This window comes from Schistocerca gregaria, chromosome 4 (assembly GCF_023897955.1).
Source record: "Schistocerca gregaria isolate iqSchGreg1 chromosome 4, iqSchGreg1.2, whole genome shotgun sequence".
In the NCBI taxonomy this organism is placed as follows: domain Eukaryota; kingdom Metazoa; phylum Arthropoda; class Insecta; order Orthoptera; family Acrididae; genus Schistocerca; species Schistocerca gregaria.
Window position 1 is genome coordinate 611758998 of NC_064923.1, and position 72089 is coordinate 611831086.

Genomic DNA, 72089 nt, shown 5'->3' on the forward strand with positions numbered 1-72089 from the left:
CTTTTTAACCTAGGTGTAGATTGTTATATTGATAACGAAACGGCGTATAAAAAGTTGCATACTTTTTGTGAAAGAGTCGTTAACTGAGATAGAATTAACAAAGGGTGAGCAGAACCTTTTAAATAAAGGACTGCAATACAACCTAAATCCCGCAATTAACTCAAATACAATAAAAAAGACTGTCGCAGAAGTGAAAATTGCATGTGATATCGCAAAAATGAATAGATACGAACAGACCAACACGGCAGTTAAAGTAAAGAAGTCGATTATAGATGAAATGCACTCTGCTCACAAGAACAGAAACGAACTACAAACTCTTAAGGGCTTGAATAAGAAGTTAGAATCACATAAGGCTATCGTCACAAAGGCAGATAAGGGCCGCACTATGGGTATAATACATGATACAGACTATATAGAGAAAACTGAAAAGTTCTTCATGGAAAACGGAATAGTAGAAGTCAAGAAAGATCCAACCAAGAAATTTCAAACGGAAATAGGGAAACAAATAGATAAGTGTGTTTCTATTCACAGAGGAGAAAAAGTTTAAACTGAAAGCAATGAATCCTCGAATCCCCGAATTGAGGTCACAAATAAAGCTCCATAAAGTTGAAAAATCGATTCGCCCAATCGTTAATAACACCAGCAGCCCAAGTTATACATTAAATAAAGAAATAAATAACAGATTGAAGGCGGCATATACATATCGTCGGACATTCAACATTAGCAACAGTTACGAATTTGCCGAGCAAATTAAACACGTACTTATACCTCAGAATGCGACATTAGCTTCATTGGATATCACCAATCTGTACAAAAACATTCCCGTAAAAGAAACGATTGAGATCATTAAGGACAATCTCCTCACTCACGGTAAATTGGCACTGGGGGAAGTGATTGAACTAGTGGAAGTGTTCGAACAAGTCTTGTCGTTCAATTACTTTTCTTTCAATGGCAAAATTTATCAACAGAAAGACGGGCTGGCAATGGGGAACAGTTTAGCTGGGACGCTGGCTGACATTGTAAATCACTTAGAAGACAAATTCTTTGATGAAAATCCTAATATCGCTGAGAAAATTGTATATTACAGGAGATATGTTGACGACGCCATTTTATTATACAAAGGAGATAAAAACGATATCGAAAACTTAGCACAAAAAATGAGCTCTCAACACCCGAAAATTAGATTCACCATGGAATTTGAAGAAAACAACCGTATAGAGTACTGAGATTTAACACCAATAAAGAAAGATAGCAAGCATGAATTTAGCATATTCAGAAAACCTACGTGTACAGATCTAGTTATCAATGAGCGCTCTTGTCACGCACCGCAATACAAATGGGCATATTTTACTTCGATGCTATACAGGCTACTAAGACTGCCACTAAGAAAACAGGAAGTAGAAAAGGAATTAAGTGTTTTAAAACAAGTGGCCGTAGCGAACGGATATACGTGTAAGCAGGTGACGAATATTTATAGGAAGATAAAGAAGAGGCAAATGGAACAAATAAAAGGAAGTCAAGTAGCAGTTAAGAGGAACAACAAGAAAAAATACGATGGAAGAATTACAGATAAAATTGAAAGACGCTTTCGTAAATCCGACGTTAAAATAGGGTTCCGAACAAATAACACGTTATAATTGAAGCTCCGGCATAGAATATGTAATAGAAGGAATAAATTTTAGGATTCAGGCGTATATAAGATCAAATGTAATGACTGCTGTAAACAATATATAGGGCAGACTGGTAGGAACTTTGAAACCAGATTCAGGGAGCACACCTACTCTCAAAACAAAACAGCTTTTGGGGCGCATATGGCTGCGACAAAGCACTCAGTCACGAACATTGAACACAATTTAGACATCCTGCATAGAGCTCATAAGGGACGGTTTCTTAACATTTTGGAAGAAATTGAAATATACACCCACAAAAATAAAGATCCGGATTTAATCCTCAACGAGCAAAGCGAATTCAATCTTAACGCCTATTTTAGCGTTTATGACGACCTACTAAGAAACAACTGTTGCGTGTGGAGATCCAGGCAGAGGGATGAGAGATGGTGCGCGGTGGAGAAGCCGGAAGACGCGTGCAGTGCCTGGCGTCGTTGACGGGGCCCTCCTGTGCGGCACTCTTGCCCGCGGCGATGGACATCTGACGACTGAGCGGACCGCGGCACGACACCGAAATGGCGGGAAATACGGAAGCAGACCGTAGAGGAAAACAAGTTCACACCATCACCAGAGATATATAAATCGCCCTATGTTTTTTAGATCGAAAAAAATGATAATTTTACTGTTTTTTAATGCTGACAAGTACAGATTTTAACCTTGACATCTACATATTTTAATTAAGTATTTTTAATTAAAAAAAAGATCTACTGAATACAGTATGTGCAAATGGAATGTAACAAATGTACCAGACGCCACCTGTCGGTGATAGTGTTATAATTAATATAAATGACGTGCACTCTGCCAAACAATTTTATGTGACGTAGCATGTGAAAATTGCTGGGTTTGACGGGTTACTCCTGTAACTGAAATACCAGGTACTCTCTGGTACATTTGATGTTGATTCGATAGGATGAGAAAGATTTGCTTCCGTGAAATAGAAAATTAGTATCATTATTTTTACGGATCTGAAGATGGTTCTGAATGAACCGAAACCGGGCATATGAATAAAAAAAATTGCAATCAAGACGGTTTTTAAGTAACATTATCTTCTTATAACCAACTACTGCACCCCACCCATCTCTCATCCCACCAAGTCAACTCCCTCATCTTAAGGAAAGCGTATGACCACATCTGGCATTCCAGGTTCCATTTCAAATTCCAGACATAGGCACTTCCACTAAACTATGTCTGCCATATTCCATCTTTTCTATCTAATCGTCCATTCTTTATCACTATTAACAGTTCCAGTTGTGTACCTTCAATCCCACTGTAGGAGTGCCCCAAGTCTCACCACTGATATGCTGGAACCACCAGCATAAGTCCACCAACTTCAGTATGCTGGTGATTCTGTTTTGCTCACCCTGTATCCTACATTCCAGAAAGCCTAACGACCCCTTCAAATCCATCTCCATCAGTTCACCTCCTTGTGTAACAAGTGGCTCATCCAAATCAGCCCCCCCCAAGCCTACGCAGTAATTATGACACCTTCCATATCTAAGACTTTTACCATTTACGATCATCCTATCCAGTCAGCTAATACGCTAAAAATCTTGGACTAATCCTCGACCAGCTACTAACATGGAAATTTGACCTAAGAACCATCCAATACAAAGTCCGAAATAGAGTAGAACTACTAAAACTACTAATGGGTTGAACTTGAGGTTTACAGCCCTCCACTATCCTCCTAACCTTCGAAACACGGTTGTGGCCCATACTCTGCTATGCAAATGTTGTATGGATATCTGCCCCATTCACTTTGTATAAGACCCTCCAAATCCTTGAGTGTAATGTACTCTGTCTCGCTTTTCGCATCCATTTACCTTCCCCCACATGGATCCTCTACCATCATATCCACTTCCCATACCTCATCCACATCGAACACATCCACATCTCTTAAGCTATCTGCACACTAGACTCCAATAACACCATTGTCTCCCTTCCAATCACCATCGTGGCACACCGACGCACCTTTACAAACACAGCCCACTGACCCCACACCTACACACTCTCCATGTCCACTTCAACCAACTCTGTCTCCCACACAATGAGATTCGCAACGATATTTATCCTTGCCTCCTTTCTTTCTTCTTTCCGTTCCTCCTCATTTCTTTCCTCTTAATACCACTACCCTACCCACACACCAAACTCCTCACCCTCTGTCTTTCCCGCCTTCTGTCTTCCCACTATCCACCCAAACATTTATTTTCATCTCCATAGTTTCCCACCTAACAGACCCCATCTTTTCTACCTATTCCTCTCTACTCTGTGGAACATACTCTCTTCTCCCGAAATCGTTCTTACCAGTGAGGGTCCATCAAATTTTAAGTAAAAGAGCAAGAGCAGTGCTTTCTCTTAGTAGAATTTCACCATCCTGTGATGTGTTTTTAAAATGTACATGTTGTCGTTTTTTTAGCTGACAATCCTTTGATTTTTAATTCAAAAAATAAAACAACCCTGATGTTTTTATATAGATCCTAACAAAAATTAACCTTTTCATTCTTTATAGAACAATGTGTGACGTTTCTTCTTTAATAACATTTCTCCTCATCTTTGTGATATTTTTAAAAATGCTTTTGGCTGAAGAACAGATTACTGTACCGCTAAATGCCTCCTCGCCAATCATATGGGGCGAAGGTGATGATAGAACAGTAAAGGGAAAGAAAAACAGTAAGGGGTTGACGAAGGAGCTGGTCCAGTATTTTTGCAGATGTACTTCAAAAAACTAATTCGTAATTGGCGGGTGACGAAAATTTGGATTTTCTGTACCATACGGCCTTTGCCATGGCTGTACGCATTGTGACAACTGCACCCACTCCACTAAGACAAGAAAAGTGGCGTATAATAGTAAAACGATGATGACGTCGCTGCGTGCAACTAACTGAGTATAACAGCATATAGAGACAGTTCAAGACAAAGAACACATCTAACTGATGAATGACATTCATAAGTTATGTTATAAAAATGCAGTACATTATTATGAAAAAACTATTTTTCTTTCTCAGAAAATCCACCGAAAAAACAAAAATGGCTCTGAGCACTATGGGACTTAACATCATCAGTCCCCTAGAACTTAGAACTACTTAAACCTAACTAACCTAAGGACAACACACAACACCCAGCCATCACGAGGCAGAGAAAATCCCTGACCCCGCCGGGAATCGAACCCGGGAACCCGGGCGCGGGAAGCGAGAACGCTACCGCACGACCACGAGATGCGGGCACCGAAAAAATAACAAGCATCTGACTCTTTCACTAGAAATACAAACCACGGACCGTGGAAAGCATGAGTTGCATGCGAAACTTCTTCTGTTAAATAATTCGTCTTTTGCTGCGAACGCAAATAATTTGTTAAATTGAATTGTTTTAAGTTTCCTGACACATCTAGAAACCAAAAAATATCTCTAAGATTAGTCTTTGTTTTATATCATTCAGAGAACATTACATTCCATCCCGAATCACAAAATAAGAACTTTAATAAAGAGAGAAAACAGTAGTCTCTTAGCATATCGGAAGAAAATACCGATAACAGCTACACAAGGTTTTGTTATACTGGATTTATCTTTTCACCAAGAATAAGGTAATAACAGAAATTCAGAATTTAGAAAAGAACTAGAAATTGCATACTGCGAAGACTCACTAAGCAGTTTGGAATGATGAAGTTCATAAAATTACCTTTTTCAATCCTTTGGGCTACTAGCAGTTGCTCCGTATTAAATTGTTTTCCTGACTAAATAACTAAAAATTATCATTGACTATTCGCGGATAACATTGTTATCAATGCATATTGGCTAATGTCATTCGATAATCTATTAACCAACAGAAAGGAAAGTAGGACACGTTGCCTAGGGATTTCGTCTTTTAGTAGTAAGCCACATGTCCTAGATTCGAAACTAGCCACTGCTTACATTTTGAATAAAAATCATCAGCAATGACGACAGAAGACCACCAGGACAACAAGTCATTCTCGTTCTGCCATTGGCCTTGTCAAAGTGGGCGGAGCCACTTCCTGGCCCTTGGGTCGGGAAACGGGTCCTAAAAGGCGGAAGAATCAGCAATGATCAACGGCATGAGGATTCAGAAGCCAGTGGAAACCAATGCATTAAAGACACATATAAGATGTATCCATACATCATGTGGCATTTTAATGAAAAAGTGTCATGGTATCTTCACTGGCAAACGATCTGGCATTAAGTCACCGTTCGAATCTCCTGGAGGGGACTGCTAATGGGGTGGTGATTATGAGAATCAGGTGCAATAACGAACCGAAGAATAAACATTCTGCGAGTCGAGGGGCACTGTGTTAGAGATTTGAATATAGTAGGAAAACTAGAAAATCCAAAAAAGGAAGGGCTAAGGCTGAATCTAGATGGAGTTGGGTTCAGTGAGGCGAAATGGAAAGCAGACAACGATTTCTGATCTGAAGAATATGGGTTAATATCACCAGCAGAAGAAAATGGTATAAAAGGAGCAGTATTTTTTACGAACAGGAAGACAGGGTAGAGAGCGAGTTACTGTGAACAATTCAGTGATCGGTCAGAAGATGAGGAGGTAGAGAAAATATGTTAGGATACTGAACGGGTAATTCGGTATGTAAAGGGAGGTGCAAATTTAATAATGACGGGGGCTTTGAATGCGGTGGTGGGGAAAGGAACCGAAGAAGTGGTTACCGGAAAATATGCTCTAGCAGCAGGATTGAGAGAGGAAAAAGACTAATTGAGTTCTGCAAAAAAATTTCAAATGGCAATAGGGAATACTCTGTTCGAGAATCACAACAGGAGGCTTATATTTGGAAAGGACCGAGAGGCATGTGAAGATTTCAGCTGGTTTACGTCATGGGCAGACAGAGATTCAGAGGTCAGATATTGTATCGTAAGGTGTGCCAAGGAGCAGTTACAGACTCATATTATAGCTGAGAAATGGTGAAAGTGACTGAAGTGTAAGAGAATCATACGGATGAATCAGTGTGGAAGCAAATGGGATGCGGAAGTAGTGAGGATAATGCAATAAGGAATTACACAGTAGGCATTTGAGTTGAAGAGAAGTGGACATTTCTAAAAAGAGGGACTACAAATGCTGGAAATGTCAAGAAAGATTTGAGGAAGGTAACTTCGGAGAAATCTTGGATAACGGGAGAAATAATTCAATGATCGACGGAAGAAGCAAGTACAAAAACGTTCAAGGGAAAACAGGAATACAGCAACACATGTTACTTAGAAATAAAATAAAAAAGAAGTGCAAGGAAGCCAAGGTGAATGGCTACATGAAAAATGTGTAGAAATCTAAAGAGAAATGAACGTCGGAATTACTGGCACAGTAGTGGGTCACTGCTGGATTGGGTAGGAATTTCGCTGACATCAGCATCAGCACTTTCGTATCTTCAAGGTCTTATATCATCGCCTACGATTCTCAAGCGATAGTGCTGGTTGTGTTTCGCTGACATTTGCATCAGCGCTTTCTTATCATCAAGGCCGTTCCCAAAATTCTGCTACCATCTGACCTTGTACACCACGACCACTCCGAGAATACTTCGCCATAAATGAAAATGATAGAAGTGGGAGTTGCAGATGCCCAAAAGTTTCGAAAAATAACATTTTTGACACAAGGCAGACGAGGCAGGAGGCATTTATGCGTAGCTATGGGTGGTGTATCGGGAGGAACAGAAAAGTATCACCCGAAGATCGTGTGTTCGGATCCCCATGCGGAAATTGACTTTAATTTTTTATTTGCAATGTTTACGTTACGTAGACTGCAAAAAACCGAAATAATGCTCAATACATTGTCTTTATTAATATTTTCAGAGAAGACAAGGAAAGGAGAGGCAATGGAAAACGTGGGATTGCATATAAATTTTCGAGAAAGAACTGTATTTAGAGCGCCCACGAGGGCTCTGCCAGTAACTTTCCAAGAAGGCGTTGTAATTAAAACGAACGAGACTTCTTGTGGCGTTAGTCTCACTTTGCTCTTTGAGCAGTCGAGACTTCTTGTGGCGTTAGTCTCACTTTGCTCTTTGAGCAGTCTTCAGGAGCTGCAAGCGCACAATAGATTCTCGGTGCAGATAAAATCGGCACATCGGGAGAGAAAAAGTAACGACTTCCCCACACGCCGGCTTCAAAATACACTCCACTGTACATCACCAGCTATCTTCGCCAATATTTCGTGAAGTGGTGCGTTATTCGTGGTTTTCCGCCAATTTGTACCATCAGAGAAACCTCCTATGAATGTAAACCAGTTAGTTTTGTATAGAAACTTCAAAACAACCACGTAATTGTAAAAAGGCGGTGTTTCTAATGAATGTAAGAAGCTGAGACAGTTACTGTTTCCTCGGTTCTGAAGATGAATATCATGTAAACAAGTGTAAGTCATCTTCTGTTAAACAGTAACAGTATCTAATTTTATATGCGAAGTTTTCGTGTACGCCTTACAATCCATTTCTGGAACTTTATTTGCAGTCCCAAATTTTTCTGTGCCTTTCCTTTTCAGTTTTTTACGAAAATATTAATAAATTCATTACATTGAGCATTATTTCGATTTATTTGCAGTATAAGGAACGTAAAAATTGAAATAAAGTTTTTCCGAGTAGATAATCGACCCTATGGCCCTCACATTGTCGTTGTGTACTCTTTCCATTACGCCAGCCGCTGCCTGATAACTATGCTAACACAAATAGCTCATGCTTCGCCCGACTCTCGCCAGAAATGCTTTTTTTTTCTAAATGCTTGGCCATCTGGAGCTCCCACTACTGTCACATTCAATCTCGACGAGCTATGCGTGTATGATATATTTGGATGAAATAGGTGACGACGATTAAGCTCGGTCCCCTTGTTAGACATACATACGCATTTACTGTTACTTAAATGTGTTTCACGAACAAAGCGAAAATAAGCAAACGACATCTACGGTGGCGCAACTTTTCAAATTTCTTCATGCTGCGATACATCTCCTCCCCGTAAAGGTGTATGATGTGAATCACATCATACACAAAGCGAAAATACATCTATTCGTTTCAAAATTAAGTTACCCAGACATAAAGCAACACAACTGCTACCATATCTTGAAAAAGGGGCTAGTTCTGCAATTTGTACTGTACACGACAATTCAAAAAGCATCGCAGCACTACTATGAGTAATGGCACCAGATAATGCTCATGCAGCTTACCGTAATACTACAGAACTTTTTAACAACAGAGACAATTCGTGTCAGAAGATGTAGTCCTGCAAAACAGTAAGTTGGCAGGATCTAACAAATTTCATTTCTGTGTTGGCTCATTGCCTGATTTTTGCTTTTGTTCAAAAAATGGTTCAAATGGCTCTTAGCAATATGAGACTTAACATCTGAGGTCATCAGTCCCCTAGACTTATACTAATTAAACCTAACTAACCTAAGGACATCAAACACAACCATGCCCGAGACAGGATTCGAACCTGCGACCGTAGCAGCAGCGCGGTTCCGGACTGAAGCGCCTAGAACCGCTCAGCCACCAGCCCTGCTTTTTGCTTTTGTGTAGACAGATTTTCTTCTTGCAGATGTCGTTCTACCGTCGGCCATGTTGGGCTTCGGCAAGCGGATTTTCTGTGCTATTTCTCTCTCGAAGTAGGTTCCAAGGATCTCGCCTAGATACTTGAAGAACGAGACTCTCTTGATCTGCTCATAGTTTTTGCTCGACGTTTGTATATTGAGTTTTGTACACATGAACTGCGTTTTCTGGACGGAAGTTTGTTAACTAGCTTTTTCAGCGCATTCTTTGAAGTTTTTTTATGTGTTTGATTGCAATGGTCTTTCGTCCTGTGGTAATACGCTTGAGTCGTCTGCAAAGGCTATACAATTTCGGTATCATATTTCTGTCTTTCTAGTTACATGAAATTACTGATAACATCGTCCTATTTTATCATTGCGTTATTAGCAGTAACAAAAATAAAATAATAGTAATGCTGTTAATGATTAAGCAATTATAAATAATATTTAATTTTATATAAATAATTGTGTACGTATAGACAAAACATCACGAAAATGAATGCCTAAATATAAAGATGAAGACAAAACAATAAAAGTGTAACAGTAAGAAACATGATTAAACATAGCTATACGTAGGAGAGTTCAGAGCAAAGAGAACAGTTGGAGAGAAGACAGTGTACTTTGTTTATTATTAGACCTACCGACTTTATGTTCCTAATCCTACATTCACCTAACCTGAAATCATATTCTTCCTGCTAGTGCCACTGCATTTACCTTTAACACATACCTTTTTATTTTCAGTTTCTCTAATCTGCTGACATTATTAAGGTATCTTATATTCGCATGGAGAGCTGAGCTGCATCAAACCAGTCTCAGGACTGAAGACCACAACAACAACAACAATATTCTACATTCCAATTTGTGGAGCGCCATGCTTGCTCGTTCTTGTGAGGTCAACTTCTTGAGTAGTCCATGCTTAGACATCCGATTGCCTTCGGAATATTCTATTCAAAAGTATGTCATCAATAAACCATGCTGCGGAGTTGCAAAACATCTAGGAACACAACGGGTATAGTTTCCTCGTGCATCAATCGCGGCACAGTACGAACATATCTGGTCAGATGTAAGAGAGTTAAATAAATAAATAAAGCATAGCAAGACTATTTTGGCTATTATTACAAGGGCAGGTCCGTCAAATATCCAGACTGTTGTTCCTGCAACTTATGAAAAGGCTGCTGCCCGTCTTCAGGAAACCACGGGTTAGTCTGCCTTATCGACAGTTATCCTTCAGACGTGGTTGCACGCACGTCAGATAATGTTGAGGGGCACTAAATAAGGAAACGAGATGATGAAACTAAAAGAAAATATTGGTATGTGGCTAGCAAAATATCTGATAATTGCGGAAGTAAACACCAAAAGTGCAGGCTGCCAATGGCAAGGAAAGCTGTTTTGAAAAAGATACTAGCTATGCTAACACGGAATTTAAATTTAACTTATAGGAAGTCTTTTGTCTAAGTGTTTTATCAGGAGTGTACAACTCGTAAATGAAAAATGGCCAACACGCAGTACATACAAAACGAGAGTAGTAGGTTTTGAAATGTGATGTTGATTGAAGAATTTGACAGATAACGTCGGTAAATAGGGTAAGTAATTAAGTGGCACTGAATCGAACGGTAGAGAACAAAGCTTTATGGCACAACTAGGAATAGATTCATAGCACACTGTCTGAGACATCGAGGGATATTTAGTTTAGTAATGGAAACTAGAGAGAGGCTAGTGCTAGAATGCAGCAAGAATGTTCAAATGGCCTTACGTTGCTGTAGTTATGCACAGATGAAGAAACTTGCACAGAATAAGTTAGTGTGGCTGACAACTGCTATTCGTACACAATGAGATTATCCTCAGTGCGGCAAATTGCTACCCAAACGGACACGGGTTCGATTCCCGGCCGGATCGGAAATTTTTTTCCTATTAGAGAAAGAGTTTTGTGTTGTCATTACGTTCGTATAGTGGTTACTGACAGGAAAATCGCCTCCAGTACACTGCCATAGCGTATTTCCTTTACTGAGATGGTTGAATGGCCACGACCCGAAAGCCAACAAATTGAAATAATTAAAAGAGTACAGTCACAGAATCAACAGAAATTCATTGAATGATACTGAACGATATTAAGTGATTTCTTGACGCTACAAACTTTACCTACTAGATAATACTGTAGCGCGTCTGCGTCCAAGAACGAAGTGACAAGTGAAGTTAACGATATTGAAATGTTACAAGTTGAGATTGAGAGACCAAACCCATCGATTTCCATGAGATTCGGCATAGAAGTGTGGGAACCTCCGAAAGTAACAGCACGCTTCTGTTTTTTTAAATAAAATAAAAATAAAAATAAAATAGAATAGAATAATTAGAGGTCATGATGGAGGATCAGTTTCGTTCCTGTTGGAAACGTTACAGTGTTCGAAAGTGCGAAAATTATATTTTACATTTCAGGCCCGCAACATAACACACTGTTGTCTGGAAAGTGTTACACCATGAAGCACAATTCCGATATGTATTAAAGTTTGTGACTTGTTCACCAAACAACGAGCATTAAATGATAAAACTTTCATTCCATTCAGAATTCATGCTCATCGTCAACGTCGGTAAGAGGTGAGACTCACATAAGCCCAAATACAGTCCTGCATCCATTGTGCCATCCAAACAGACTCCGAAGGTCATCTTCAGGAATTTCTTGAAACGTCTGAAACACATGCTGTATGACTTCATGATGACTGCTGGCTGGAAGTTGGTATGGTGCAGTACGTCATCCTGTCGCATCCGAGACATTCTCTATGGGTGTCGAATCACGGGCCCAGGAGGCCAGTCAACACACATTCCTCAACGCGTTTGTTGTGTCTGCTGCAATGTGCGATCTTGTACCATCCTGCTGGAACATGTCATTTGGTACCCCCGTCGAACAGGGTACGACAACAGGGTTTATCATTCTTGCCTCCCTTAAATAAATCAGTTGCGTCATCATACCCAATAACTCCCCACACAATGATTCCAGGAGTTAGTGAGGTGTGGGTATTGGGAATCACTGTTTCTTGTAGCCTTTCAGCAGGTCGTCTACGGACACACTAGTGTTGATCTTGGTTACAAACAGAAGCGAGCCTCGTCGCTGAACGCCACAGAATGCCATTCGACATCCCAGCTGACTCTGGCTTTATATCACTTAAGTCTTCTATCTGCGGTATGGCGTCTGCGAAAAACGTTGCATGGCAGCTCAACGTCTCAACCCAGCTTTCAGTAATCTGTTACCGACCGTTCATGGTGACACTCGGCCTCTTATCTTTGCTCATATTTCAGCTGCTGTTATCCACCTATTCGTCAAAGCCAGTCGAATAGCCCTACGATCCTCTCCTGGTACAGTCCTTTGGGAAGTACCCCACCTATACTTCTTGCCACCTTGCTGTGCTGTGTGCTTGTTGTCAGCACTCGTTCCGTACTCATTTTACTACAGGAGACTGCCTGTGCGGTCTGTAGCCATGACGAATCCCTCTTTCCAATGATTCGACCTTTCTTCAGAGTCTGAAAGAGGGCGATAAGTTGCACGTGCACATCTAGACATGCTAAATCATTTGCAGACCTGAAGATCTGCGGTTATGTTAGACAAGAGTCACCAAGTACTAACACCATTCTTAAACTTAAGGAATGGATTTCTTCTGTACTGACATACAGAAAATAAACATTCTTAAACATGAAATTTTATCAACTTATCCCACAGACATGAAAACACTTACCTGTCGTTTTGGTAGTGCTCGGTCAAGATGTTAATGACCTAACATATTCATTTTATGTCAGTGTAGTCTCCGTAATAAGCGTTGTTAAATGGTATGGCGGCCCAGTGATGTAAGGGATGCGTCTATTCACAGTCAACTTAAGCCAGCAAGGATTAGATTCAGGCTTCAAGAAATAGTTTTTTTACATGAATATTTAAAGCCTTGTACATCTATAGTTTTCAGCCCAAATATTTCACGCGATGGTACGCATCAAATTTAACCACCAAGGTACAAAAAAATAGGCTCTAAGCACTATGGGACTTAACATCTCAGGTCATCAGTCGTCTAGACTTATTGCTACTTAACCTACATAACCTAAGGACATAACACACATCCATGGCCGTGGCAGGATTCGAACCTGTGGCCGTAGCAGCCACGCGGTTCCGGACTGAAGCGCCTAGAACCGCTCGCCCACAAGGGCCGGCCCGCCAAGGTACAGTAAACGTCTTTACAAAAGACAAGTTTGTTTTCCATCACGTGTTGGGCATCAAATATCAGCGTGCAGGGAAATGGTTTTATCTACTTGTACGATGATTACTACCTGACACATTGTGGACGCTTACCACGACAGAAACAAAATAAATTAATGCCTCGACTTTTTATGAATATTGTATAGCACTCATGTGACAGAGTGGTGTAAGCTCAGTATGATGTTCGCTTTTATGTATCTGAGTACGGAAATACATACTATCGAAACTAGTAATCCAGTAATTGTGTTAACATATCGATCTTGGAAAATAAACTTGTTTTCAAAAGATGATTACAATACAAAGTAAATTAATCTCGAAACCGGAAGTGGGGAGATAACGTCGATAACTACGTAACAGCTGTGGGCGCTTTTTCGTTTTCAAATTTCTTAAAAACGGACACTATATTTGCCGAGGATTAACACAGAAATTACAGAGGAAAAACCATGAGTCCATGTAGTTCATTGGCACGTGTGCTTCTCACCTTTTTTTCCATGTACACAAAAGTTTATTTTATTTAAAATAACAATATGCAAATTTCGCGACAGTTTTCATTGCCTTGTTGTTGTTGTCTTCAGTCCTGAGACTGGTTTGATGCAGCTCTCCATGCTACTCTATCCTGTGCAAGCTGCTTCATCTCCCAGTACCTACTGCAACCTACATCCTTCTGAATCTGCTTAGTGTACTGATCTCTCGGTCTCCCTCTACGATTTTTACCCTCCACGCTGCCCTCCAATGCTAAATTTGTGATCCCTTGATGCCACAAAACATGTCCTACCAACCGATCCCTTCTTCTAGTCAAGTTGTGCCACAAACTTCTCTTCTCCCCAATCCTATTCAATACCTCCTCATTAGTTACGTGATCTATCCACCTTATCTTCAGTATTCTTCTGTAGCACCACATTTCGAAAGCTTCTATTCTCTTCTTGTCCAAACTAGTTATCGTCCATGTTTCACTTCCATACATGGCTACACTCCAAACAAATACTTTCAGAAACGACTTCCTGATACATAAATCTATATTTGATGTTAACAAATTTCTCTTCTTCAGAAACGCTTTCCTTGCCATTGCCAGTCTACATTTTATATCCTCTCTACTTCGACCATCATCAGTTATTTTACTTCCTAAATAGCAAAACTCCTTTACTACTTTAAGTGTCTCATTTCCTAATCTAATTCCCTCAGCATCACCCGATTTAATTTGACTACATTCCATTATCCTCGTTTTGCTTTTGTTAATGTTCATCTTATATCCTCCTTTCAAGACACTGTCCATTCCGTTCAACTGCTCTTCCAAGTCCTTTGCCGTCTCTGACAGAATTACAATGTCATCGGCGAACCTCAAAGTTTTTACTTCGTCTCCATGAATTTTAATACCTACTCCAAATTTTTCTTTTGTTTCCTTTACTGCTTGCTCAATATACAGATTGAATAACATTGGGGAGAGGCTACAACCCTGTCTCACTCCTTTCCCAACCACTGCTTCCCTTTCATGCCCCTCGACTCTTATTACTGCCATCTGGTTTCTGTACAAATTATAAATAGCCTTCCGCTCCCTGTATTTTACCCCTGCCACCTTTAGAATTTGAAAAAGAGTATTCCAGTCAACATTGTCAAAAGCTTTCTCTAAGTCTACAAATGCTAGAAACGTAGGTTTGCCTTTTCTTAATCTTTCTTCTAAGATAAGTCGTAAGGTCAGTATTGCCTCACGTGTTCCAACATTTCGACGGAATCCAAACTGATCCTCCCCGAGGTCTGCATCTACCAGTTTTTCCATTCGTCTGTAAAGAATTCGCGTTAGTATTTTGCAGCCGTGGCTTATTAAACTGATAGTTCGGTAATTTTCACATCTGTCAGCACCTGCTTTCTTTGGGATTGGAATTATTATATTCTTCTTGAAGTCTGAGGGTATTTCGCCTGTCTCATACATCTTGCTCACCAGCTGGTAGAGTTTTGTCATGACTGGCTCTCCCAAGGCCGTCAGTAGTTCTAATGGAATGTTGTCTACTCCGGGGGCCTTGTTTCGACTCAGGTCTTTCAGTGCTCTGTCAAACTCTTCACGCAGTATCGTATCACCCATTTCGTCTTCATCTACATCCTCTTCTATTTCCATAATATTGTCCTCAAGTACATCGCCCTTGTATAAACCTTCTATATACTCCTTCCACCTTTCTGCCTTCCCTTCTTTGCTTAGAACTGGGCTGCCATCTGAGCTCTTGATATTCATACACGTGGTTCTCTTCTCTCCAAAGGTCTCTTTAATTTTCCTGTAGGCAGTATCTATCTTACCCCTAGTGAGATAAGCTTCTACATCCTTACATTTGTCCTCTAGCCATCCCTGTTTAGCCATTTTGCACTTCCTGTCGATCTCATTTTTGAGACGTTTGTATTCCTTTTTGCCTGCTTCATTTACTGCATTTTTATATTTTCTCCTTTCATCAATTAAATTCAATATTTCTTCTGTTACCCAAGGATTTCTAGCAGCCCTCGTCTTTGTACCTACTTTATCCTCTGCTGCCTTCACTACTACATCCCTCAGAGCTACCCATTCTTCTTCTACTGTATTTCTTTCCCCTATTCCTGTCAATTGTTCCCTTATGCTCTCTCTGAAACTCTGTACAACCTCTGGTTCTTTCAGTTTATCCAGGTCCCATCTCTTTAATTTCTCACATTTTTGCAGTTTCTTCAGTTTTAATCTACAGGTCATAACCAATAGATTGTGGTCAGAGTCCACATCTGCCCCTGGAAATGTCTTACAACTTAAAACCTGGTTCCTAAATCTCTGTCTTACCATTATATAATCTATCTGATACCTTTTAGTATCTCCAGGGTTCTTCCACGTATACAACCTTCTTTCATGATTCTTAAACCAAGTGTTAGCTATGATTAAGTTGTGCTCTGTGCAAAATTCTACTAGGCGGCTTCCTCTTTCATTTCTTAGCCCCAATCCATATTCACCTACTATGTTTCCTTCTCTCCCTTTTCCTACACTCGAATTCCAGTCACCCATTACTATTAAATTTTCGTCTCCCTTCACTATCTGAATAATTTCTTTTATTTCATCGTACATTTCTTCAATTTCTTCATCATCTGCAGAGCTAGTTGGCATATAAACTTGTACTACTGTAGTAGGTGTGGGCTTCGTATCTATCTTGGCCACAATAATGCGTTCACTATGCTGTTTGTAGTAGCTTACCCGCATTCCTATTTTCCTATTCATAATTAAACCTACTCCTGCATTACCTCTATTTGATTTTGTGTTTATAACCCTGTAGTCACCTGACCAAAAGTCTTGTTCCTCCTGCCACCGGACTTCACTAATTCCCACTATATCTAACTTTAACCTATCCATTTCCCTTTTTAAATTTTCTAACCTACCTGCCCGATTAAGGGATCTGACATTCCACGCTCCGATCCGTAGAACGCCAGTTTTCTTTCTCCTGATAACGACATCCTCCTGAGTAGTCCCCGCCCGGAGATCCGAATGGGGGACTATTTTACCTCCGGAATATTTTACCCAAGAGGATGCCATCATCATTTAATCATACAGTAAAGCTGCATGTCCTCGGGAAAAATGACGGCCGTAGTTTCCCCTTGCTTTCAGCCGTTCGCAGTACCAGCACAGCAAGGCCGTTTTGGTTAATGTTGCAAGGCCAGATCAGTCAATCATCCAGACTGTTGCCCCTGCAACTACTGAAAAGGCTGCTGCCCCTCTTCAGGAACCACACGTTTGTCTGGCCTCTCAACAGATACCCCTCCGTTGTGGTTGCACCTACGGTACGGCCATCTGTATCGCTGAGGCACGCAAGCCTCCCCACCAACGGCAAGGTCCATGGTTCATGGGGGGGGTTCATTGCCTTGCCGAAGAGTAAAATACATTGTAGGAAGTGCGATTCACACAGACACGGATGGAAGTAAATTGTAATGAGAATACACCCTCCAAACCACTTAGCTACTGCTAAAGTGAGTACACATACAACGGATGGAAATGATCATTTATTCGGTTTCTAAGAAACTATTGGCTCATAGGCCCGATACGTACAAACATTTTCCTGAAATCTCCGGCAGGAGTTCCCAGGGAGTGGTGCGTCACTGCTACACTCCAGCTCGTTGAATTCTTCTTTCCTGACACATTAGTTTTCTCCCAGCTGAAGTTGTTAGCAACTGGAAATCAGTCAACGTTATTCAGTTTCTATAGTTTGAGCTACTCTCACCATCCACCTTGCCGAGAGGATTCTAAGAGAGACCTTGTAGTACAATAACAGGTGCCGTTGTCGAAAAAAGCTGATCTTCTATCCAGAATGACATCGACGTCGACGTAGGTCGAAGCGCTATTATTTTTAAGTATATCGGAATCCCAGTTTATCAGTCCGTTCACTGGCTGACGGTACCTGCCTCCGACAACAAATCCGGCACGGTTCGAGAGTCCACAAAGCAAACCGCAACACGTTGCATAAGATAAGACACGAAGAGAAAGATCTTCTACCAGTAAAAAAAATAGCAATGACTGACTTCCCTGACTGACGGATGCAACGAATGAAAGGAAGACCATTCAGTACTATTTGTTGTTATTATAGTTTTTAAATCAATTGCATCACACACGTAAATTGCAATGTTTTGCTTTAAAATCACAGTATATACTTCTCTGAATTGAAATTTCGTGGAAGTTATCTTAAAGTCATGGACTAAATACTGATCTAAATATATTGTAATTGTTGTTGTTACGATCTTCAGTCCGAAGAGCGGTCTGATGCAGTTATCCATGATACTCTACGCTGAGCAAGCCTCTTCATCTCCGAATAACTACTGCAACGTACATCCTCCGGAACCTGCTTACTGCATTTCTCTCCCGTTCTCACTCTAAGATTTTTACCACCCACACTTCCCTCCAATACCGAACTGATGATCACTTGACGTCTCGGGGTGTATCCGACCAACCGATCCTTTCTTCTAGTCAGCTTGCGCCACAAATTTCTCTTCTCCCCAGTTCCGTTCAGTACCTCCATTTACGTGATCAACCCACCTAATTTTCAGCATTCATCTGAAGTACTACATTTCAAAATCTTATATTCTGTTCTTGTCCAAACTATTTATCGTCCATGTTTCGCTTCCATACATCGCTACACGCAATACAAATACTCTCAGAAAAGACTTCCTGCCACATAAATCTATATTTGATGTCAAGAAATTTCTCTTCTTCACAAACTCTTTTCTTTCTATTGTCGCTCTATATTTATATCCTCTATACTTTGTCTTTCATCACTTATTTTGCTGCTCAGATAACAAAACTCATCTAGTTCTTAAAATGTCTCGTTTACTAATTCCATCAGCATTACCTAAGTTAATTCAGTTACATTTGACATTTTTTGATTTTGTTGATGATCATCTTATATCCTTCTTTTCAGACACTGTCTATTCGGCTAAACTGCCCTTCCGAATCCTTGCCTTTGAGAGAATTATAATGTCTTCCGCAAATCTCAAAGTTTTAGTTCTTCTCTCTGAACATTTATTTCTACTTCAAATTTTTCTTTGGTTTCCTTTATTGCTTGTTCAATGTACATATTTAATAATATCGGAGACAGACTACAACCCTGTATCACACCCTTCTCAGCCACTGCTTCCCTTTTCTACCCCTCGACTACTATTACAGCCGTTTGGTTTCTGTGCAAGTTGTGAATAGCCTTTCGTTCCCTGTATTTTACCCCTACTACGGTCAGAATTTCAGAGAGAGTAGTCCAGTCGACATAGTCAGAAGCTTTCTCAAAGTCTAAAAGTGTTACAAGCGTAGATTTCCCTTTTCTCAACCTATCTTCTAAGAGAATTCATAGGGTAAGTGTTGTATCGCGTGTTACTACATTTCTACGGAATCCAAACTGATCTTTCCTGAGGTTGACATCTGCCAGTTGTTCCATTCTTCGGTACAAAATTCGTGTTAATATTTTGCAACCATGATTTATTAAAATCACAATTCGGTAATATTCACATATGTCAGCGCCTGCTTTCTTTGTAGTTGGAATTATAATTTTCTTCCTGAAACCTGATGGTGTTTCACCTGCTCATCTTGCACGCCAGATGGAATAGTTTTGTCATGACTGGCTCTCCCAAAGCTATCAGTAGTGCTGACGGAACGTCTTCTTCTTCGGGGGCCTTGCTTCGACTAAGGTCGTTCACCGGTTTATCAAATTCTTCTCTCAGTATCACATCTCCGATCTCCATCTACATCCTCTTCCAGTTCATGTTACTGTGGTCCCACTATATACTCCTTTCGCCTTTCAGATTTCCCTTCTTTGATAAGGACTAGTTTTCCATCTGAGCTCTTAATATTCATACAGCTGCTTCTCTTTTCCCCCCAGGCCTCTTTAATTTTCCCGTAGGCGGTTTCTATCTTTGCCGTAGTTATACATGCTTCTAAATCCTTACATGCTTAACCATTTTGCACTTTCTATCAATCCCATTATTGCACCAGAGCATGTACTTTATTGTTATTATTATTAGAATTAAAGGCATCTGTGTCTCATAAAAAATGAGGATGTCAGTGATAACAGAAGCGTAAAAGAAAATTTTCCAATTTTTGAGTGGTGATAGCGTGGACCAAAACAAGAAAAAATTGTCCCTTAAACATGAGCTATAATACGCATAGCCTGACAACTATAAGCATATGTTCATCTTCGCTATAGTGAAACACATCTGTTCTGCTGCAACCTCTTTGGTATTATGAACGACCTACAGAACGCAGACAACAAATGAAGACATATTCCATTGTTATTGTCGAATTCTAATGGAACCAGTTTTTGTTTTGATAAGTTTGTGAAATGCGTTTACGATATAGTTTTCTCTTTTCAAATACCAGCATAATGGAAGCCTATTATACCACATGGGAAATGGCAGACATAATCTTCTATTATGGTCTGCCAAATGGAAACAATCATAGAGCTCATGTCCTGTAAGCTGGAAAATGTCACTGCGCTGCTAAGCACAAAGATAAAACTGCAATGTAAAAGTATTTCACCAACTTGACCATGCATTCATACAAGATCTGTCAGAAAAGTAATGAGACTGACTACACTGCAAGCTATCTGGCACCTCTGTGTTGTTGCAATTATGTAGACTGTGTGTTCATCTCTTCCATATGCTCAGTCAGATTTCAGCTGCTCACAGCCATCCGTGATTTTTGAGAGCGTCAATCCGCAACTATGATAGTTAAAAAGTTTGAACAAGCCTATGGGGAACATTTCTTATCAAGAGCACAAGTTTTTCGCTGGCAAATATCAGTTTTGGAAGGTCGGGAACACGTTGAATACGAGGTGAGACAATAAAGTAATCAGACTGATGTGAAAGAAAATGTTGCTTACCGTTTTAGTCAAGTTTAGTGTTGTCTCCTTCAAAATAGTTCCCTTCTGATTGCACACACTTTTTCCAGCGCTTCTGTCATTGATGGTAACATTTTTGGATCTCATCTTCTGTAATATCCTCCAAGACCCTCGGCAGAGCTTTTTGAACATCTTGTTTTGTTCGAAAATGGTGCCCCTTGACCGCCGTTTTGACTCTTGGAAATGGATAAAAGTCGCATGGAACGATATCTGGTGAATAAGGTGGCTGTGGCTGAAATTTGTTTTGAAATTAAAAATTGCTGTACTGACAGAGCAGTATGGGATGGCACATTATTGTGATGCAGAATCCAATTATAAGCATTGTTGTCACGGATACGAAGAACTCTTCTACGAAGTCTTCCTAAAATTTCTTTGTAGTAATACTGGTTAACTGTTTGTCCAGGAGGCACCCACTCTTTATGAACAGTTCCCTTGGAATCAAAGAAGCACACAGCATGCATTTCACTTTTGACTTTGACACCCGAGCTTTTTTTGGTCTGGGAAATGCCTTTGAGCGCCATTGCGAACTTTGGCGTTTTGTCTCTGGATCGTACTGAAAAAACCAAGTTTCATCACCAGTGGTAACACTGCTCAATAGTTCTGGATTAATTTCCGTTTTCTCTAACAGCGGCTGGCACATTTCCAAGGCGAGGTACACAAACACGTCTTAACTCAATACAGCACAAATCACGACTGAGCACTTCCATCGATGTTCTGCTTGGACTAGAAGTAGCTTATAGACCAAGGTCAAAGATATTGTGCCTACGCAAGCCTGCAGGGTTGCCACATCTTGCTAAGAAAATATCTCATTACTTTACTGTCGTACCTCGTATGAATCTCGCTCAGGTAGACCTCCAACTTCAGAAACCAAGGAAACGTCGAATGTGTGCGTGCCCTTGTGACATTAGACCCACGTTTAACAATAAAGGTGAGTGGGAGGCTGACAAGGGCGAATCGAGTGAGACCAGAAATTACTGACAATTAGAAGCCGTCTCATGCAACGCTCCATGTCACACAGTCACTTCCACCATGTAATTTTTGAACTGAAACGGCATTCCTGTTCCACAGACCCCCTGTTCACCTTATCTGAGTCCTTGTAAGTTTTTTATTTTCCGGAAGTTGAAAAATGTCTTAAAAAGACATTATTTTGGGACTCTGGAGAACATTCAAAAGAATGTGACTGAGATGTCAAAGGCGATATCAGATGAAACCTTTCAGCGCTGTTGGCAAGACTTGGGAGCGACTCTGCCTTTGTATAGCTGCCGATGAGAACTACTTTGAGTGGGACAATACTGTTGTTTGAAAAAATAAAAACTTTGGTAGACAAAAAATTGGTCTCGTTACTTATTTACTAGTAAAATAAATAAATAAATAAATTTTCTCATACACCTCGTAGCTACACTACTGGCCATTAAAATTGCTACACCACGAAGATGACGTGCTACAGACAGGAAATTTAACAGACAAGAAGAAGATTCTGTGATATGCAAATGATTAGCTTTTCAGAGCATTCACACAAGGTTGGCGCTGGTGGCGACACCTACAACGTGCTGACATGAGGAAAGTTTCCAACCGGTTTCTCATACACAAACAGGAGTTGACCGGCGTTGCCTGGTGAAACGTTGTTTTGATCCTTCGTGTAAGAGGGAGAAAGGCGTACTATCACGCTTCCGACTTTGATAATGGTCGGATTGTAGCCTACCGCGATTGCGGTTTATCGTATCGTGACATTACTGCTCACGTTGGTCGAGATCCAATGACTGTTACCAGAATATTGAATCGGTGGGTTCAGGAGGGTAATACGGAACGCCGTGCTGGATCCCATCGGCCTCGTATCACTAGCAGTCGAGATGACAGGCATCTTATCCGCATGGCTGTAACGGATCGTGCAGTCACGTCTCAATCCCTGAGTCAACAGATGGGGACGTTTGTAAGACAACAACCATCTGCACAAACAGTTCGACGACGTTTGCAGCAGCATGGACTATTAGCTCGGAGACCACGGTTGCGGTTACCCTTCACGCTGCATCACAGACTGGAGCGCCTACGATGGTGTACTCAATGACGAACCTGGGTACACGAATGGCAAAACATCATTTTTTCGGATGAATCCAGGTACTGTCTACAGCATCATGATGGTCGCACCCGTGTTTGGCGACATCGCGGTGAACGCACATTGGAAGCGTGTACTTGCCATCGCCATACTGGCGTATCACCCGGCGTGATGGTATGGGGTGTCATTGATTACACGTCTCGGTCACCACTTGTTCGCATTGACGGCACTTTGAACAGTGGACGTTACATTTCAGATGGGTTACGACTTGTGGCTCTACCCTTCATTCGATACCTGCGAAACCCTACATTTCAGCATGATAATGCACGACTGCATGTTGCAGGTCCTCTACGGGTCTTTCTGGATACAGGAAATGTTCGACTGCTGCCCTGGCCAGCACATTCTCCAGATCTCTCACCAATTGAAAACGTATGGTCAATGGTAGCCGAGCAACTGGCTCTTCACAATACGCCAGTCACTACTCTTGATGAACTGTGGTATCGTGTTGAAGCTGCATAGGCAGCTGTACCTATACACGGCATCCAAGCTCTGTATGACTCGATGCACAGGCGCATCAAGGCCGTTATTACGGCCAGAGCTGGTTGTTCTGAGTACTGATTTCTCAGGATCTATGCACCCAAATTGGGTGAAAATGTAATTACATGTCAGTTCTAGTATAATATATTTATCCAATGAATACCCGTTTATCATCTGCATTTCTTCTTGGTGTAGCAATTTTAATGGCCAGTAATGTATTAAGGTATGTCTTTTAGAGCTCATGTTTACTGAACATTTTTTTCTTGTTTTCATTTGTACTACTACTTCTTAAAATACGGAATACTTTCCCTTGACCAGGCTGTGTTTGGATGGGGAAAGCAGGGGAGGAGACGACAGTAACGAACTGTGACCCTTCTCCCCGACCCCCACCGCTCCAGAACTAAACTCTGGATATACTCCTACGTCGACGGGATGTCGAAATGCTACCTTCGGTGGTGAGCGATGTGTAGCAGTGACACTATGCAGCATCCCCGTTCCCAGAAGTGAGACTCGGACCTGCAGCAACAAGGAGTCTTGCCCGCGTTGCGGCCGTTTCCTCTACTCCATCGGTGCCTCGGTGCGGTGCCCGCAGCCCAGAACGTGTTCCGCTGCTGGCATTTCAATGACAATGGCTCGGCTGCCGCCATTTGCACGCGGCCGCCTTTCATGGAGTGTTCCCGACGCCTGTCGTAATGTCCCCGGCACGACTTTAATAAAGCGCCGGGTGTTTATCTCGCTTTTTACGGCCCGGCTGCAGAATGGGATCAGCTTTCCTGCAGCAAGTGTAATTTGTCGGCGACCCCGCGCTGCATTGCAGTCAGGTCGCTGATTTGACATATCGGTCAGGGCGCTCCCTCAATGTCGTCCTAATTTGTCTGCCTAATGGCGTGACGCCGGAACGGTTAAACCATTCGGCGGGAACCTTTTAGCAGAACAGGTAGGGCGCGCGCATCGCTGCAGTTTCATCGCTCACTGTCCCGTTTAAATCTGACCGGCTTTCATCTACACTCCTCGCGACCATTCCTGTTGCTTCTTCGCAGGTTTTTCCGGCAGCTCCTCGATCCGGCGGAGGGCAGCAGTAACGCGCGTTATGTTAGCAACAGCTACTGCCGTGAGACCAGTATCCCCAGCAATGGGCGGGAAATAAATTCCCTTGCATATGAAGAACTTTAACGGCGTGTGACTAAACGATAGGGAGGTCTTTTCCTCCAGGTGTTACGGGTGTTAGCTATAAATTGGCACTTTACCCTACCTGATGGGGTCAATAGAGTAGTTTTCTGTACATACTACATTTTAGTTGAAATAAATGATTGTAGCTCCACCATAACCTGGATTGAGAAATATCTTTTTTTTTCTATTTATTTTTCAAACCATACGTATTCTAGGTGTTACAATATAGGCAACAGCCTATGTGCAAAAACTGACGCTTTCATCATCACTTTTGTTTTAGTATTGTCACACTTACGATATGTATGGTTTGAAAATGGACACAGGTGTCCAAAACCATTCAGCATCGAGAAATAGTAAAAAGATACTTTTCAATGCAACGTGTTGTTGTTGTCGTTGTGGTCTTCAAATGGTTCAAATGGCTCTGAGCACTATAGGCCTTAACTTCTGAGGTCATCAGTCCCCAAGAACGAAGAGCTACTGAAACCTAACTAACCTAAGTGTGGTGTCACCGCCAGGCACCACACTTGCTAGATAGTAGCCTTTAAATCGGCCGCGGTCCGTTAGTATACGTCGGACCCGCGTGTCGCCACTATCAGTGATTGCAGACCGAGCACCACCACACGGCAGGTCTAGTCTAGAGAGACTCCCTAGCACTCGCCCCAGTTGTACAGCCGACTTTAGCGATGGTTCACTGTCTACATACGCTCTCAATTGCATATACGACAGTTTAGCATAGCCTTCAGCTACGTCATTTGCTACGACCTAGCAAGGCGACATAGTCAGTTGTCACTATAAGAAATATCTTCAAGGATGTATTCTGAACAGATAATATTGTGACTCATGTGCCGTCAAGAGCGACGATCATCATTAATGGATTAAAATTAAGTTTCAAACTAATTACGTCCGATTTCTGAATTCTCATTCCTTGTCATATTCCAGACCTCACGTCAGTACAGTTCTCCCTCCTCACGCCAGCCTCCGTGAGCTGAAACGCGTGCATTTCGGCCTCCACTAGTAATACGGTGTTGACTCTTCTGCTAACACAAAACTAAGTACATCACACACATCCATGCCCGAGGCAGGATTCGAACCTGCGACCGTAGCGGTCGCGCGGTTCCAGACTGTAGCGCCTAGAACCGCTCGGTCACTCTGGCCGGCTGTGGTCTTAAGTTCAGAGACTGCTTCGATGCAGCTCTCCATGCTAATCTATCCTGTGCAAGCTTCATCATCTCCAAGTAACTACTGCACCCTCGTCCTTCTGAATCAGTGTACTGATCTCGTCGTCTCCCTCTACTATTTTTACCGCTGCCCTCAAATACTAACTTGGTGATCCCTTGTTGCCTCAGAACATGTCCTACCAACCGATCCCTTCTTCTAATCAAGTTGTGCCACACATTCCTCTTCTCCTCAATTATATTCAGTACCTCCTCGATAGTTACGTGCAACTTATGACACAGATGTAACCATTTATTTCATTTATAAAAGAAGCTGCGTATCTATTTTTCACCTACAGCATGCTGCAAGTTCGTTAATTATGTTTTAGGTTAGACCTAACGTTAGCTGTTATGAATATCAACTGAAATACGCAGATAATTCAACCAGTCACTTTTGTTGATGATTTGAAGGATTTTATGGTTTGAAGGATTATATCATCCTCAGAAAACCTCCTAATACAAAATCTTCATAGTGTAAATCCGATTCGAGAAATCAGTCCGTATCCACTAAAAGAATGTGCCACAAGCTGCCCTTAAAAATCGTGCGTAAAAACCGTATATATCTTATTAATTTAAATAATTCTGCTTGATGAGGTAAATATGATCCGCTGAAACGTGTTGTGCGTGGAAAAATTAAAGTGACTGCCATTACAGTTACTTTTGTATTGCAATAAAATAATTTTCTAAGTGGAAGAAATGAAGTACGCTAGCATGAGATGGGCGTAACTCACTGAGTATTAGCAATGCGAAACATTATGATCACTGCCCACAACAACGCTGGTTGTCGCCTGATGGCATTGCGAACACATGACGCGGTAACAAAAGTGTATAACCTTACCTGGGATCACCCTAGACAAGATATCGGCTGCAAATGGAGAAATCCTTTGAGATGTGCAACTTTGACAAAGGGAAGATTACTATTACGCAGAGCCCCTAAACGAGTACTTCGAAAATGGCGAAGCCGGTCGAATGTTCACCTGCTACTGTCGTGAGCATCTGCTGAAAGACGTAGGACAGTGAAACTATCATTAGGCGATAAATGGTTGGACGTCCACGACAGAATGCAAGAGTCGCAGGCTGCAACATCTCTGTCGAAAGAACTCAATGCTGGTGCACGCACAATGTTCCTGAACACACCGTTCATCACACATTGTTAACATGAAGCTCCGCAGCAGACCATGCTTTTTCACATGTTGACCCAACGACATCGTCAGGTAAAGATTGCAGTGGGCAAGGGCCATCAGAATTCGACCGTCGATCAATGGATACATGTCGGCTCTTCGGATTAAGCACAGTTTTGCTACACTAGGTCGCTGGTCGTCTCCACAAGCACCGTCATGGAGGTGAACGGCGGCTCGAAACGTGCAACATCCCACGGTTGCAGGCTGGTGAGAGCAGAATCATGCTGTGGAAGACATTCTCCTGCCCTTGCATGGGACCTGTGATAATAACCGAAGACATCTGTGAACCACCTGAATCCCTTCATACTTGACGTCTTCCCGTACGGCGACGTCATCTTTCAGTAGTATAATTGTCCGTGTCTGAGACAGAACCGTACTGCAGTGGTCTGAGGAGCATTATAGTGAACTCACGTTGATGCCTCGGCTACGAAATTCACCTGATGGAAGACCTATGGAACCCAGCCAGGTCGTTATCGGGTGCCATCAACGGCTCGTTATTTACTCGAATTACAAGACCTGTTAGTAGACATCTAATGCCACATAACTCCACAAACCTACCGACAACCTGTCGGATCTCTGATATGCAGAATCATTGATGTATTTCGTTCCAAAGAGGGATGAACAAGCTATTAAGGAGATGGTCATAATATTTTGGCTCAGTAGTGCAAGTTTACGTTGTGAAGGATTAGTTCTGTTGTTCAGCATAATGTTAAAGGGTTGATTGTGAAGTAAAAGTGTAAACTGTCATCAACCCGAAGATTAGTTAGAACACCTGTCGTAGGTATTGCGCCTTGTGCCTTTGCGTTAAGACAACCAGAGGTGAAAACATTTAGTGAAAGGTTTCTGTACATGGTACAGTCCTAACTGAAAGTGTACACTCAATAGTCAATAATAATTCCTAATTCCATAAAAGGTTACTTTGAAAATGGACGCAGTAATAGATCAACCGTAAACTTAGTTCATGATTATCTACCACTATCAACCACTATCCGTAAAGAGACTAAGAGGCTACAAGCGTAAGACTCATCTGTCTACGTCGTAATGCTTACCGAAAATATACATATTACGCAAATCTCTAATATGACCAAAATGTTTTTTTCAAAGCTAGACGACACAAAAGTGGGGTCTTATACGCCTCCTTTGTTTCGCTAACATAACATACGTTAGAATGCGAATGTGATATTCTCAGCACAAGAGTGCCATTTAGAAAAAGACAATACTGTACATAGGAAATAGCAAAATAAAAATGAAGTACTCACGTTGTCCGGACACAGACGACACAGACTCCGTGTCTGTAGTACTTACTTCTGGCAGTCTGACGATAACGTATTTGCAACTTCGACTATGTATCAATACTCAGGAGCCAGCAAAGTGCATCCCCATTCCTACGATGTGGGGATACGAGGTGTTATTTAAACTTGCCATAGAAAAATCAAAATTATACATAACTAGGCCACCCACTCAATAAGGCAATCCATACTATACTAAAAACTTAATATCACATTGCTACACAATTTAAAACTAAATTTATTTTCCCGAAATTGGACAATAAAGAACAAAATAATTAACAAAAATATAGATATCTTGCAATCATTACATGCTTTTCAGCTGTCGTAAAACCTCTTCAAAATCTAATAGGTACCACCCGAAAAATCCTCATTGTAATTAGTCACTATGGGCATCATACTGACATGTAAAGGCGATATTGAAGCTGCTGATGGCGAAACACAGCTTACTACACATGTGTGTTTGTTTAGACTCAAAATTTATCCTTATCACCATCATCCTGTTCGTCATCGACTAGTGGCAACGCATTGTTAATATTAGCATACTTTTCTGTATTTTACCACCTCATCATTAGGATCAATTTCTTTCACTGATCACCCTTTGTATTGTGGATGTCTTGTGATTTTCTCTTGTTTATTTTCTCACACTGGTTTCCTTCAAGGACTTCCTTATCAACTAATTATGTCGAATTAAACTTCTAATTGAACTATTTATACAATGATGCAAGCAACCAAATCTAATGTAATCTTTTCTCCATTTTACGATCCTGTGTACAACCATATACGTTTACGGTGTCAAATATTCTGAGACGTCAGAACAACATGAGAATGGCTCACATGCTGAAATCGACCGTGGGATAAATTCGAAATTTTATGCCTTACATACTTCCAGCGAAAATGTTTTTACTTCATAAATATAATGACACCGTTGCGTTAAACAAATTCAAAATTTAATTTTTGTTTTTTGTATAACGGCATTCAGTCCTCATTTTCGTTCATTTCTTTATATACGAGGGCATTCAATAATTAAAGAGACAAATTGGTCTGGGAAAAAGGTGTTTACTTTTGCAAAACAATACTTTTTCTACTTTTCAACATAATCTCCTTCAACATTTATACACTTGTTCCAACGGGCTACAAACTTTCAGGCTGCATAGAACTCTTTTTCTTTCTGTTTGAACCAATTTTCCACTAACGTTTTCACGTCCTCGTTGTCCCGAAAGCTCTTCCCACGTAATGCATCTTTCAGTGCACAAAACAAATGTAAATCACTAGGTGCTAAATCAGGACTGCAAGGGGGATGAGGCAGTACTTCCCAGCCCATTTTGGCGGTGGTTTCAAGGGTTAGTTGAGCAATATGAGGACTTTCCTTGTCTTGCTGGAGAATCACACCTCTCCTCTGAGATCCACGACGTCTCTCTCTCATGCCTGGCTTCACCTTGTTTATCAGCAAATCGAAGTAGCATTGACTGTTCACTGTACGCTGTTCTTCGAGATAATAAAAAAAAACTAGACCTTCTGCATCCCAAAACACCGTCAATATGACTTTTCCTGCTGATGCCTGGGTTCTGAATTTTTTCTTGATAGGTGAGTTGATGTGCTTCCACTCCATGCTTTGTCTTGTTGATTCTGGCTCATAATAGTGAACCGAAGTTTCATCACAAGTTAAAATTTTGTTGAAGAAGTGCTTGCCTTCTTTTTCACAGCTTGTCTTTAGCTCTGTGCACACTCTCAACCTTGTTTACTTGTGTAGCCGCGTCAACTCCTTCGGGACCCATCTTGCACATGTTTTGCGGTACTTCAGCTTGTTACAGATAATATTATGAACTGTACCAGTACTAACTTGAACCTTATCAACTATCATTTCCACAGTGTCCCGGCGGTCGACATGAATAATGTCATCAATTCAACTTTCAAGTGAGGGAGTTGAAACTGCAACTGGTCACCAGAGCGGTGTTCGTCACTGAGTGACGACAATTTTTTCAACTGCTCTACCCACTAGTAAAAATTTTCACGATTCATACAAACTTCACCATAAACGTTAGACATTCTACAGCATGTATTCATTGGTTTCTTACCTTCACCCAGTAAGAAACGAATAACAGAACGTAATGTGAACGTTTCAAGCGGACTCGCCATCTTGTAATGTATTTTTGAGGTTATAAACAAAACAATGCTAATACGTCAGCTGATCAGGGATCATCCCAGTGATGCCAACTTAAAGCCCCACTAACAGTTTTTTCCCCAGACCAATTTGTCTCTTTAACTATTGAATAACGTTCGTACTTTTTCATTTGCTCTTCTTACAATTGAGGATTTTATTTGTCCCTCTTTTACCTTCCCCGTTCCCAGGTAGTCCTCCTCTCACAACCATAGCCGAAAACATACCAACTGCACGCACAGATAACTCCTTCCTCTAAGTTGTATTAATGTGGGTTGTTAAAGAATTATTTTACATTTTGAAGGACTGTTTAGAAGTTGAAGTTATTCTTCTGTCATTAGTACAACTAAACTGGCGTATATCGTTTGTTCGATTTAGATTAGTAGGTTCTAAGCTAATGTCTGATATCATTTACCAATGCAACTATCTGTCACCATCGTTGAAGTTCTGTTGGTGTTCAACTTACGTTTTTCACGCACCAAACGTCGCTACAAGTAAATTATATCCTTTTTCTGAATGAGCATGTAGTACAATATCATATAAAACACCAACAGGACTTATACGTTTACCGTTAGTTTCATACATTTGGTACGATTTTCCATTGATTATATTGCAGTTTCCATATAGAAATTGCGATGACACACGGCGTAAATACGCACACAGCTATCTACCTCATATAAAGACGGAACATTAGGTTATAACATTTCGTTTACGATGTCATCAGGGACGGAGTGCAGTATCAGATTACGAATGGATGAGAAAGGAAATCGTCTGAGACCTTTTTAAAGGAACCATAACGGCATTTTCCTGACAGAATTCTACGAAACCACAAAGAAACTAAATGTAGATGACTAGACGTCCCACACGACATGAGCCTTTCAACTTCGACACCATGTACGGTTGGCAGCTGAAGTCACTGCTTGCGTTCAATAATTAATGCAACCCATTCTTTCTGAAAGTGGGTTTGTTTTATTTATGATTCCAACACACCACATTATTCTCCATTCTTTTGCGTAAAAAACTTTATTTTTCAGCATAGACTCCGTTCAATGGGTCGATCATACGCCACCTTACAGGGAGGGCCTGTCGTACCACTCCACCGGTCGACGTCAGCGGCAGCGTCTTGCTGCATCAATAAGCTCCTCATCATCCACGCACTGCTTCCCGCGGAGTGTATCTTTCACTGGGTCAAACAGATGGAAGTCGGAAGGCGAGAGATTCAGTCTGTAGATGGATGAGGAAGAACAGTCCAATCAAGTTAATTGAACTCCTCTCGGGTACACAGACTTGTGTGACGCCTTGAATTATCATGGAGAAGGAGAGGTTCGCTTGAGTTGTGGAAAATTACCTGAGGGTAGCACAGCGCACTTCCGAGTCGATCGTAGCACCATGAGAGAGAACGTCAAACAGAATAACCCCTTCAGAGTACCAGAAGACTTTGCTGGCTGAGGGTGCGGCAGCGAACTTTTTTTTTTTCGGAGGTGAGGCGGTGTGGCGCGACTCCATTGATTATCGTCTTGTTTCCGTTTAGAAGTGATAAACCCCTATGTTTCGTCGACTGTGATGATATCCGAAAAAAATTGCCACAATCAGCCTTGTAATGCGAAAGCAAATCCGCACAATTTGGTCCTTTGCTGCTCTTTATCGGCTTCTGTTAGACGATCCCAATTGACGTGTGTCAGCCCTATCAACAGAGACGTCCAGTTGCGAAGCATGGTGTCTGATTCAGAGCCGTTATCGCCGCGAATGAGAATGTCCGTTAGTTCCAACATTGCAGGAGTCACGGTTGTGCTGAACGGCCGGCGCACGGGAGATGGGACAGGTTTGCACGACCTAGTTGTGATGATGTCAAACACCTCCCCAACAGACTCACCGTGCTTTTGTTCACTGCCAGGTCTGCTTAGACATTCTTCAAGTGTGTATGAACATCTGGAATGGTTCAATTGGCTCTAAGCACCATGGGACTTAACATCTGAGGTCATTAGTCCCCTAGACCTACACAGTTCATAAATTCACCAAAAAATGGTTTAAATGGCTCTAAACACTATGGGACTTAACATCTGAGGTCATCAGTCCCCAAGAATTTAGAACTACTTAAACCTAACTAACCCAAGGACATCACACACATCCACGACTGAGGTAGGATTCGAACCTGCGAGCGTAGCGGTCGCTCGGTTCCAGACTGAAGCGCCTACAACCGCTCGGCCACACCGGCCGGCCATAAATACACGAAGACATACTTAAATACAATTACAAAAAAATGGTTCAAAAGGCTCTGAGCACTATGGGACTCAACTGCTGTGATCATCAGTCCCCTAGAACTTAGAACTACTTAAACCTAAGTAACCAAAGGACATCACACACATCCATGCCCGAGGCAGGATTCGGACCTGCGACAGTAGCAGTCGCACGGTTCCGGACTGCGCGCCTAGAACCACGAGACCACCGCGGCCGCCCCAATACAATTACACACACACACACACAATAATCTAATTCAAAAAAGAATATTTGTAGGTCAAAGACAAAACAGCGCAAATGTTATGTTCGCAACACCACAAAACACATACTTGAAGTACGAAAAGAAACAGAATACAGTGGTGTGCAAAAAAGTGTGTTGTGGGAAATATATAGCGCTGCAGAACATCTAAAAAGTAGACGAAAATTGTCAGTGTCTAACACAGAAAAACAACTATGTGCTAGGAGACGGCATTTCCCGATGTAAGCCAGAAATCAGCCGAAAAATCACCGTAAGTACAAACCAACCTATTCTTAACGAATTGTTATTCGATCAAAAATGCAAATCAAAATGTAAGTGAACTTAATTACAGAGCACTGATGATGCTTTACTTCAATAAAGCGGAACGCCTCAGGTGAAAATCACGTTTTTTTTTAGTTGCAACGGCGAATCTAAAATAGCCTCATGAAGGACAACGACTTTAGTATAGAATGATAAAATGTAGGTTTACTCCTGTCTGTTGTGAAAGCCGTCTGACATTGTTTCCACTTAGCAACCATTTTTTGCAGAGTGTTTTCAACCGCTTCCAGAGTTCGAACTACAGGCTTACGGTTACGCTTTGCAATTAGACCGTGTCATCGGACATCCATTTTATCACCAACTTCTGACACAGTACTTTTTGTGGGAATATTGGAGTTCGGAAATTGTTCATGTAAAGTTCCAAGAGTATTTTTAGATGAACCAATATGGATTTAAACCTTCAACTGTACCTACCCCTTCCTTTACATAAAATGGCCGTATCTGAGCAGCTCCGAGAAGAGCGAAAAGACACCTGAAGCTTTCGCAATTAACTACACACGTTGCGTGTGACGAAGATCGGGCGAATGAATAACAGTAAAACTACAACGTGTTACATTACAGAACGGTACCCTGTTGATTAGACACTCTGAATAATTTCTTTCTCCAGTATCATTAGGTACCATTAATCATAAAAACCATAACTTCGTTTCTTTCCATCCAGTCGATTAATAATAAAGGAACCGTAGTAATCTGAAATGACGTACGCCGTGAAGCTTTCTGGTAAATTTAAATTGTGTTAAAATTCTCTCGGGCTTCCTGCTTCATGAAGTGATTTAAAACCCATAAGCTTTCAGCTGAGTGCTGATTAGGCATTGCCAAGTGGTGACAGACACCATTTCACCGCGGCCGAGGAGCACTCAGCCGAAACCTCCTGGATTTTAAACCACTTGACCCACCTGGAAGCCCGAGAGACTTTTATCGGTGCGTATCGCCGCGAATTTATGGATTCATAGATTAAACTTGTTTTGCCGGACTGCTACTCGATCTTCGGACCTTTGCCTTTCATGTGCGAGTACTTCAGTGACTGAGCTGACATATAACTTCTCATTCGTCAATGCATGTCTGCTACATTCCCAACATCGTAGTTCTCCTGCATAACTGCGGAAGCAGCACTCCTGGAAGAAAGAAAAAAACGAAGAAATGGCTTACCCATCTTCTTAGGAGCTATCTAGGCAAGGCGCATGACCGTCATAGACCCCAGATTCGAATCCCGATTCGGTAAACACGTTTAATCTGTGTGGAAGTTTCAAATCAATGCACCAGTTCCCAATGAAAATTCGACGTGAAGCGTTTCATCACGTATTTTAGTTGCACTTAATTTCTTGCGGCACTCCGGGATTCCACGGTGAGTCAGCGCGTCCGTTCACCGTGACATGTGGGTGGCGCAGCGGCTAACTCGGCGTTTCCGGAGCTTTAGGAATCAGTGGTGCCCAGCGACGTGGCGCGGCGCGGTGCGGTGCGGTGCGGCCCCTCAAAGCCAGACGGCGGCAGTTCGGCGGGCTGTCCAAACAGCGCCGCCCACCGCCCAGGGCCCGGGGCCGCCTAATTGGCCGTGAGTCCGCCGGGCCGCCTCCCCGTTCCAGATTCACTGCGGATCAAAGCCGGCTAAAGCTTTATTTTTCTTTCCTGCGCGCCCTCAACAATAACATGTCCTAATACGCAATCGTCAACCTCAGGCTATTAGGCGCTACACAAAGAAAGGTTCCTTCTTGGAAACACAGTCTCGATCCGTGATGAAGCAAGCAGTGACTGTTATTTTCTGCTTCCTTCGTCTTATTCGTAAGACAACTTCCGATACATTTTCTTCGCATTGGCGTTTAGAGAAGTCTAAAAGAACGAAATCTCATTACAGTATTCCAACCTGCTGCAGGAATGGAACAGTGGCAGTTTAATGGAATATTCACGCAAGTCGGCGTGCGATGTTGGACACTGAGTGCGTGGTGTACTACTACGTGCGTTCAATAAGTAATCCGACACCATTATTCCGGACAGTTGCAATTGAAAAAATCGTGGAATATTCCCGCTTCAGCCCCTGCAATTTCATGAATTTTCGATAGGAGGCGGTGCCATACGTAACCTTCAAAATGGCGCCTGTAACGGAGATCCGTTCTAAGTGGAACTTTCTGTTGGCGAAAAACCTGAACATTCCAGATGGGCGGCCGCTGTGGTCGAGCGGTTCTAGGTGCCTCAGTCCGGAACCGCGCTACTGCTACGCTCGCAGTTTCGAATCCTGCATCGGGCATGGATGTGTGTGATGTCCTTAGGTTAGTTAGGTTTAAGCAGTTCTAAGCTCTTGGGGACTGATGACCTCAGATGTTAAGTCCCATAGTACTTACAGCCATTTAAACCATTTTTTGGTGTATTTATGTGCAACAGCAGAGAAGGAATAACGATGGAAGTATATATATATATATATATATATATATATATATATATATATATATATATATATACTCCCGGAAATAGAAAAAAGATCACATTGACTCCGGTGTGTCAGACCCAACATACTTGCTCCGGACACTGCGAGAGGGCTGTACAAGCAATGATCACACGCACGGCACAGCGGACACACCAGGAACCGCGGTGTTGGCCGTCGAATGGCGCTACCTGCGCAGCATTTGTGCACCGCCGCCGTCAGTGTCAGCCAGTTTGCCGTGGCATACGGAGCTCTATCGCAGTCTTTAACACTGCTAGCATGCCGCGACAGCGTGGACGGGAACCGTATGTGCAGTTGACGGACTTTAAGCGAAGGCGAATAGTGGGCATGCGGGAGGCCGGGTGGACGTACCGCCGAATTGCTCAACACGTGGGGCGTGAGGTCTCCACAGTACATCGATGTTGTCGCCAGTGGTCGGCGGAAGGTGCACGTGCCCGTCGACCTGGGACCGGACCGCAGCGACGCACGGATGCACGCCAAGACCGTAGGATCCTACGCAGTGCCGTAGGGGACCGCACCGCCACTTCCCAGCAAATTAGGGACACTGTTGCTCCTGGGGTATCGGCGAGGACCATTCGCAACCGTCTCCATAAAGCTGGGCTACGGTCCCGCACACCGTTAGGCCGTCTTCCGCTCACGCCCCAACATCGTGCAGCCCGCCTCCAGTGGTGTCGCGACAGGCGTGAATGGAGGGACGAATGGAGACGTGTCGTCTTCAGCGATGAGAGTCGCTTCTCCCTTGGTGCCAATGATGGTCGTATGCGTGTTTGGCGCCGTGCAGGTGAGCGCCACAATCAGGACTGCATACGACCGAGGCACACAGGGCCAACACCCGGCATCATGGTGTGGGGAGCGATCTCCTACACTGGCCGTACACCTCTGGTGATCGTCGAGGGGACACTGAATAGTGCACGGTACATCCAAACCGTCATCGAACGCATCGTTCTACCATTCCTAGACCGGCAAGGGAACTTGCTGTTCCAACAGGACAATGCACGTCCGCAAGTATCCCGTGCCACCCAACGTGCTCTAGAAGGTGTAAGTCAACTACCCTGGCCAGCAAGATCTCCGGATCTGTCCCCCATTGAGCATGTTTGGGACTGGATGAAGCGTCGTCTCACGCGGTGTGCACGTCCAGCACGAACGCTGGTCCAACTGAGGCGCCAGGTGGAAATGGCATGGCAAGCCGTTCCACAGGACTACATCCAGCATCTCTACGATCGTCTCCATGGGAGAATAGCAGCCTGCATTGCTGCGAAAGGTGGATATACACTGTACTAGTGCCGACATTGTGCATGCTCTGTTGCCTGTGTCTATGTGCCTGTGGTTCTGTCAGTGTGATCATGTGATGTATCTGACCCCAGGAATGTGTCAATAAAGTTTCCTCTTCCTGGGACAATGAATTCACGGTGTTCTTATTTCAATTTCCAGGAGTGTATATATAATTTTGTTTGGGGAGGCGGGAGTGGGAAACCATGATGAGTGGACATAAGTATATAGCAGTGTGATGGAGTGTGGGTTAGAGGAGAGGGTTAGGATCGAGAAGTGAAATGAAACTGTGAGTGGGGATGGAGGGGGATGGGGTGATGGGAGGTTGTGGGAGAGTGTGAGGGCGTGAAGGATGGAAAAGGCTCGTTTCTTTTTCACGTGATTTCATCAATTATTCTATACAGAGAATATTTGTAGGTCAAAGACAAAATAGTGGAAAGGTTATGTAGGCAACACTACAAAACACAAACAGCAACACATACTTGAAGCACGAAAACAAACAGAATACAGTGGTGTGCATAAAAATGTGTTGTGAGAAATACACAGTGCTGCAGAACATCTAAAAAGTAGACGAAAGTTATCATTGTCAAACACAGAAAAACAACAATGTGCTAGCAGACGGCATTTCCCGATGTAAGCGAGAAATCAGCCGAAAAATCACCATAAGTACAAACCAACCTATTAACGAACTGTTTTTCGATCTAAAAAGCAAATCAAAATGTAAATAAACTTAATTACAAACCACAGATGATGCTTTACTTCAATAAAGCGAAAGGCGTCTGGTGAAAAAAATCGTGCGTTTTTGTAGTTGCAACGCCGGATCAAAAATACCCTCATGAATTTTAAAGCAACTACGGACACTACGGCCACACAAATGAAGAATTTAAAGTCGTTGTGCCTGTAACCTTACTGTGTTGCATTTGTCTATGCCTTACTTCCAGTTGATAAAGGAAAGACTGATAAGTATAGCGAGTGTTGGTGTAAAAGTTTGTGGATGGCAAATAAGATCCGTTCCACCTCGAAACCACTGGCAGTGCAGACAAGCAACACTCACAAATCGACCGGAAGGAGGTTTTGTAAGCCTCGTCGTGAGCGGGTAATATTCCCTTATGATTCTTCCTATAGCACTCATTCTGTTATCTGGCTTTCCTGCATGTAATTACATATGCTTGTCCCATGTGAAATAACTCTGAATAGATATTCCAAATTATTTCTCCTTTGTCATGCTTTCCAGCGACTGATCGTCAGCGGGTTAATAGAACAAAATGGGTCGTTTCTTCTTATTTACGCGCTGAAGTCGATAGCCAGCCTTTGTAGCAAGCTACTATGCTCCTCAGATTTTCTCGAATACTTATAATTTTATGGTCCTGCGACGTGCTTATAGACCGTGTGTCATTTACATACATCGTGAACGATAACGATCCTGCAACGATCATCTAGGACAGGAGTGGGCTGTTGTTTTGGCCAGGAGACCACTTTGTGGCAGCAGATTTTAACGGATAGCCGCAAATTTAACAATTATTGCCCTTAGCAGCTAACTTTTGCATTTCAGAAAAGGTATAAATTGCACCATAAGAATCAATAAAGTTAAATTAAGTGAAGTTTTTGGTGCTTACTGGCATAAATTAAGTAAAATAGTGACAGTTTTGTGCAATTTATTTATTGCGCTAATTTCATACTCTATAGCTGCCCACCCCTGCCCTTGGATTGTTCACGATCGTTATCGTTCACGATGTATATAAATGATGTACCGTTTTTTGTATAAAGACATTCAATTTTAGAAGCAGTTTAATGAAACAAATGAGTCCTGTCACTCGTATCTACATTTTTTTAAATTGAGGAGTGAGTTTGCTTGTTGATGAGACTCTCTTCACAGCTTGCAAGTTAATCTCTGTCAAAGAGCATATGTATTTTCTCTCATTGATCTTCAAACAGGAAAGCGTATGTAAACAATTATATGTAGATACAAATACAGAGAACATTTTTCCAGCAAATTTCTCTTATATGAAATTTTTTCAGCAGACCAATATTTGTACGCGTCAGCCAACATCGAAACATTAAACAGCTTTTTTCGTAGTGTGATCTGATTGCGTGTCAGACTCCAGCTCCTCAGCCTCTAAGTTACTATCAGCAGTGATGGAATAAGAGAGCAAACTGGATTGAGGCTCAATTTTCTTGAAGTCCTGAAATCTTTTTGTCACGTCGTCCTCCAGAACTCTGCAGATGATCGCTAACCTTAGCAGAAACAATCTCAGGCTCTTTATGCTTTCCTGATAAAATGAAATGACAAAAAGTGACTTCAGCTGCTTGTCTCGCAAATAGGCCTAGCATTGCTTTGAATTATTTTACGTGCTTCCACATTTTATATGCAAACATCTCCTATCCCTGCAATGTCACATTCATTCAGTTTCTGAAATTCAACAGATGCAAAAATCATCTCATATCTCCACTCCTCACGTCCTACTGTTGTAACAAAATTATGAGACATCTTAGTGGCCAGGAACAAGAGCTACATTTGGCAATGCCCAGACTCTTTGTAACATTTTGCCCCGGATCAGCAACCTCACACTGTAGTTATAAATTACGTCTTCATACTCTGCCTCTGTATTCTCAAGAAAAGATCTGAGCTGCCGAGACTTGTTCTGACTGTGTTCGCCACACCAACAGCCGGACGTACCTCATGCAACTTTACAGAGTCTCGCCTGATGCGATGTATCACTGTCTGTGTCTTATGCTTGTAACTCTTTTTTAAAAAGTTTAACCACGCCTACCTTTTTACCACTTAAAGCTATGCTTTCAGCTGTTGTAACGCTTACCACTTTCTTTCAGGACAAGCCACTTTTCTCCATACAATATACATCACACTGTGGTAGGCCCTGACCAGTGGTTTCATCTTTCATTGATTCTAAGTCAAATCTCTGTGATTTTCGTTAATACCACGGATGAAGCTGAATAATTGTGCAGTGTCTTCGTTATCCGTGCTCTCATCCATTGCCAAAAAATATTTTCTCGTGGTTTCAGCTGTCCTGTGAGCTAGTCACTAATTGACTGAAAGACTCTCACTATAGTTCTTCTTGACAATGAAATGCATTCGGATTCGCTTGTAACAGCAGGACACAATATGCTTGATCACTCTAGCATACACTAACAAACTCGACATCCGAAAAACGGCTGTTACTTTCACAGTATTAACGTTATAGTCAACCATGACTTACTTCTGTAGCGCTGTTTGAAGTGTTGCTTGCGTTATAAGTAATGTTTATGGCTTCTTCAACCTTTTGACACGCTCCGCAACAAAATTCTTTGTTTTGTTTCGTAATATCGTTTCAGATTGTGCTCCTCAAATACGGCTATGAGCTCATGACAAAGCAAACACACTGTTTTGTGCCCTGTACAGTATTAACAAAGAAATATGTGTATATCTGTTCTTCATGAAACACACGGCATTTATCACTGTTTCCACGTTTTTCGGGTGGTCCATGACTTCATTAAAGTTAAAAATTCATATACCCATTATTTCACAGACAAAACTGAAGTAAAACAGTTCAATATTCGCGCAAACGAAGTCGATACTCGGTGCGATGGCTGTATGGAGCGGCGTATATGGGGAAATGGCTTGCCTCACGGACGCCCCCAAAAGCCACTGCGCCGCGTGTCAACGTCGTTTGCGCCAACAGTATCTACACGCGCATGGTTGTTGACGTGGCCGTATTATTGGAAATCTTCGGGCGCGCAAGGAACGGAAATATCGCTTTAAGGCAGCGGATATTTCTTTCCTGACAAATCACACAAACACCGCATGCAGTCTGCACACTGCTACTTGCCCAACTCTGACCCAGGGTACTCCGAAAACACACACATCAAAAAAAGTTATGTATCACCTCGATTCCGAGAGTTCCAGAGCCTGTACAAAAAATTGGAATAGAAATCAACATAAACATCATTTCTGCCATTTTCATTGCTCATGAAAAACACACATTGCATGTTGTATCACCATACAGCGAGACCTTCAGACGTGGTGGTCCAGCTTGCTGCACACACCGGTACCTCTAATACCCAGTAGCACGTCCCCTTGCATTGATGCATGCCTGTATTCGTCGCGGCGTACTATCCACAAGTTCATCAAGGCACTGTGGGTCCAGATTCTCCCACTCCTCAACGGCGATTTAGCGTAGATCCTTCAGAGTGGTTGGTGGACCACGTTGAATAAACGTCCTTTCTCAGTCTATCCCAGGCATGTTCTTGTGTGGAGAACACGCTGGCCACTCTATTCGAGCGATGTCGTTATCCTGAAGGATGTCATTCACAAGATGTGCACGATGGAGGTGCGAATTGTCGCCCATGATGACGAATGCCTCGACATTATGCTGCTGATATGGTTGCACTATCGGTCGGAGGATGGCATTCACGTATCGTACAGCCGTTACGGCTCCTACCATGACCACCAGTGGTGTACGTCGGCCCCACATAATGTCACTCCCTAACAGCAAGGAACCTCCACCTTGCTGCACTCACTGGACAGTGTGTCTAAGGCGTGCAGCCTGACCGGGGTAGCTCCAAACACGTCTCCGACGATTGTCTGGTTGAAGCCATATGCGACACTCATCGGTGAACAGAATGTGACGTCAATCTTGAGCGGTCCATTGGGCATGTTGTTGGGCCCATCTGTACAGCGCAGCATGGTGTCGTGATTGCAAAGATGGACCTCGCCGTGCACGTCCGGAGAGAAGTTGCGCAACATGCAGCCTACTGTCCACAGTCTGAGTCGTAACACGACATTCTGTGGCTGCACGAAAAGCATTATTCAACATGGTGGCATTGCTGCCAGTGTTCCTCCGAACCATAATCCATAGGTAGCGGTCATCCACCCTTGGGCGGCCAGAGCGAGGCATGTCATCGACAGTTTCTGTCTCTCTGTACCTTCTCCATGTTCGAACAACATCGCTTTTTTTCACTCCGATACGCTTGGACACTTCCCTTGTTGAGAGCCCTTCTTGGCACAAAGTAATAATCCGGACGGTCGGCCGAGGTGGCTGAGCGGTTCTAGGCGCTATAGTCTGGAACCGCGTGACCGCTACGGTCGCTGGTTCGAATCCCGCCTCGGGCATGGATGTATGTGATGTCCTTAGGTTAGTTAGATTTAAGTAGCTCTAAGTTCTAGGGGACTGATGACCTCAGAAGTTAAGTCCCATAGTGCTCAGAGCCATTTTTTTAAATAATGCTGACGCAATCGAACAGCGGTATTGGCCGTCTAGGCATGGTTGAACTACAGACAACACGAGCCGTGTACCTCCTTCCCGGTGGAATAACTGATCGGCTGTCGGACCCCCTTCGTCTAATAGGCGCTGCTCATGCGTGGTTGTTTACATCTTTGGGCGGGTTTAGTGACATCTCTGAACAGTCAAAGGGACTGTGTCTGTGATACAATATCCACAGTGAACGTCTATGTTCAGGAGATCTGGGAACTTTTTCTGATGTGTGTAGTTTCACATTTGACGACTTTCTCCTCTTAAGAACGATGTAGAGATCTTTATTTTGTTTGATAAGCAAAAGGACATTTCTGACCAAGAGAAGTCTGCTAGTATCAAAAACAGGTCTTGACTTAAGGTAGAAATTTATGAGAATGCACGTTTGGAGTACAGCATTGTATGGTAGTGAGAGTTGGACTTTGGGAAAACCAGAAGAGGATCGAAGCCTTTGAGATGCCGCGCTACAGAAGAATGTTGAAAATTAGAATTGGTGAGGAAGGAAATATATGGAAAACACTGACAAGCAGGGACAGGATGGTAGGACACCTATTAGGATATCAGGAAATAACTTGCAAATTACTAGAGGGAACTGCAGAGGGTGAAAATATAGTGAAAGGCAGAGTTGGAAAACATCAAATAAATGAGGACGTAGGTTGCAAGTACTACTCTGAGGTGAAAAAAAGTAGGCACAGGAGAGGAAGACAGATGACTAAAAGAACTAGTCCAAAACAATCTCTTATTTTGTTGCCTAGACGATAACGCAGCATTCTATGGAACGAGGATTACGTTCTCAACTTGGGTGTCGCCATCTGCTGCCTAGCCCACAGTCGTTCGATCTCATAATATGCGAGCATCAGACGTGTTTCATTTTTTTCACTCCGTAGTTTTTTTTTAATTTATTGTTAGTGTCTACTGACAATTAACTCTTACTGAGAAATTAATTTCTGGTAAGCTATGTGATTTCATGTGAACGTCTGAAGTCAAGGAATAGTGGCGCTGTAATTATGCCTCTTAGGCGATAAGGTCGGAAGTACAATTACAGTTGGCGTAAGGAAAATACATTGGACTTATGTTACAGGGAATGGAAGTGTTCTAAAGATCTCTATCATAGAGAAAGATTAGGACCTAATACTAGGAACAAACGTGTTGCAGTTCACTTCCAGGAAATGAGACGACTACAAGATTTGCAGTCACCGAGCATCAACACTATTTCTTACGGCACAATGCGTAGTGCATGCAGTATTACAGTATTTGAAGAAGGAAGACCATTGAGATGATTTATTTCTGGTAGCTAGAAAGATTAACGTTATGTTATATTCGAAGAGAAACTGTTGATTGCCTTGCCAAAGAGGAAATATGTAGACGAAAATTAAAATAAAAAACAGTAGATTTTGTAGTAAAGATCTTGTGAGAACAGAAACAACTTTTGCTGTATAACATGGGTGACAACAACGCGACTCGAGAGCCACATAGTTCTATAGAATCTCTTGTCGATTTGTCAGTGCTTTAAACGACCAATCTTTTTGTCGCCTTTATACGCTATACACGGGAGACAATCTCGATATCCGCATGAGATGTCGGTAGTTCTAAACAACTCAACTACACACGCTCAAATGCCAAACTACACCTTTAATTCAATGTTTTTCATGGAACAAACCTACAGTGTCGAGCTTCCCGTTGTATCTTGATACTGGTTATGAAACGGTTATCAGTTGCCCGTGTTCTTGGTAAGTTTTCCAATTGACCCATCAAAAGATTTCTGTAAGAAAAAATACACGCTTTCGTTGTTAGGTATGGCTAAACATATCATTACAAGGGAGTGAAAAACTTCTGTCTAATTTAGCGCAGAGTGTGTTTAACTTTCATAGCAAACTAAAACTGTTTCGGAAAAGTCTTGAGGCTAGTTCCAAATTTAGAATGACTGATGAAAATTAATGAAACGTTTCCTGACGTTCTGCAGGATACGGAATATTATTTATGTAAAATGTCTGACCTCGCCTAAGAAATAAATGACAGATTTAGTTTCTGAAAGCACTTAAACGTTCATACATACGTTTCTGGATGGGGCCTGCCTTTAGCAAAATACAATTTTGTTTTTTATCCCAAACATATTTCACTGCAGTTGCAGCATCATCAGTGGGCTTTTATTTTATGGCTTTTAAACGTAAGGAATGTTCTTTACTGTTTGTACACGTGTAAATATTAGTTTTTAAAATCGTAATTACAAATTTTTCAAGAACTCACAATATTATGTATGCATACCTTTTTACCGCATGGTGTGGTTTTCCTGAGGTATTATGTTTTTATAGTACCTGTTTTCTTTCACAGGTTGTCATGTGCAACCGTATACAACTTAGTGTAGGCAAATACTGTTACTGATGACAAACTGTGAAAGAAAACAGATACTATAAAAACATAATACCTCAGGAAAACCACACCATATGTTCTTGAAAAATTTTTCATTACGATTTTGAAAACTAATATTTACATGTGTACAAACAGTAAAGAACATTCTTTATGTTTAACAGCCATAAAATAAAAGCCCACTGATGATGCTGCAACTGCAGTGCAACACGTTTGGGATAAAAAACAAAACTGTGTTTTGCTAAAGGCAGACCCATTCAAAATCTTGTATACTGTTACAGCAAACATGGACAAAGGAGCTTCAACCTCAAGATGATTAAATGTTCATATTCATTCCTGGAAAGTCTGTTTACTGTTGAAGTTGTGGTGAAGAGCTGACCCGCTTCATCGACATTTATGAAGCATTCAGCATCTGTTGACTTGAAGCTACTGGAACTGACAGAGGACGAATGACTTTAGAGATTGGAACGAACGAACTTTGCAACTATTGAATTTTGGAAGAAGGTCCTAGAAGAGAAGTACTCCATAACAAAAAAACTGTGCCTCAATTTTTGAGATCACTTGTGTGTACATCGCTGTACGTAACATTAAATTTCACTGTGTCCATAGTGATGAAGTCACATGAACTGTGTTTAACAGTTATCAGCCAGATTTAAAACAGCTCACAGAAAAAATGAACGCTCGAAAAAGCATATGACTAAAGCTGTTTCTCGTTTCTTGTTTTTAATGAAAAGTTGTTCAGTGACGTTGATTAGTTAAATAAAAATATTTCTTAGTCTAAGCAACACAGTTCTATTCGAATTAGTTCCATTATAATGCTCTTGAAGGCTAGGTTAGTTGCCATTCCTGCTCTATAGGTTACCGCGCTGGACAGGCGTTTATTGTGTTTATTGTGTTTTAAGTAGATAAAAGCAAAACAAAACGAAAGCTTCTTTAAAAATTTAAATTAACCACAGTCTTGACAGCATAAAATAGATTTTATTATTTTATTTATTTATTTATTTTAGAAGAGGAACGGTTTCGATCTGTGTGAGATCGTCATCAGACCAGTTACTCCATGACGGCTAATGGAGATGGCGGCGCGGAGCAGGAAGCGCTCTGGGAACGCGTGAAGATAAAAATAAATTGTATGTGGTCAATACTGTTTCTTTATTAAGATTTTTATAGTGCTTTTTGACCACTGCTGTTTCCATGAACAATGTTCCGAAAATTCTTAAGTGCATTAATTCAACATCCAGATAGAAGTAACAGTGCAATGTGAGTTTCAGGATACTACGCGTTCGTGTGGTGCGTGAATTAGTGAGCGCTGCTGAATCGGTTGAGAGGAGAGAAATTCCAGAAAGGCCTCAGTTCGTGCACCGGATGATAACGAGGCTGCGCGCATCGTGCAAGGCCTGGGTTGGATCTCAGAGCCGAGACGGCAGAGGTTGCGAGCCCGTGTAGCCGCGTTAAGGCGGCCCATGAAGAGCTGCTTAATAATCACAGAGGCGCCGGCGGGCTTTCAATCTGGCGCCGTTTATGAAATATTACTCAATTTTTTCGCTGTTTCTCCGCAGCAGACGGCGTTTATTAAAGCTTCATCCCGGGGCGCTGCTAATAACGAATCCTCGCGGGCACGTCCCGAGCCGCTGTATATTAAAATGACTTAACTGCCAGAGGCCGTTCTCTTCCGCTCTCTTCGGCTTTCCTCGCCTCGCCTCTCCTTGCTCTCTCCTCCCCCCACCTTCCCTCTTCTTTTGGCGCTGAGCTGTTCATTCCGGCGCTGCTGGACTCCAGCCAGTCTTAACAACACCCGCTGCATGGTGATTAGCCCTCCCTCTGACACGGTTCCCAAAGCTCCGGAGGCGAACCAACAAGACAGGTCTACTTCTTCATCTCCTCCTTCTCTTCTTCTTCATCATCTTCTCCTTTTTCCTTATAAAATTTCCATACTCTAGAACACATGCGGCTGTTGATTTGCTGGTTTGTCTGTTCTTCTCGTCCCAAAATATCTTCATCATACTTGGTGGTTATAATGAGAGTGCAGCTAATCACAGAGGTCCAGTGTGAGCTGCAATTATCGTGTCGCAGTGAAACTCGGTGGATTTGCTAATGTTCGAATCGATCTAGTTCCAATTTTGGCCACTAGCTGCAAATCTGGAACTGTACAGCATATCGTCAACGACTCTGCTGCTCATACTGAACAAATTGTGAAAGCGGCGGTTAATAATAAAATCAACATTATGCTTTTCTCACTTGTTTGACCTTTTCCGCCACGACCTGTTCCTAACCCATTAAGTTGGAAGCATTTCTATAAGTCTTCCTTGCTTTCATAGCCCCAGATTTCAACCGCTGGTGTATTGTGTTCCAAAGGTGAATCAATACGCCATTAAGCAGGTGGTCATATTTGCCTCGTGAGTGTAATCATGCCATGGATTCGTGTGTGAAATAGATGGTGTTTCCGAGACGAAGCAATTTTATTTACTATCAAAAACAGTCTTGATCACAATTTATTTATTACAGTGACCGGTTTCGGCCACTATTGTGGTCATCTTCAGACCAATGAGTAAGGACCTCCTTCTGCTGGAGAGTAGTGATTCTCCAGCAGAAGGAGGTCCTTACTCATTGGTCTGAAGATGACCACAGTAGTGGTCGACACTGGTCACTATAATAAATAAATTGTGATCAAGACTGTTTTTGATAGTAAATATTTGTAACATTTCAATCACTGTTGACTCCCACAATGTATTCAAAAGAAAAATTGCTCTGAGCACTAAAGGACTTAACATCTACGGCCATCAGTCCCCTAGAACTTAGAACTACTTAGATATAACTAACCTAAGGACAACACACAACACCCAGGCACCACGAGACAGAGAAAATACCTAACCCCGCTGGGAATGGAAACCGGGAACCCGGGCGCGGGAAGCGAGAACGCTACCGCACGACCACGAGCAGCGGGCTCTGTAGTATATGTCAGATATTTTGTGATGGTGTGGAAATGATTAAATATTTTTGTAGCTGCATGTTGAAGACCTCTCTGAGCTACAGACAGATTTAGTAATGAGTGATAAAACTCAATTTTTCTTCTGTGGTTGTACTTGCAAACATCACTCTCCTTCTGTAAATGTGATGAATTACTTACGACTGTTTTTACTACCATATATAGGGAAGAAGCAGCTAGAGTCACTCTCCATGACGAGGCGTCCACGCGATTACCATCTACATCTACATGAATACTCTGCAAATCACATTTAAGTGCCTGGCAGAGGGTTCATCGAACCACCTTCACAATTCTCTATTATTCCAATCTCGTATAGCTCGCGGAAAGAACGAACACCAGTATCTTTCCGTACGAGTTCTGATTTCGCTTATTTGATCGTGGTGATGGTTTCGCCCTACGTAGGTCGGTCACAACAAAATATTTTCGTATGCGAAGGAGAATGATGGTGGGAAGATTCCGTCGCAACGGAAAACTCCTTTCTTTTAATGATGCCCAGCCCAAATCCTGTATCATTTCTGTGACACTCTCTCCCATATTTCTCGATAATACAAAACATGCTGCCCTTCTTTGAACTTTTTCTATGTACTCCGTCAGTTCTATCTGGTAAGGATCTCACACCGCGCAGCAGTATTCTAAAAGAGGACGGAAAAGCGTAGTGCAGACAGTCTCCTTAGTAGATCTGTTACATTTTCTAAGTGTCCTGCCAATAAAACGCAGTCTTTGGTTAGCCTTTCCCACAACGTTTTCTATGTGTTCCTTTCAAATTCAGTTGTTCGTAATTGTAATACCTACGTATTTAGTTGAATTTACAGTTTTTAGATTAGACTGATTTATCGTGTAACCGAAGTTTAACGAATTCCTTTTAGCACTCATGTGGATGACCTCACACTTTTCGTTATTTAGGGTCAACTGCCAATTTTCGCACCATTCAGACATCCTTTCTAAATCGTTTTGCAATTTGTTTTGATCTTCTGATGACTTTATTAGTCGATTAACTGCAGCGCCATCTGCAAACAACCTAAGACAGCTGCTCAGATTGTCTCCAAGATCGTTTACATAGATAAGGAACAGAAAAGGGCCTATAACACTACCTTGGGGAACGCCAGAAATCACTTCTGGTTTACTCGATGACTTTCCGTCAGTTACTGTAAACTGTGTCCTCTCTGACAGGAAATCACAAATCCAGTCACATAACTAAGACGATATTCCATAAGCACGCAATGTCGCCAGAAGCCGCTGTAGGTATGTGGGGATGTAGGGATGTAAATTACGTCATGCCCAGTCTATATGCATCCATGGTAAAAGCGAGCGAGCACCATACATTATTCTTACTGATTGTTTTCGTGCCGTCAGTACTTTCATGTCATCGTTTAATAACTAGAAAAATTATTCATTAGAATATTAATGACTGGAATTATGCAGACTACATTAAGATATTGATTTGTTTGTTTCTAAAAATAGTAATCACACGAAGAGGAAAAGTGAACGACTTGTTTAAGCAGTGTAGTAATATGTTTCTCTCAGTTTGAGTTTGCACCAATAAGTATATTCAAAATTTTAGAACATCATACCCTTTTTACTGACTCCTGTTCATGTGGAACATTAGTGGTTGGTGTTAAAATTTTTGTTGTACTTAACATTATAAACTGCTTATCTTTTTATTTTCAAAATAAAGTAATAGTCCCCTTTCAGTGTATAGCTCAATAGTTCTTTGAAAACAATTGTTAAAGATATCTTCTGTTGCCTTCTCCCTAACAATATCTGTTATAATAATTTAGTCGTCCGCAAAATTACTAACTCTTCTTGATGTGTGTTAAGTGGAATAATGAGTAGGAATGAACCTTCGACCATGGATACATATACACTCCTGGAAATGGAAAAAAGAACACATTGACACCGGTGTGTCAGACCTACCATACTTGCTCCGGACACTGCGAGACAGCTGTACAAGCAATGATCACACGCACGGCACAGCGGACACACCAGGAAACGCGGTGTCGGCCGTCGAATGGCGCTACCTGCGCAGCATTTGTGCACCGCCGCCGTCAGTGTCAGCCAGTTTTCCGTGGCATACGGAGCTCCATCGCAGTCTTTAACACTGGTAGTATGCCGCGACAGCGTGGACGTGAACCGTATGTGCAGCTGACGGACTTTGAGCGAGGGCGTATAGTGGGCATGCGGGAGGCCGGGTGGACGTACCGCCGAATTGATCAACACGTGGGGCGTGAGGTCTCCACAGTACATCGATGTTGTCGCCAGTGGTCGGCGGAAGGTGCACGTGCCCGTCGACCTGGGACCGGACCGCAGCGACGCACGGATGCTCGCCAAGACCGTAGGATCCTACGCAGTGCCGTAGGGGACCGCACCGCCACTTCCCTGCAAATCAGGGACACTGTTGCTCCTGGGGTATCGGCGAGGACCATTCGCAACCGTCTCCATGAAGCTGGGCTACGGTCCCGCACACCGTTAGGCCGTATTCCGCTCACGCCCCAACATCGTGCAGCCCGCCTCCAGTGGTGTCGCGACAGGCGTGAATGGAGGGACGAATGGAGACGTGTCGCCTTCAGCGATGAGAGTCGCTTCTGCCTTGGTGCCCATGATGGTCGTATGCGTTTTTGGCGCCGTGCAGGTGAGCGCCACAATCAGGACTGCATACGACCGAGGCACACAGGGCCAACACCCGGCATCATGGTGTGGGGAGCGATCTCCTACACTGGCCGTACACCTCTGGTGATCGTCTAGGGGACGCTGAATAGTGCACGGTACATCCAAACCGTCATCGAACCCATCGTTCTACCATTCCTAGACCGGCAAGGGAACTTGCTGTTCCAACAGGACAATGCACGTCCGCATGTATCCCGTGCCACCCAACGTGCTCTAGAAGGTGTAAGTCAACTACCCTGGCCAGCAAGATCTCCGGACCTGTCCCCCATTGAGCATGTTTGGGACTGGATGAAGTGTCGTCTCACGCGGTCTGCACGTCCAGCACGAACGCTGGTCCAACTGAGGCGCCAGGTGGAAATGGCATGGCAAGCCGTTCCACAGGACTACATCCAGCATCTCTACGATCGTCTCCATGGGAGAATAGCATCCTGCATTGCTGCGAAAGGTGGATATACACTGTACTAGTCCCGACATTGTGCATGCTCTGTTGCCTGTGTCTATGTGCCTGTGGTTCTGTCAGTGTGATCATGTGATGTGTCTGGCCCCAGGAATATGTCAATAAAGTTTCCCCTTCCTGGTACAATGAATTCACGGTGTTCTTATTTCAATTTCCAGGAGTGTAGACTGGGCATGGTGTAATTTATATCCCTACAACTATTATCACGTGACTGTTGGGAAAAATAGTGGTGATATCGTGTTGTGCTTATGGTTTTACGCAGATTTTTATGTAGGGAAATAACATTACATTTCACCTTACGTATTATTAGGTTAATGTAACGACATTTCTTAAAAGATGTTCAACTGTTGTTTATAACATCTTTTATACCCAAAAAGTCAATGTCACATAAATTGTCGGTTGAAAGTGATGCGTCTTTGCAGGGGCATATTTTTTGGAATATTAGACCGAAGCGGTGTTTAGTTCTCCATAACAGGTTCCCTGAAGATTAAGGAAGCAGGCAGCTGTGCATACAGACGCTGTAACGAGAGGATATCAAGCCAACTGCCCACAGTCGTATCTCTTCGAAACTCTTTGAGGAAAATTGTTTTGATTGAGCAACGACTGAAGGGAACTGGCTTCACAGTGATGCTGTGCCAATAAGAACTGATTTTCCTGATCGTCTTCAGGCAGTGAGGCCCGAGCCCCGTAAACCTGTGAGTAACAGAGCATTATTGGACGAAACAACACAGGCTGAAACTTCTCATAATTCTATCAAGTCTGGGCATTTACAGTGTATTAGTGAGTGCGTGTGAGCGGGAGGGTGTTAAGCAATAACTGAAAAGTGTAATAAATGTACCACTTTAAGTAATATTGTCACAATATGATTTAGACAAAGGGTAGAAATTATTGTTCATGTACGTTTTCGCGTAGTGGATTAGCACAGCAGAAAAGTACTTTTCTTGTTTTCAATCACTATATCAAGTTCTGAAATTATGCCGAGACAACCAAATTTTGTAGATACATAAGAGTTTTCACAGAAAATGATTAAGCTGTTCCTGGCACAGGCAAAAAAATGCAAATGTGGCATAAAAGCAGCCGAGGAAAAAACTAGGGAATTAAATAGTTTCCAGTGACCATCTCTCAGGACTAAGAAGAGTATTTTACGCTTTGAATCATTGACAACTGACCCTCAAATGAATTTAAGCTACTGTGTACATATAGTATTAGAAATTCTTGACTTGTAACGTTGAAAAAGTACGAAATTAATCACTCCTTTTATAAGTTATCTGATTGTCTAAATTCTAGTAGTCTAGCTCTCTGATAGTTGCGTAACAAGTAGCATAGCGGACTGTGATCAAGTCTGCATTACCACAGATGTGGGCACTGCTTTGCCAAATATCTATATGTTCATATAAATATGAAGCTAACAGTAGGAGATAAATATCATCTATTTAGAATAAGTAAAGAAGCAGCAGCTTTTATCAGAGTGGACGCTTTCCTGACAACTTAAATATATCAAATTTCCCACTGTGAACAAATGTAATTTCTAACAGTTAATTCTGTTGCTTTTTTTTCTCATCCCGCATAAATGTAGGTTCTTCTTCGTGATGAAATTTACAGAACATGTTGAGTGAATAACATTTTGGAGTAGATACATATGTCAAAGTTATGGTCTCTCCAAATTATTAAAGCGTGTCAGCAAGAGAAAGGTAACCATAAGCTCTTCAGCAGTTTCTGTGGCAGCCAGACATATAATACGTCGGAGAAATTTCAATAGAACTCTGAAACATACGCGGGCACCGAAAAGATAGTACAGTGCTGAAGAGTGGAATCCAGGGTTCAGAAAAGAAACAACAGTTGTTCTCAGAATAAAAAGACAGGATTTCCGGAACATGGACAAGAAATAGCTTTGTACTCTTTTGATGAATTTATTGCAGGAAATTCATTGAATTCTGTGAAATTAAGCTACCATACAGGGTATGGAGATAAGGGTCCAGAACTTGATCGTGATAACCTTCCTGTTGGAAATGAAGCGCTAAACTGCATGGTAGCTGCTATTAGCAGTTCTTGACAACTTCCTATTAGCTACTTTTTCATCAATGAACTATGTGCTCATTAAAAATCTAATCTACTCAATTAGACACTAAAGTTTACTTTCGATGTTGGCGTTGAGGTGGTATCAGTAACTTTTAAAGGAGCTCACGTAATTACTGCAATGGTAGATAAACTAGTTGTTTGTTTTTCAATGAGTATCTGGAAACTTCTTTTTTTACTCATTCTGTATAGATGCGAATTGAATTATTCTTGATTCATGTCAAATGAATAAAGTTACTACGTAACACCTGAGCTAGTAAGGGTACCAATTTCAGTGACACCAGAAACCCTTTTAAATTGGAATGCGTGTTAAAATTACATGATCTGCAAAGATGGAGACACTTTGTCACGCCACGAAGGTAAGGATGAAATGTGAGGAGTGGTACTGCCATAAAACGAATGTCTGAATAGTTGCACAGACAGTGAATAGTAGTGTAGTTGTTTATCGAATTCCTTGTCAAATATTTGCATTTAGAAAGCTTTAAGGACTGTGAGCCAACAGTTAGATTATAAAGCTTATGAGCAATGTTTTCGATTGTTTTAATAGCAGGAATCCAAAGTACAAAGTGCTTCTGTCGTTGCAGACAGCTAGCCACATTTTGTCGTTGTTGGACTACTATATAAAGGTATTAATACTGTATGCAAAAAGCCCCTTTGTTTTGTATGCAAACCGAAGGACTTAAGAAGATTACATGGCTCACTGATAAACAGTCATATTCTAAAATTTAAATTCTTAATGAGATACAAGTTGTTATAAGACCATAATGATACATTTTTCAGTTCAGTTAGGAAGCATAGTGATTAATCAAAACGTAAAAGTTCAAAGTTTGTAACTAGTTTGGATGGAAAAGATCTTTAGATGTGTATTGTGCAGACAAACTCTTTTGTTTCATTTATAAATGTTAATCACGAAATTTTAGATAATGAAACAATGAAAATGTTTTTTTATTCCAGTCTTTGATCACAATATAAATTCCTTAGACGATGACCAGTTTCAGTCAGTAATGACCATCTTTAGATCTGTTCTAAACCATGTCCTAATGTAATAAAGCCGTAATGGCATCGTCAAAACATTTGTACACTCAGCAAAGCATCGTCACTTTTTTTACACCGTATTTTAGTTCTACTTGACGATGCTTTGCTGAGTGTACAAATGTTTTGACGATGCCATTACGACTTTATCACGTTAGGACATGGTGTAGAACAGATATGAAGATGGTCATTACTGACTGAAACGGGCCATCGTCAAAGAAATTTAGATTGTGATCAAAGACCGGAATAAAAAAAAAATTGACAGTATTGGATCACTGTTCATATTCGCCACTATGTCACAACTGGTGAATGAAACAATGTCTGATGACCAGTATCCTGCTTGTCTGCTTTTAACAAATATCAAAGCACGTCAAGAAAGTCGTTGTATTCATAGCGGGTTTCACTGAACGTAAGTCGAAGAAAACAATACATTGTACCGAATGTGCTAATTCTTTACTTTGTATATTATAAAGTGAACATTAGGTACAACTTCACACGACATAGACGGTTTACTGAAACCTTCCAGGTATATTGTTAACATCTGTAGAGTATCAGAGCAAACCTCAGGCTTGTGGTATGCAAAGGGTATGCTGATGAAAGAAAAAAAAAATAAAGCTAGTCCTACTGTCATGTGCTTCGGCAGAAATTGATAGGACTATATTTTATTAAATCCATTTAATGTACCTGAAGATCAGACATCACTATTTGTTTACGCCAATTAATGTAGCCATGAAGCGTAAGTATTGTTTACAGATTAACCACGAACATTTTCTCCGACCATGGTTCTACTCGTAGACAATATACGCGTTTACTACGGTGCACAGTGCGTGTGCTTGAATGTACGTGCGCCTCGTAGTTAGTATAGAGAAATATTGACGGAAAATGTACTGCTTGCTTTATTATTACGAAAACAAGAACCGGCCGAACGTCGAACCTACCTCAGCACTTCACAAAGTTCATCGAAGGATAACTACTTTAAAATTAAATTTTTATACTGTTTCAACAAATATTTATCGCTACTTGTTGTACTTCAACAAACTACATTTACTGTTGCTAGCAAGAAATCCATTGAGAAATATCAGGAAATAACCTGGAAGTAGCATGCTGCCTAGAGTTTCTGCCGACATTTTTCCAGCAGTGACGAGATACTGTGTTGGAGCCACACCGAGTACACAGCCAGTACAGTACTCTTAGTATATACACTCCTGGAAATGGAAAAAAGAACACATTGACACCGGTGTGTCAGACCCAACATACTTGCTCCGGACACTGCGGGAGGGCTGTACAAGCAATGATAACACGCACGGCACAGCGGACACACCAGGAAACTTGGTGTTGGCCGTCGAATGGCGCTAGCTGCGCAGCATTTGTGCACCGCCGCCGTCAGTGTCACCAGTTTGCGTGGCATACGGAGCTCCATCGCAGTCTTTAACACTGGTAGCATGCCGCGACAGCGTGGACGTGAAGCGTATATGCAGTTGACGGACTTTGAGCGAGGGCGTATAGTGACCATGCGGGAGGCCGGGTGGACGTACCGCCGAATTGCTCAACACGTGGGGCGTGAGGTCTCCACAGTACATCGATGTGGTCGCCAGTGGTCGGCGGAAGGTGCACGTGCCCGTCGACCTGGGACCGGACCGCAGCGACGCACGGATGCTCGCCAAGACCGTAGGATCCTACGCAGTGCCGTAGGGGACCGCACCGCCACTTCCCAGCAAATTAGGGACACTGTTGCTCCTGGGGTATCGGCGAGGACCATTCGCAACCGTCTCCATGAAGCTGGGCTACGGTCCCGCACACCGTTAGGCCGTCTTCCGCTCACGCCCCAACATCATGCAGCCCGCCTCCAGTGGTGTCGCGACAGGCGTGAATGGAGGGACGAATGGAGACGTGTCGTCTTCAGCGATGAGAGTCGCTTCTGCCTTGGTGCCCATGATGGTCGTATGCGTTTTTGGCGCCGTGCAGGTGAGCGCCACAATCGGGACTGCATACGACCGATGCACACAGGGCCAACACCCGGCATCATGGTGTGGGGAGCGATCTCCTACCCTGGCCGTACACCTCTGGTGATCGTCGAGGGGACACTGAATAGTGCACGGTACATCCAAACCGTCATCGAACCCATCATTCTACCATTCCTAGACCGGCAAGAGAACTTGCTGTTCCAACAGGACAATGCACGTCCGCATGTATCCCGTGCCACCCAACGTGCTCTAGAAGGTGTAAGTCAACTACCCTGGCCAGCAAGATCTCCGGATCTGTCCCCCATTGAGCATGTTTGGGACTGGATGAAGCGTCGTCTCACGCGGTGTGCACGTCCAGCACGAACGCTGGTCTAACTGAGGCACCAGGTGGAAATGGCATGGCAAGCCGTTCCACAGGACTACATCCAGCATCTCTACGATCGTCTCCATGGGAGAATAGCAGCCTGCATTGCTGCGAAAGGTGGATATACACTGTACTAGTGCCGACATTGTGCATGCTCTGTTGCCTGTGTCTATGTGCCTGTGGTTCTGTCAGTGTGATCATGTGATGTATCTGACCCCAGGAATGTGTCAATAAAGTTTCCCCTTCCTGGGACAATGAATTCACGGTGTTCTTATTTCAATTTCCAGGAGTGTATATGGTCGAAGAAATGGTCCCAAAAGTGAACCCTGTAGGACTCCGTGATTTCTGCTGCGTCACTAAAACTTTCTATACTTACAATATTGTTTGAATCATTCAGCACAATTTCTTGCATTTTTTGTGTTAAGTGTGATTCGCATTTGATGTCTGCAGAACTACCAGTTCCATAAAACTTGAGATTTCTGAGAGAACATCGTGATTCAAACAAAGAAATACTCGAACGGATCACTGAAATAACAATAAACGACGTTTCGTTATTCAAGCTTTGTAATATTTTCGAGTAAATGTACAAATAACATTCTCAGTCGAGCAATCCTTCTGATGTACAAACTATGACATAATAATTGAATTATGACACCAATCTTCAGTATATTAATTTCTAGACTATTTTGGGAAAAGATATCAGTAAGGAAGTTGAAGGATAATTATTTAGCTCTTTCCTTGTCACCTTACTTTGAATGCGATTTTAAAATGCTTTATATCTGCTATGTAGCTGCTGTATTTAAAAGGCGATTATTGGAAATACTTGTGAACTGTCCATCAGAACATTATTATTCAGCTTAATCGTGAAAGTAATGAAAGCTTACCTTTCTCTTACTCAAATATCTTTGCTTTGCTTACATCTTCCAAGCTAGCTGCATTAGTGATTAGCATGAAAGCACAAGTAAACACAGCCAAAAGAATCTTTAGTCTAATTTCGCTCACCTGAATAACTACTTATAAGGAAACAGGTAGCAGAAACTGACCTAACAGTGCGCATTCAACATTATCAGATAGTTTCGTATGGGAAAAATCTCGGGAATGCTCGCAATGTTCTTACATAAACGATGCAGTGCCATTTCCAATGAAAACTCTTTGTTCCCCTTGCTTACGACAAGAACAAGTGGTTCAACACGTCTTTACATTAAATGTCTGAACGTTCACTATAACCATGAACTAACAGTTGCTTACATTTAGTTGGTCAGTAATTTAAAACGACAGGAAGTGCACTCATTGTCGAGAGACAGGGGTCATCGTTTCTCACATTCATTTAAGATACGTATGGAAAACATGCTATACTATTATTCACTGTTAATTATTGTAATTCTTAAAAATTAAATCACTATTATACCGAAATCCTCCCAGCGTGTAGTACTAATTCTGTTCGACACCCAAGGTTCATGCAATGAGTAACAGCATGGGCACCATCAATAAATACCGTTCACTGGCACCAACAAAGAAACACATACAAAGAGCAACAGAGAACCCATTGAAAGCAAATCACACGCAAGACTGGTTAATTTTAACAGACAACTTCCTTGTCATAATTAGGCTAAAGTAAAAGGAATTGGAAAAGATAAATTATAAAGTTAGCACATTCTGATACCTCTCTCCCAGGACCAGAAAGGGCCGCTCTGAAAAGCACGTCTGTTCACCTACTGATACAGCCAAAAAGTTTCTGAAAATCAGCCCCCTTAGCGAAACTTTACCATTGTGTATTCCGCATGATCAGAATAGCTATTTCTTTGCAAACGCGTAAAGTAACTGAGTCACGCAACGATCCTTTAGGTATCCGTGACCTCGTGTCCCACACACAAGTCATTAGTCAACGTATTGCAAAGAGTACGATGTTGTCTGGTACAGTGAGTATAGAGCAGGCAAATTCAAAATCTGAGAATGGCATTAGAGTGCAAATTACTTATGCGAACAAATACAGAGTCTTTTACTGAGAGCTTAACGATAGTGTTTCCTCTTTCATTCCCAACGAACCTCAACGAATAAAGTGAATATACACTCCTGGAAATGGAAAAAAGAACACATTGACACCGGTGTGTCAGACCCACCATACTTGCTCCGGACACTGCGAGACAGCTGTACAAGCAATGATCACACGCTCGGCACAGCGGACACACCAGGAACCGCGGTGTTGGCCGTCGAATGGCGCTAGCTGCACAGCATTTGTGCACCGCCGCCGTCAGTGTCAGCCAGTTTGCCGTGGCATACGGAGCTCCATCGCAGTCTTTAACACTGGTAGCATGCCGCGACAGCGTGGACGTGAACGTAAACCGTATGTGCAGTTGACGGACTTTAAGCGAGGGCGTATAGTGGGCATGCGGGAGGCCGGGTGGACGTACCGCCGAATTGCTCAACACGTGGGGCGTGAGGTCTCCACAGTACATCGATGTTGTCGCCAGTGGTCGGCGGAAGGTGCACATGCCCGTCGACCTGGGACCGGACCGCAGCGACGCACGGATGCACGCCAAGACCGTAGGATCCTACGCAGTGCCGTAGGGGACCGCACCGCCACTTCCCAGCAAATTAGGGACACTGTTGCTCCTGGGGTATCGGCGAGGACCATTCGCAAACGTCTCCATGAAGCTGGGCTAAGGTCCTGCACACCGTTAGGCCGTCTTCCGCTCACGCCCCAACATCGTGCAGCCCGCCTCCAGTGGTGTCGCGACAGGCGTGAATGGAGGGACGAATGGAGACGTGTCGCCTTCAGCGATGAGAGTCGCTTCTGCCTTGGTGCCAATGATGGTCGTATGCGTGTTTGGCGCCGTGCAGGTGAGCGCCACAATCAGGACTGCATACGACCGAGGCACACAGGGCCAACACCCGGCATCATGGTGTGGGGAGCGATCTCCTACCCTGGCCGTACACCTCTGGTGATCGTCGAGGGGACACTGAATAGTGCACGGTACATCCAAACCGTCATCGAACCCATCGTTCTACCATTCCTAGACCGGCAAGGGAACTTGCTGTTCCAACAGGACAATGCACGTCCGCATGTATCCCGTGCCACCCAACGTGCTCTAGAAGGTGTAAGTCAACTAACCTGGCCAGCAAGATCTCCGGATCTGTCCCCCATTGAGCATGTTTGGGACTGGATGAAGTGTCGTCTCACGCGGTCTGCACGTCCAGGACGAACGCTGGTCCAACTGAGGCGCCAGGTGGAAATGGCATGGCAAGCCGTTCCACAGGACTACATCCAGCATCTCTACGATCGTCTCCATGGGAGAATAGCAGCCTGCATTGCTGCGAAAGGTGGATATACACTGTACTAGTGCCGACATTGTGCATGCTCTGTTGCCTGTGTCTATGTGCCTGAGGTTCTGTCAGTGTGATCATGGATGTATCTGACCCCAGGAATGTGTCAATAAAGTTTCCCCTTCCTGGGACAATGAATTCACGGTGTTCTTATTTCAATTTCCAGGAGTGTATATAGGAGTCGATCCATTATTCTGGTACGACAGGGCCAATAATTTAAAGAAGCATTCTTTGTATTCAAGGTTGTTATTAAATAATTTCAGCCCCTTGCAACAGTTAACTATGTGCCCGTTCGGCTCTCTAAATCTGATACGTACATTCCAAGGGAAAAGGATAAGAGCTGTGCAATCTGTTATTACCACTTGTACAAGCTGGCGGCCATCGTATCAGCTGTTGCACTGTATGGTGCAGTGCCTAGCAATTCGTGGCGGATGACAGTCTAATTCGGAGTTTCACCTGCCCACTCATCACTATAATATCAGCATGATGTCCTGTACGCCCCAAAATGGCACGGTGTGACACAGTCACATTCTCAAGAGCGATCATTGTGTCACATCTTAACTCGCTTGGATGCTGTGCCACATTACGTCAGCGCGGCTTACTAATACGTGTTGTGTTTTATTTAACATATAGTAGAGGTGATCCAGGTATTTATGGTTTCCACAGAAGGGGACTCCACAGGATCTACGTGTTCACCAACTCTCTGCAGACTACACAATTTCCGAGTGTGGAGTCGCTCGGGCCAAGGCCTCTGAGTGTAGCAATGGTCATATAGATGATTCCCTAATTTTTATAATTGAAAGAATCAAGTTTCTCACATGCACAGTCTACCATTGGCAGTTGGGTGGAACCGCCTGAAAGGTACGATGCACTCGAGGTAGCGGTCGCCAACAGAAGGAACCCCGCAGACCACAGGGGAGGGCAACAATTCAATAACGGCCTGTGTCCGGCGCCAGCCCTGCCATTCGTCTTCCTGCCCCACCTGAGCCGGGGGCGTCGCCGGCACGGGCTCAACAAGTGACTGCTGTGTGTCTGCTCGTGTGTGTCCGAGCTGAGAAGACTAGCTATGACGTCGCCAACTTTGGTCAAGCTTTCATTCAGAGCGATTGTAGAAAATAAAAATAGAATGTCAGGAGCGAGAGGGAAGTGAAACAGCGGTGCGTTAGCCATTTCTGAAATGTGCATACTACGCCCATTTGCCCTGTCCGGCTTTCCAACAATCACTTGTGAAATGAAGATATTTAAAGACTGTTTATTGCTACCTTGCCTCGAAGATGTTCTGCTCCGTTATGGTATTTTCCAAGCAACAAAAAACAAAGATTCACATCAAACTGACCACCTAATACGTTTCTGATATTTAATGCAGATTGGCCGTCCCTGATGATAAAAATTCAGAAAATACCTCGGGCCGGTTAGGTTGATCGTCACCTAGGTACTGTAGTCGGTGTAGCTCAACAGACTGTTGCAAATCTTCCAACTGGATGCCAATTCGGCGACCTGCATTTCCACAACCTTGCGCGATAATCTTACCAGCGAACGGGGACCCACAGTTTAACGTGGAATCCGAACAACTTGTCGTTCCTGGTGAATCTTTACATCATTGAGAGGTGAAGACTGATTGATGGCAGACTGAAATATTCCTTGGTCCGACCCAAATTCGGTCTCGGGAAATTTAGTGTCACCTAGAGAAATACATTCCAATAGGACATGAACTTGGCTGTGCTGCTAGGTTAACCGAGGGGTTATGGGATTTGTGGAGGATTCCAGGCAGCAGTGTAAAGCTGTAATGGGGAGAACATAAAGACGAATTACAAAGACATTTTTAAATCCAACAAAAAACTTGAGTAGATAAAACTACAGTGTGTGATACTTTTGTACATATTAAATAATCTAAAATCAGGATTTCATTCCAGATTAATATTCAGAACGTGATGAAATGAGTACCGGTACAAGAAAAAGTCTTGTGAACCAGTTCATATGTTATACATTGGAACGAACTATCACGAGAATGACCAATGGAAAACACGATAAGATTTCGGCTGGATAGTGGAAGCCCTGCTGCAAGATGTGAGACTTCAGTTCCTCTTGATGTCTTAATACATCGATCATAGTGCAGGTACACTGCCAGTTCATAATGTCCAGCTAGCACAGTAATTCGGTAATGAAGCACGACACCCTCTCCCAGAGGGCAGCGCCTTATCGTAACACTATCCATGTGCACTTCAGTGAATCTGAGAGATTTTATACGGGTTGTAGCGTAGCTAGCAGCAGGTCCAACTTTCTGTCCCTGTTTTTACATGTGGTATTTTCCATTCCACAGAACAGAGTGAGCTCTTGAAATGTAATGAAACCTATCCTCCTAGGGAGAAAACCCTGATGACGAATCCTGCCAGCCCAGGAGCAGCAGTGGTAACCCCACTACCGCAAAACCACATCGATAGTGGCACTGGGGACCAACTCATTAGAGCGTGGGGTCCTACTCTAAAATTTCTGAAAACGCAATGGGGGCATCAGCAGAACTCCACAAAAAAGAACTGAGTCTGTGGTGATGGGGAAAGAACCCCAGACAGACTACCAGGCACTTCTAACGGGAGCAGAAAGCAAAACGGAACACTTAGAACCACACCGGGCCGAAAACGGAATGCTAGCACCAGATCGGTGTACTGGACCAAAAACGGAACATCAGTGCTCGGCCTGGAGCACCAGACCGAAGAGTGTACGCCTAAGAACGTTTCTAGTGAGCGTGGACCGTTGAGGGAACTCCTGGAATAGCACCAGACCGAAAACGAAACTCCAGCGCTCAGACGGCTTTACCAGGTCGAAGAGGGGATGCCTAAGGACTGCAGACGAAACGCTTGGAGTCGACCATGGACGTGGAATACGGTAGGTATTAATACTGGACATGTTCACGTGACGAGCAGTCTCAGATAGCACCTGATGAAGAAAACGTGTCACAGTGTTGAAATATCGGTCATAGACGTCACCTCAAGATATCGACAGATTTATTGGAAAGTCTGGTGAACTATATCAAGAAACTCTTTGGGAAGGAGATGTACCAAAAATTCCGGAAAAGCTTCGACAGAGGAAAGAAAGAATGCTAAGATCTCTTGGTTTCCTGGTGAGGTGAAGAGATGGTACAATTTTTCACCAGAACTAAGCATCACATCAGCTCCAGAACGGAAAAAAGATAAAACATCAGACGAGAAGGAGAGAGAGGATTCGAGGTATGTGCCACAGACTAGATATGGGGCCAGGGAGCTTGTACATCCTCGCCTGTACATGACAGCCTCCTTAGCAGCTGAAGTTTGGGACAGGGTGGACAATGCCTCTTGGTCTCTAGAAGAATGCGCCAAGAGGAATGCCTCAGTATACCATACTACGAAGTTTGACCACATGAATAACAAAGCACAGCAGATGGAGAACATTTGCTCTGTGATAATCCTAAGTGGCAAGCATTTTGATGACACCACTTTGAAGGTACTCAGCGAGGTTACCTACTTCTCAACGACTCTTTCGCCATTTCTAGTTACATCGGTGCTATGGAGTAATAGCCACCACATTCCCAACAAATGTGGCAGAAGAAATTCGCCGGGAGCCCCGCAGGGCCCTCACTAAGACAAAGCCTCCAAAGTAAGGCCTCTGAAATGCTGAGAGACTTGCACTCAAGAAGCTCTGTGAAGACAGTAGCATCCTGGTGTTTTCAGCAGAAAAAGGGAATTCCACAGTTGTTTTACAGAAGACTCATTATAACGAAAAAGTGGAGAAAACTGCATACAGAATTTTGGAATGTGACACTATGGACAAAGTGGGAAAACAGACGAGGGTTCTCTTGAAGGAAACTGGCATGCCTGACAAGGTCAGTGAACAACTACAACTGACACACGGGTTGCCGAAAGTACACAGAGTGCGTGTCACTGGACAAAGCAGTAAGCAATACTAGCACATAAAGTGCTTGAAGAAATTGCTTTTCACATCCCCAACTTGGAGAACTTCTTGCGACGTCTCAAGAAAATTTATATCACAGAATGTGATGTATTGGTCAGTTCTAATGTGGTATCCTTGTTCACTACGGTATCAATGAAAGACTCATTAGAATAGATTGCAGAGGAATTTGACGGCGCTCAGTTAGACCTGTTCAGGCATAGAGTATACACTGACTTCAATTTACTGTCTGTATACGGTATCAATATTACGAAGAGGCAGAAGCTGTAGTTGTGGATGCCCTTTGTCTCTAGTAGTTGCCAACATGTTTATAGAGAGAGTCGAAGGGAAGGCGTTACAGATGGCTAGATGCAAACCCACGTGCTTCTTCAGGTATGTGGACAAAACCTGTTTGATCTGCCCTCATGGTATGGAGAGGCTTACTCAGTTTCTAGAACATCTTGGCTCACACCACTGAAATGTTAAATTTACCATAGAACTTGAAAAGGACTGCCAGATGCTATTTCTGGATGTACTTATCGAAAGAAGAACAGATGGAACGTTTACTCAAAGTGTACATCAAAAAAGCTACACACACTTATTTAACCATGCAAGCCAGCAGCTGTCACCATCTAGTGCAGAAGAGTGGAGAACGGAAGACATAAGTCCACAGGGCGCACATCTTGTTAGACCCAGAGAGTTTGGCAGCCGAAGTACATCATCTAAAATCGGTGTCCTGCCAGAATTGATACATGGCCAAACAGATTCAGAAGGCCCTTCAACCAATCACTCTGCTACACGATTTAGAAGAAGAGCAAGATAAAGCAAAGACTGTGATGTATCTGCACTATGCAAGAGCTATTTTGGCCAAAATCAGCAGGTTTCTCAGGAAGCGCAATATCATATGATTGTTCCGTCCACCTGTCAAAATCAGAGGACTACTGGGGAATATGAAAGATGAACTAGGACTACAAAAACCAGGTATTTATGATATACCTTGCCAGTGCGACATGTCGTACATTGGGGAAACAACTAGGACACTGCACATTAGGTGCAAAGAACATCAGAAGCACACTCGAATGAGACGGACAACTAAATCAGTCATTGCAGAGTACTGTTTCGAACGCAATCATTCCACGAACCATAATGAAACGACTGTTCTTGCATAGACCGCCAGACAGTGCTGCAGCAGAGTTACAGAATGACGGAAAAATTCACGAATTGTAACACTAAGTTCCAATAGAGCCTCGGATCTTTCATTGTAGTTCCTGAAAACGGAATGGAAGTAGAAACAGAGCTCCATAAAAACAAGAAATGAGGCTGTGGACAGTGGTAACGAACGCAAGAGCACCAGGCGTATCGGACCGATGATGGAACGTCGCACGACGCTTCTAGCGGGTGCGGACTGCTCAGGGAACACCTGGAACATCACGGAGCCATGAACGGAACGACTGAATGCGGACAGGTGCACCGGTCCAAAATAGGACTCCGGAGACCGACACTAAAGGGAGAGGACTGCGAACGGAACGGCTGGACGGAACGCCTCGACACGATCATGAGGAGAAAAGGCCGTAGGTATTAATACTAGACCCGTTCAAGTCGACGAGCAGTCTCAACTAGCACCTGATTAAGATGAGTCACGTTGTCAAAATATAATACATGAATGTCACTTACACTACTGGCCATTAAAATTGCCACACCACGAAGATGACGTGCTACAGACGCGAAGAAGATGCTGTGATAGGCAAATGATTAGCTTTACAGAGCATTCACACAAGGTTGGCGCCGGTGGCGACACCTACAACGTGCTGACATGAGGAAATTTTCCAACCGATTTCTCATACATAAACAGCAGCTGACCGGCGTTGCCCGGAGAAACGTTGTGATGCCTCGTGTAAGGAGGGGAAATGCGTACCATCGTGTTTCCGACTTTTATAAAGGGCGGATTGTAGCCTATCGCGATTGCGATTTATCGTATCGCGACATTGCTGCTCGTGTTGGTCGCGATCCAATGACTGTTTGCAGAATATGGAATCGGTGGGTTCAGGAGGGTAATACGGAACGCCGTGCTGGATCCCATCGGCCTCGTATTACTAGCAGTCGAGATGACAGCCATCTTATCCGCATGGCTGTAACGGATCGTGCAGCCACGTCTCAATCCCTGGATCAACAGATGGGGACGTTTGTAAGACAACAACCATCTGCACAAACAGTTCGACGACGTTTGCAGCAGCATGGACTATTAGCTCGGAGACCACGGTCGCGGTTACCCTTGACGCTGCATCACAGACAGGAGCGCTTACGATGGTGTACTCAGTGATGAACCTGGGTACACGAATGGCAAAACGTCATTTTTTCGGATGAATCCAGGAACTGTTTACAGCATCATGATGGTCGCAGCCGTGTTTGGCGACATCGCGGTGAACGCGCGTACTTGCCATCGCCATACTGGCGTATCACCCCGCGTGATGGTATGGGGTGTCATTGGTTACACGTCTCGGTCACCTCTTGTTCGCATTGACGGCACTTTGAACAGTTGTTTTGATCCTTCGTGTAAGAGGGAGAAAGGCGTACTATCACGCTTCCGACTTTGATAAAGGTCGGATTGCAGCCAATCGTGATTGTGATTTATCGTATTGCGACATTGTTGTTCGCTTTGGTCGAGATCCAATGACTGTTAGCAAAATATAGGATCGGTGTGTTCAGGAGGGTAATACGGAATGCCGTGCTGGATCCCAACGGCCTCGTATCACTAGCAGTAGAGATGACAGGCATCTTAACCGCATGGCTGTAACGGATCGTGCAGCAACGTCTCGATCCCTGAGTCAACAGATGTTGCAGGTCCTGTACGGGCCTTTCTGGATACAGAAAATGTTCGACTGCTACCTTGGCCAGCACATTCTCCAGATCTTTCATCATTTGAAAACGTCTGGTCAATGGTGATAACGATATGTTTACGTAATGTGTATACATAAACATACGTTATAAACATCCCCGTTCGTAGTCGCTAATTATAACAATATGTTTCTTTTGTGCTGCAGCATATAGCTATAATCAGCGGTGGAAATATATTTGCAAACGCCGACCGTGTGCGGCTGCCTCTTGTTGGATCGTCTGATCAGTCGGAAGTTGCATTGCAGAGGAGAGTAAATGCCTATTCAAAATATAATTACTTTTGGATAGCTCATCATGAATTTCCTAAGGGACCGTAGTTTATCATGCATTTACCAGTAGAATGTGGCGCGGAGAAAATATTTCGCCGCATACAACTTCAGTCCGATTTCGACGAAAGAATTCGTGACTGTGAACTGTCTATTTGGCAGAAACATAAAGAAAATTAAATAACTTCATGAAGGAGTGAGACATAGATTCTACACTAAATAAATAGTCCATACACCAATTCCATTTAAATCTGAATTTATGGCAATTAATTGATGAACTTACACTACAATGAAGAATTTTAACATGGATGCCGTTTTGACTGGCACTTCTCTTCTCGTAATGACAATAATTCATTTGACGTTTTCACATACACGTCGCACAATAAATATACTGCTATCCATTTTTTCACTTTTAGTATTGCACTTTTACTTTACACTAAAATATTATTATTTTAACGATAATTATACAGCGGCAAGACATGCGCTTGCGACACAAGTTACAAGAGACAAGAGAAGAATGAGTAACTGTTCATCGAGAATATCTCGTACATAAAAAAAAAAGAAATGTGTAAAAGTGTTCTTCTTCTGTCCGTTTTTCGAGCTGCGGTTTTCAAAGTCAATAACTCACTGCATCTCTGACGGCGCTTCGACAATAAACAAGTTACGTCACAGGTCGTTCACCTTTTACATTATCGCAACATTATTTGCTAACTGTAGCTGTTGCCGAGCGACTGCTCGATTAGTGAATGATTTAAAATGATAAGGCAATCACATAATGTTACAAGCAACGTCTCGATCCCTGAGTCAACAGATGTTGCAGGTCCTGTACGGGCCTTTCTGGATACAGAAAATGTTCGACTGCTACCTTGGCCAGCACATTCTCCAGATCTTTCATCATTTGAAAACGTCTGGTCAATGGTGACCGAGCAACTGGCACGTCAGAATACGCCAGTCACTACTCTTGATGAACTGTGGTATCGAGTTGAAGCTGCATGAACTGCTGTACCTGAAACGCGCCATCCAAGCTCTGTTTGACTCAATGCCCAGGCATACCAAGGCCGTTATTACGGCCAGAGTTGGTTGTTATGGGTACTGATTTCTTAGGATCTATGCACCCAAATTGCGTGAAAATGTAATCACATGTCAGTTCTAGTACAATATATTTGTCCAATGAATACCCATTTATGATCTGCATTTCTTCTTGGTGTAGCAATTTTAATGGCCAGTAGGGTATATCCAGCAAAATATCAACACATTCAAGGTGTCAAGCAGGAAGCAGCCAAGAACATAAAAGAGAAATAAACATAATTCTGAGAGCAGAGAAAAGAAAATTCATGACCAAATTGATTAATGAACCAGAGAAAGCAAATACAATATTCGACATCAGAGAAATGTTTCATAGGGATCATATGAGGAACAGTCGAAGAAATGAGGCTTCAGTTAATGATAGGGATGAAAATACGCTAACAGACAAGGAAAGGATTCTGATCAGGAGGAATGAATATTTTGAGGGGCTATTGAATGATGAAGATCCTGAAAATGTCTTGCCGGAAGCAAAAAATTGCAGAGGAAGAAGAAGTTGAAGTGACTCAACAGGACGTAGACAGAGAGTTTCGTAGACTGAGGAATAATACGTCACCAGCAAAGTATAAAATAAAGGCAGAGATATTGAACGCAGGAGGTGAAACACTTCAGTAACCTTTTGCTGAAGATATTGTTGGATGGTACAAGGCAGGTTTTCGGAGAGGAAGATCAAGTGTGGATCAAAATTTCACCGTGAGACAAATCTGGGTGAAGTGCTGGGAATCTATTCGGTTCCTCGTATCATTTGTAGATTTCTCGAAGGTTAACTATAATATACACAGATTAAGTATGTACAAATCTCTGAGGGAGCTAGACATACCAAAAAGTTAATTAACTTGAGACAGAAGCCGGGGTGAAATACCAGGCGAAGCTGAACAAGGAGACAAGATGATACCATTTCACCACTGGTTTTTAATTTTGTGCTGGAGAAAGTGATTCAGGAAATAAAAAGAGAAGACGATTTAGGAGTGAATCTACATGGAAGAACACAGTTATTGGGGTACACATACTATACAGCAGCCATAAATCAGTCAGAACAGTGGAGGTAGAAATTATAGTTGATTTAGCAAAGAATACCAAGCCCCTAATAACACCCCATTACAGGTAGGAATCTCGAACATAACCAGACTGGAACGAAACAATCTTTGCCAGAACTGGTATCATCAGTCTGTATAACTGTTAACTGTGGGCTACTGACAATCCACGGGGAATGGTTGACGTGTCTCATCAGCATCGGTTCAGCATCAATGTGTAGGCAGAGATTCTTGGTGACAACATAGTTAGCCTGGTTATTATTCTATAATGCCTGTACAGAGGAACATACGTGGACTCCCTGTGAAATACTCCGCTTGGGTTGCTTGAAAAAGTGCCTTTTGCATTTTGACTATTTATATGCCTTCTGCATGACTTAGCGCCACCCCACTTCAGCATTACAATTCGCTGATACCTCAACAACATCTTCTCCGGACGCTGGGTAGGAAACGGGGGGCCTGTATCATGACCTGCTAGATCACGGGACTTAAACTGCCTGGAAGTTTACCTCTGGGGGCATCTGAAAAGCGTTGTGAATTCTTCCTGATATGCCAACCCTTTAACAGCCTGCTCATGACACCTCTGACTCTACTCAGAGAGAGGCCGGAATGTGCGAAAGAGTGCAGCCATCCATGATGCGAAGCGTGAACACTCGCATTGCATTCCATGAAGGCCATTTTAAACTGATATGGATGCGATGCAGCTTTGGATTGTGTTCCAGGGCGGTTTGTTGTCGTTGCACACACACACCGTCCATTTCAGGACACATGTATATACGATCTGTCTCCCTCCACTTCCAGACAGAAATCTGTCCCAGCAGTTTGTCGGTTTAGTTGATGTTCACCCTGTATATGTATGTATGTGGTTTTGTACAGGTGACATATTCGTTGAAAGAAGTCATCCACGAGGAACCCTACTCCACGTTCGTTGTCAGGCCCTCTGGAGGAGACAGAATCCATGACATACTCGCACATCTAAAGTCCATACATCACAACAACATATACACTGTGAAGATCCAGACCAAGGAAGACTATCAATTCTAGACGTCATGGTCAAGAGAAGAATCAATAGAACGTCTTGTCACAGTTTATATTGGAAAAGACTACATCAATGTCAATGATTTTTGCGTTTTATTTGAAGCAGAATTTGGGCGGTGAAATATGTATTATACTCTGATGAAGTGTTGTTTAATAGCCGGCCGCAGTGGCCGAGTGGTTCTAGGCGCCTCAGTCCGGAACGGCGCGACAGTTGCTGTCGCAGGTTCGAATCTTGCCTCGGGCATGGATGTGTGTGATGTCCTTAGGTTAGTTAGGTTAAAGCAGTTCTAAGTTCTGATGACCTCAGAAATTAAGTCTCATAGAGTTCAGAGCCATTTGAACCATTTTTTTGTTGTTTAATCTAATCGGCTATGTAAACAGCCAGAACGACACGTACAGGAGTTCAGAAAACCCTCACATTTTCGATGAGAACCCACTACTTATTCAGAAGGTTGGAGTCTGGCGCGAAATTTAGCGCAAAATAATTGTAGGCCCAGTTTTTTTCGGAAACAGTAACAACTGAACGTTACTAAGACATCGTCATGCAGTTCGTAGCATTGTCAGAGGCAGACGGACGACACTGCTTGCTGCAGCACGATGGTGCAACAGCGTACACTGCGAACAGCACCAGGATAACGTTGCATGAGTTGTGTGGAAGACGCAGCGTTTCACGTTACCTTAGCCGCCTCGTTCCCCAGATTCATCTGCCACCGACTTTTTCCTTTAGTGTCATTTGATGGATAATGCCGATAAAAACAACCCTCAGGCAACCGACGAACTGAAGCACAATATCGAAGACGGAATATCTCGCGGAAGTGTAACGACCCTTCAAAATGTAGCACCCAACAGGAAGAAACTTGTTAAGGCGAGTGTTGCTGCACGTGGAGGATATTTCTAGCATCTATAATGAGAATATGTATCTTGTCTGTGTACGTTTTGTAAGTACATTAACGAAAATTTGATGTTTTTTAACTTAGCATTGCATAACTTCTGACTCATCCTGTGCAACGATGCAGTTCGTATCGTTCAGAAAGGAAGAATGTAAAACAATTCATTTTTGGGGTTTGCTTAGAGGCGAAGATAAACAAAAGTGTCGATGTGACCGCCGCATTTTTTCTAAGTGTAGAATTATTAAGCGATCAATAAGTATGCATTTCTCAAGTTTTTACTGTCGCTGCTGATCCTACGCAGACCGTATAAGTACTTAACTACTTTTAACAAAACTGCGGCTGTAATGTTCATGACATAGGGTGAGAAACAGCGCATTTTGATTGGCTTATTCAGCAAATTTTCTTACTACTGTGCCTCTGTCAAGCAGATTCTTCTACACTTCCAAAAACCTCAAAATGAGAATCTGGGACAGCGAGAAGTAGCTTTCTCGTACCTGTCATTCTTTGCACGCTTGGAACGCCAGTAGGTTTACACAGAGGGGACTGTGAGCGAAGGTGTTTACAGGAATAAATATTTAGTGGGTAAAAGTGCAACGTGTATCTTTTCTAATCGCTCACTCTTGGTTCTACATGGTGGTGACCGTGTCCTTTGCTTTATGTTTTTTTATCATTATCAATAATGAAGCCATCGCCCGGTGTTTATATCAGATATTAGGAAAACGACATTCACTACTGTGACGTACTCTGTTTCAGAAGCCAATTTCTACACTCACATTGAAAGAGTACCTGACACTACTGGTACTGATCCGTTCATCTGATGAGGTGTTCAGTTCGGAACCGTAACTGGTGTTATTTGAGAATAGTAGATGTAAACACTAATTCCCTCTAACCAACGAGAACAACACAGTCATGACATTCTTCTCACTCATAATAGGATAAATCAACAGCTTGTTGCCTGATCGGACAATGCGGAAGCTAGCGATACAAGGAGAACAGGAAGTTTCTTCACTTCTTTACTTCGCCTTTGGTTAGAAGTGAACTCTTCGAGCATATAAACAAAACTCCCGCGCGAGCCCTTGGGCTGTATATGTCTTTATAAATTGTTACTCTGAAGAATATAGCTACTACAGTCGCAACGACAAGAAGATTTGGTCCGGTTATTTCGAAAATTTTAGTACTCAACAGACGGCTCACTGTGTTACCCATCAGGAAATTTCCGACGGTGGCTGACTCTCAAAACACACCGGCACACTGCGGTGAGTACGAGACTCAAGAGCCCACCTAACAACGCTAACCACGCCAGAACAGAGTCCTTGTTACATCATATAAAATAAACACTACAATTTCACAAACGAAAGGTGGTCAAAGGTTACGGATATAGGTGGGTGATGGTCAGTTAACAATTCCAAAAAGTGTTTACATTTGTAATTAAAAATGTAGATGGTATAAACAAGCTCTCCATTTTGGAAAGCATGACAGGTTTAAATGGTTCAAATGGCTATGAGCACTATGGAACTCAACTTCTGAGGACACCAGTCCCCTAGAACTTAGAACTACTTAAACCTAACTAACCTAAGGACATCAC